Source organism: Rhineura floridana, chromosome 3 (assembly GCF_030035675.1).
Source record: "Rhineura floridana isolate rRhiFlo1 chromosome 3, rRhiFlo1.hap2, whole genome shotgun sequence".
NCBI classification, from domain to species: domain Eukaryota; kingdom Metazoa; phylum Chordata; class Lepidosauria; order Squamata; family Rhineuridae; genus Rhineura; species Rhineura floridana.
In genome coordinates, this window is record NC_084482.1 from 222,526,589 (window position 1) to 222,597,243 (window position 70,655).

The window sequence follows — 70,655 nt, forward strand, 5'->3', positions numbered from 1 at the left end:
GGTGGTCAAGATTGGCTTGCTGACCTCGGGAAGAGGTGTATTGACTCAGGTTAATGAATAATAAGGAAGGCTCCAGATTCCAGTTTTGCCCAGAAATAATCCTTTTAACTAAACAATAGTCCTTGCCAGTCGCATTCCTGACTTTGAGTCTTCCTATATGTCTTCAGGAAAGATATAGCTACACATATTTCTATTGCTTGCTTGTTCCTCTGGTGTGAAACTATGCAATTTTGGAAGTGATAAGGGACAGGGTTTCTCTTATGCTCTCTAGTTCTAAGAAATGAATGATAATTATATTCAATTAGAAGCTGCTCACATTTTTACTGTAATTAAATGCCATGTTTTCTCTTTCAATAAACCAGCATTTATTTTATCTTTCTGTGTGCCTTCTTGGGTTGTGCGTGCATTCACACACACATAAGAGTAATGTGTGGGTTTTAATACCAGCGAAAGATCCTGCTATGCTTTCAGGGTGCAGTTTGGGGCCTGTAGTGGATATAGACACTAGGGATGGGTGAGAATTTCAATTCAGTTTGCATTTCAAGCAGAATTTATCAAATTCACAAACAATATGAGAACGGAAACACAGCCATCCTTTGAAATTCACATTTATTAGAATTTTGGGATGCAGTTTGCTAACTAAACAACATTTAGAAAAAATGCATATATTAGGGGAAAGTGTGCATAAAAATGAATGTCGTTGTTATGTGCCTTCAAGTCGATTATGACTTCTGGCGACCGTATGAATCAGTGACCTCCAATAGCATCTGTCGTGAACCACCCTGTTCAGATCTTGTAAGTTCAGGTCTGCGGCTTCCTTTAGGGAATCAATCCATCTCTTGTTTGGCCTTCCTCATTTTCTACTCCCTTCTGGTTTCCCCAGCATTATTATCTTAGGCTTAGATCTGACTCATATCAGCCCACCTGGGTACTCGGTAATACATCAGCCAAGACCGGAGGGGTGGGGGAGGGTGTTGCTGTAATGCATAGGAGTTCACTCCCTATCACTTTGAAACCACAGTCTCTTGCAGAGGGCCTAGAGGGCCTGCCTCTGGTGTTGAGCCAAAGAGACAGATTAGAGATCCTGTTGGTGAACAGCCCACCCTGCTGCTCAACAGCCTCCCTGACTGCACTGGCTGAGGTTGCCTCGGGTGTGGTGTTGGAGGAACTCAGGTTTTGGGTGACCTCAACATCCATGCTGAGGTCCCCTCAGGTCCGGCTCAGGAGTTCATGGCTTTCATGTTGTACCCTCGAGGATGGAAACTGAGGAGTCCTACTGCTAAACATGTACAGGAAACGTTCATGAGGCATGAAAAGTTTGCCAAGAGTTATATCTCACATAATTCCTGCAGATAGTGATGCAAAGCAAAGGCTTTCTAAAGCTCATAGCATGCAAATGAATGGTGGATCAGAGCAGGAGTTCAATAGTTTCACCAGCGTCCTCAGATGGCAGAAACAGACTCCTGATCCCAGAAGGAAAAATCACCTCGGTGATGAGATAGTTATTCAGAAGAAATACCTGCCGTCACAATTCCTGGCATTAGTATTGCTTCAGAAAGACCATTTCTGTAGAAAGACTATTCACCAATAGAAAATGTCACTTGCTGCTGCCTTTTCCTGGTGCCTCCTCCCTTACAGGAATAATTCAATGTTTCCTTAACTTCGTCGCTCGATGGCTGAAATGGCTTTTGTGTAGGAAGGAATACATGTTGCCCCAATACATTCTAGCGTGTCCATTTCACCCTTTGAAGTTCTGATTTTAGCATGGCTTGGGTCCTACTAAGCTTTCCAATTAAAAAATTAAATCGAATAGAACATTTGATGGAAAGAACACCAAAACAAAGAAATGGCTGCGGTTTCCATGACAGAATACACAGAGAAGGACCATGTGAATGTCCTTTGCAAATAGTTCCAAAAACTTTAGCCCATGGGAAAATTTAACATAGACCCAAATTTTACTTTTTCATCATCTGCCTTGAAGATGCATCTTGAAAGCCTAGTCCCAATTATAAACTCTCTTTTACATTGCTGAGGCTTGGAGGTTACCTTGCTTGTGACACCTCATATGACATCATGAAGTTCATGGTTCTGGTTTGGGTCTACAAATCCCTATACAGCTTGGGACCAGGATACTTCTTACCCCTTATTTACCCAGATTGTCTGACCCCTTATTTACCCAGTTGATCACTGTGCTCTACAGGTGAGGGCTTCCTGCAGATATCATCTTATCAGGAGGACTCTTCCGCACAACAAGTAAAGCAAACCTTTAGTGTGGGGGCACCTACCCTGTGGAATTCCATCCCCTGAAATATTAGACAGGAACCATCTCTGTTATCTTTTTCATACATACTGAACACCTTCCTCTTTCAACAAGCCTTTTATATAGAGACCTTATCCCAGTCTGTGTCTGTGTTGGAATTGCTTTTTAAGACATTATTAAATCTTTTTTAAAAAAGATGTTTTTAGAGATGTTTTGGTTTAATATGTATTTAAAGATGTTTTGTTTTAATATATTTTAAAGTTTGTTTTTTAAATGTTTAGAGTGTTTTTAGTGTTTTGTTTGCCACTCTGGGCTCCTTCTGACAGGAAGGGCGAGATATAAAGTCAATAAATAAATTGAAAATCATAAATAAAATTATTTCTTATTTATGTATTTGATTTATATCCCACCCTTCCTCCCCACAAGAGCCCAGGGCAGCAAACAAAAGCACTAAAAACACTTTAAAACATCATAAAAACAGACTGTAAAACACATTAAAACAAAAGAACTTTAAAAACATTTTTTAAAAATCTTTCAAAATATATTTTTCTTAAAAAAGATTGATTTGTTAAAAAAAAAAGGTTTAAAAACATATTAAAAAGAAATTCCAACACAGATGCAGACTGGGATAAGGTCTCTACTTAAAAGGCTTGTTGAAAGAGGAAGGTCTTCAATAGGCACCAAAACGATAAACAGAGATAGCGTCTGTCCAATATTTAAGGGGAGGGAATTCCACAGGGTAGGTGCTGCCACACTCACCAATTAATCACCAGTTATGATGTCCTTTATTCATCCAACTCCATGCTAACCCCTGGTGGCCAGTTTTGACTGCAGAACAGATTAAGTCCAATGCTCACTATACAACTGGGATTATGGGCATTTAGAAATGATAGAAAATGGGAAATTATTCCTGAAAAATCCTTGAAGCTCTGGTGCAATTATTATAAAAAGAAAGAAGATCTATAATGGAGTATGTAATTGGGGGGGAGTGGTTTCACCTCTTTGTCAATTCACACTTGTGCATAGAAATAAAATGAGTGGTCTTACTGAGACTCACACTGTATCACAGATTTCCAGAGATCAAGAAGAGTTATTCACTAACAGGTAAAAATCCTTGCAGTTTAAGAACATACCTATGGAGGACTTCCTGGTGAGCACCTGTGGTGGGTTGAGGTTCCCTGAATGAGCTCTGTATCAGGCAAATTTCAAGTGGTAAATATGCTGTTTAGGAGCATTTCTTTGAACAGCTAAAGATCCTCTCTGGATAAGGAGAGTGCCTGAGATTTACCATAAGTGTCTCGAAAAGTCTTTGCTTGTAAGAGACCACCGAGGAGTCGGAGGTTGAATGCGAACGGAGCGGAGAACGAGACCTAGGATTACAAACAAGCTTTACCACTTCAAAGAGCCTTGTGTTAGGCACAAGATCCGCATACAGCTCACCTTCTTAATCACTTTATTGGGGCTATTTATGTTGGAAGAGAGGTTTATCGAAGGTCAGTTGAAATTTAAGCCTTGGTGAATTACCTTTTTTTTACATGCTAACAACGAAGAAAAATGGTGGTTATAAGAGACTTTATTTAAATTTAAATGGCAAGGAGCTTAAAAGGAACTTGGATATAGAAAGCATGTAATGGAAAAGGGGTTTTCATCCTTGAAAACTGAAGACTTTCTGACTCAAAAAGATTGTTTTCTCATCTGATAAATCTGCCGTGCTGGTCTGGATGGTGGGAAATATACTATTCATTTTCTTTTACTTTATTCATCTTTGGCAAGGTGTATGATAGGTGGAAAGCTAACTGTGGTTCTATGATGAAATTGGCATTAGGTAGATAGTTATAAGTTACAAGCTGGAAGAACAAAAAAAGAAGAAGAAGATGAAGTTGGGGAGGCTTGTCCCTTTAACTTTTCTACATCATGAATATAAGAAAGACAGGCAAGAATGCAGAAAAGACTCCTGAAAGAAGGGGCTCTGTAGATACGCCAGAAAGGTCAAGCTCTTCAGACTTGGTACAGAAAATGATGGAGGAAATGAGATCTATGAACAGTGATTTACAACAAAATATGGTAAAAATGAGTTTAGATATAAAAGAACAGATGAAACAAGAAATGGATAAAATGAATACAGACTTAAGAAAACAAATGAAACAGGATAAGACTATGATTATGAAAAAAGAAGTTAATGAGATTAAAGAAACAATAGAAGAACTGGTGGGGGAAGTAAAACAAGTTACTGAGAAAATGGGGGTCTTAGAGAGCAAACCTGAAGTCTGAAATGGAAAAAGATTTAGACAATGTGGCATTGTCAGAACTCAGAGAAAAAGAACAATTGTTTGAGATTGAGGGCGATTCCTGAGGATTTGGATGAAGATATTAGAGAAAATGTGGTCCAGGTTATAGCAAACTTTTTGAAATGGGAGGAAGAAATGACTGAATTGGAGATACATAAAGTCTATAGGATAAACACACGATACGCCAGACTGAGAAGAGTTCCGAGAGATGTGTTGGTGCACTTTGTCAGGAAAAGGACTAGAGATATTGTTCTACAGCAACATTTTACTGTTAAAATGCAAGAGGTGATAAAGAAATAATTGTGCTCAAAGAAATTCTCATTAGGATCTTGCGTAAGAGAAAAGACTATATGTTTTTGACAGATAAACTCAAAGAAAGTAATATCCAATTTCGATGGGACAAACTGGAAGGTGTTATTTTTATATACAAACACCAGCGGTTCAGATTGAATACTGTACAGAAAGCAAGAGAATTTTTGGAAAGATTTAAAGATAATATGGAGAAACAACAAATGAAAGATATTGAGTCAGCAGAGACGAAAGTAGGACAGCAACAATTTATCCCTGAAATGGAGGATGATAACTTGGTATTGGGAGATACAGGAATAGACACTTTTTAAATTACAAGCTTAATAATGGGTTACAAATACTTAACTTGGAATATTAATGGAGCCAATGCTCCACAAAAGAGGAAAAAATATTTCATTATCTGAAAAAGTTAAAATTGGATGTAATTTGTTTATAGGAAACTCATATCAGGAAAAAGGATACAAAGTATCTGATTTATAAGAGTTTAGGGGGAGAGTTTGTTTCTGCAGGATTGAAGAAAACAAATGGAGTTGTCCTGTATATAAATTCTGTATTATGTTCATAGTTGATATTAACTGATGAACAGGGTAGATATATAGGAGTGGAAATAACTATACAAGGTCTTAAGACTTTAATTTTGGGTATTTATGTACCAAATGTCAACAAAACAAGATTTTATAAAGGACTTATGGATAAGTTGATAGAGCTCTCATATGAGAATTGGTGTATTATGGGAGATTGGAATGGTGTGGTATCTCCCAAAGAGATAGAAAGTCTGGAAGAAAAATTAAAGTGGCGCAGGGTAAGTTGCCAAAGATCTGTTTTGATTTGCTGGACAACTTAGATTTATTGGATGTATGGAGACACATTAATGGGGATTTAAAAGAATATACGTATTTCTCTGAGAGACACAGAACTTTCTCAAGAATTGATATGATTTGGCTGTCAAAATCTGCAGTGACCAAGGTTTTTAAGGTAGAGATATTACCAAAAACGTTTTCGGACCATAACCCTGTGATCTTAATCTTTTTTTTAAAAAAGAGGTACGTTTTGATGGAGGTTGAATGAGACTCTAATGCAGAAAGAAAAGGTGATTGCAGACTGTAAAAAGAATTTAAAAGAATTTTTTGAAAAGAATTTGAATAAAGGAACGGGTATTACAATGGTTTGGGATGCTAGTAAAGCTTTTATGAGGGGATACCTTATTCAGTATAACTCTGTATTAAAAAAGAAAAAAACAAGAGAAAACACAATTAATTTTGGATGAGATAAACAGGAATGAAGATGAATTAATGAAAACTCCTGCAAAGATATCTATAATAAACCAAATTAAGATGTTACAAAAACAGTTATCAATGTTGACAGTGAGGGAAATTGAGACGAAGATGAATTATGTCAAACAAAGAAGCGTTGACTTTGCAAATAAACCAGGAAAGTGGTTGGCATATAAATTAAGAAAAGAGAGAAAGAAAAAATTGATATTAAAAATTCAAGAAGGGAATGAGGTACCTGGGTGTTACTATTACAAAGACGAACCATATGTTATTTCAAAATAACTATGTTAAGATATGGACAGAAATTAAGAAAGATATGATGAGATGGGATAAATTACAGTTGTCATTATTGGGAAGAATCTCTGTGATAAAAATGAATGTATTGCCTAGAATGATGTTTCTATTTCAAACAATACCTGTGATAGGAAATGATCTACCTTTCAAACAATGGCAAAAAGATATTTCTAAGTTTGTATGGCAAGGGAAAAAAACAAGAATTAAATTAAAATTACTATAGGATGTAAAAGAAAGAGGGGGATTGGGATTGCCAAATTTGAAATTGTATTTTGCTGCCTGTTGTTTAGTTTGGGCGAAGGAACGGATCCTGTTGAGAAATAAAAGGTTATTGGAGTTAGAAAGGCATGACCTGAGGTTTGGACGGCATGGTTATTTGTGGTATGATAAAGTTAAAGTTAATGTAGATTTTAAAAATCACTTTATAAGAGGTGCTCTGTTGAGAATATGGCATAAATATAAACCAAGGCTATGCACTAAAACGCCAGTATGGATCTCAGTGCAGGAAGCTTTTTATAGAAATGAAATTTTAGGAAAAGAAAGATGGCTAACTTATCAAGATCTTTTGGAAAAGGAACAAGGCGAATACAAAATGAAATCGAGGGAACAGCTGGCAGCAGAGGGTTATAGTTTTTATTGATTTTCTTATTTACAGTTGATGGAAAGATTTAAAATTGATAAAAAATCTTTGATTTTGAACAAGGTAAATCTGAGTTTGAAATGAGTTTGTGTACAAATGATGAACATGTAATTGCCAAAATGTATAAACTTTTGCTAAAAATTGAAATGGAAGAAGAAAAAGTTAAAGACTGTATGGTAAAATGGGCTAAGAACTTTGGATATAACATACAAATGGACCAATGGGAAAATATGTGGGCGAAAGGGCTGAAATTTACATTGTGCCATAATCTTAAAGAACACTTATATAAAATGATGTGTCGTTGGTATATGACACCAGAGACACTGTCAAGAATATACAATACTGTTCATAACGAGTGTTGGAAATGTAAGCAACAGGAAGGGACTTTCTACCATATATGGTGGACATGTAAACAAGCAAAAACGTTTTGGAGTCAAATATATAAATTAATGCAGAGAATTTTAAAGGTTAATATTCAATTTAAACCAGAACTCTTTTTGTTGGGCTTGATGGACATACAATCGGAAAGGAATCATGGAAGAGTGATTCAATATATGGTTACTGCAGCGAGATTACTATATGCACACAGATGGAAGGATACAACACTACCAACAATTGAAGAATGGCTACTAAAACTAATGGACTTGGCAGAAATGGATAAGCTGACGTGTCTATTGAGAGAAAAAACAACAGTCACATTTCTCAAGGATTGGGATCCCTTTTTGAGCTTTTTGCGAGCCACAGAAAATGAATTGGTGATATTGGGATTTGATGATTAACTAGATTATTTAATTGAGAAAAAAGGAGATTATGTAATTTATGAGTGAACAAGGTATCTTTAGATGTATCTGTTATAGCTGATCCAAGATAAATTGGAAGTCACCTGTTTTTGCATTTTTTTCTCTTTATCTTTCTTTTGTATTTCATTTGTATTTTATTTTTAAAAATAATAAATAAAAAAATATACTGGAAAAAAAAACATACCTCTGGACAACAGATATTTCTACCAAACTTTAAAAAGCAGGGAAATGGGACAGCTATAGTGAATGCACCAGGGGAGTAGGAGACCTGAACTCCTCTTTGAGATATTGGACTGCCCTACAAATTTGTAAAAATGCAAACACAATTTGGGTTGGTCTTTCACAGTCCAATCCACTTCCTGTGTAGCTTGGAAGAATTTGGTAACATGTGCCTCTGAGCATATGGTGGATACTATGTGCTGTACTTGATGACCTTTTGGACACAGCAAAATGGCCAGTTTGCACTCTTAAACGGCCAGTTTTGGCTGACTGAAATCACATATCCACACCTCCAGTAGACAAAAGTTATTTCCAGATGGTTGGGGGCCTCATAGAACTGACTTTGCACACTTTTCGGAGTATTGCACTTTTTCTGTGCTTCTTGCCATATTCCATCTACCCTACTGGGCATGACATTGACATGTGAACAAGGAACAGTAAAGGATAATACATATAAGAAGCCATTTTATTCCCCCCTCCAATTAGTTTTTTATATTTGTCAGTTGGATGATTTGTGCTACCGTGCATTTCCAGAGTGCTTTCCCAAGTTATCTCATATTTAAAAAATAACTCATTCAGGATGCATTTTAGTCTGGAAATATGTGTCGGGAACCAGAAAAGTAGCCACAGATACAGTTTCTCCTGCAGAATAATTTCACACAATCTGAAACACCAGAAATGTTGCAATTTGTGCTTCCTATGCGGAATAAAATTCATAACAATTAGATTTCTGCTTTTGCTTTTGCTGTTAAATGCTCTCTTGTATTCAGATCAGGTCTCATGACAATAATGTAGCACTTGGGAATGAAGATGCAGCCCAGAAGACCAGCACTGGAGGTCAAGATAGAGAAGACCTGCACGGCTACCATGTATTTCCCCTTTGTGCTCAGATAGGTGGGCACAAAGGAGACCCAAACACTGCAGAAGACCAGCATGCTGAAGGTGATCAGCTTGGCTTCATTGAAGGCCCCAGGCAGCTTCCTGGCTAGGAAAGCCACCGTGAAGCAGATGGCAGCCAGGAAGCCCATGTAGCCGAGGGCACCATAAAACATGGCAACAGACCCCTCATTGCATTGCAGAATAATCTCTCCAGGCTGAGAGTACATGTCAGATTCTGGGAATGGGGGAGAGAGCCCCAGCCAGGTGGTACAGATGACAACTTGGATAGAGGAACAGGAAAAGATAATGGAGATAGCCAGACTCTTCCCCAGCCATGTCTTCAACCTGTTCCCCGGTTTTGTGGCCAGGAACGCCAGCACCACTGTGATGGTTTTTGCCAAGATAGAAGAGACGGCAACTGTGAATATGATGCTGAAGGCTATTTGTCGCACAAGGCAGGTTGCTTTCCCTGGCTGACCAATGAACAGGAAGGAGGACAAAAAGGAGAGCAGGAGGGAGACGAGGAGGATGTAGGAGAGGTCCCGGTTGTTGGCTTTGACAATTGGAGTTTCTAGGAATTGACTGAAGATTCCTAACACAATGCCTGTGGTTAAGGACAAGAAGAGGGCAAAGGAAGTCAAAAGGACCCCCAAATATTCTTCATAGGCCAGGAAGCTGATTGTCTTGGGGATACACTGATCTCGGTCCTTGTTTGGATGCTGGTCTTCTGGACACCTGGTACAATATTCTGCATCTGCAAAGAACAAGATTAATATCTCCCTTATGTCCATCTGTACCAAAGAGGATCACAATCTTAAAAATCCATATCTAATAAAAATCAATAATGTTAGTAAAATCATTTATGACCTAAGTGATCAGGAACTGGTATTAAGAATATTACCTGTTAGGAAAACCTGGAGGAACATGTATGTCTTTCATTGGTGGTGGAAACACTTCACCACTAATGCTCACGTGATCTCAACAGGGAGTGTATTCCACATGGTAGGCATGGTAGGCACAATGGAGGCACTTGTTCCTATGATTTTCTGCTTTTTTTTCTTCATTTTTTGGCAATAGTTGTGTAGGTGTAATCAATATGTGTGGTTTGGCTTAATTTCTAAATAAGAGGTATGGAGTCAACTTTATCTGAGGTCCACTTACATGAAAGTATGTCTTCCCCTGTCCAAAGATGTGCAGAGAATATCTGATGGGGCTTGTTTTGTTTTGGTTTTAGGTTCACATTTTTAGTGAGGAGACAATGGCATTCTGCACATGAGTATTTATTTCCTAAATAAGTACCATATAAGTCCTATTGTGATGAAAATAGCAAGGTTATAAAACTGAATTAGTTACCAATTGCCACTGCTTATTGGTATAAAGCTGCATGAGACGTTTGTACCTGATAACCTAACCACATGTTGGAGGTCATGATGCTTCTTGCATGAAGTTTGACTTTTCTGCATGAGTGCTGTCAGCTTCCCACTTTGGAGGACATTTTCTCACTCTATGTAGGCTTCTAAATGTCATGGCGTGTGACTAAGCAGAAAAGAATATATGCACACAAAAGAAAAATGCAACTGGGTGCTGAAGTGAGGTGCACTTTGCATGTGAACAATCATCACAGACCATTGGGTAGTTATATATTTCCCTTTTAAAAAGCCTTGGATCTCTCAGTGAATCTTTCCCTTCTTTTCTGCTGGAGTCACTCACCTTCCTGAGTGGAGATGGTCCCTTCCGCGCAGGGAATGCAGTCATAGCAGCAAAGTGGCTTTCCTTCCTGAACCACCTTGACGAATCCGGGGCGGCAGCTTTCCACACACCTGGAAGGAGGCAGGGGCTAAGAATGAAGACAAGGAGTGTGAAGTGAAATATGTTTTAGCTGATTTATCTATGGGGACCTCTAGTCACAGATTTAACTTAAGAACTTAAGAAGAGCCTGCTGGATCAGGCCAATGGCCCATTTAGTCCAGCATCCTGTTCTCACAGTGGCCAACCAGTTGCCCATGGGAATCCCACGAGCAGGACCTGAGTGCAAAGAGCCCTCTGTCTCTTGCCATTTCCAGCAACTAGTATTCAGAAGCATACTGCCTCTTCCTATGAAGCACAGCCATCATGGCTAGTAGCCATTGGTAGCCTTTTCCTTCATGCATTGGTCTACTCTTATAAAGCCATCCAGGTTGGTGGTAACCACTTCCTATATGGGAGCAAATTCCGTAGTTTAACTATGTGCAGTGTGAAGGAGTGCTGTGTTTTCTCTGTCTTGAATCTTCCAACATTCACCTTCACTGGATGTCTGTAAGTTCTATTGTTATGGGAGAGGGAGAAAAACTTTTCTTTAACCACTTTTTCCATGCCATGCATAATTTTATACACTTCTATCATGTCACCTCTGACTCCCCTTTTCTCTAAATTAAAACAACCCAGGTGTGGCAACTTTTCCTCATAGGGGAGTTGCTCCATTCCCTTGATCATTTTGGTTGCCCTTTTCTGAATCATTTCCAGCTCTACAATATCCTTGTTGAGGTGAGGAAACCATAACTGTACACAGTATTCCAAATACAATCACAACATAGATTTGAAGTTGAAGCTTGTAACTAAGCTGAAACCTGTGAAACTGAAACAACTGTATTGTCACTTAAGGAGGTGATGCTTGAAGCATAGCATGCTATACGGTAATGTGGCAAATATTCCCAATTCTACTCCAGCTGAACCCAGAGATGATGGAGGATTCAGAGATAATGTTCATCCTAATAATTTTCCTCAACCAAATACAGTCTGATTAAATCTAACACACAGCATAGAGATAGCTCTGTGTTTATTTGTAATTAACTCACTGCCATGACATTTGACAGTAAACAGATTCACATTCCAAGGTTTGTTACCCCTGACCAAATGACTTCTGTCATAAAACCATAAACTTCATGCTTATCTCAAAGCCATAAAATCATGGAGTGATTACTATCAATTATAAGCAATAAAATCAGACTGATAACAAGCCATTAATTACTTCTGTCATACATGTCTAATTAGCTACAATTAGTCGGACACCTTATTTGTTGAAATATTGAAAAATATTCCCTAATCGACAGCTTTTAGCATGTGCAGATGCATGCAAATAAAGTTCATGTCTAAGAGAATTAATGCATGCTATTCTGTAGCTGGAATATATAGTTCTTCTTTCATGTATTCAGATATATAGTGAAAGGTATCATCTTGTTATATTTTAGGATAGTTAATTTTTCTGTGACAACAGTGATAAGCAGCAATGAAGCTAGGAATATCTCATAAATTGAATATCTTCAATGGAAAATATAGTATAAATATTCCTGCATTTTAGCATCAATTCAGTCTTCCATGAAAAGTCTGACACCTTGCTTGCTTGTCCATACAGCCTTGAAGACTCAGGTAATTAAAGGGTAATTCTCAGCTCTGTATCAATCTATAATATCTATTCTTAGGATTTTAATTGTATTGTCTGTTATTATCTTTCTTTACTGTATTTATTTCCTCTTCTACAATGTTTATTAAATAAAGGAAGCTTGGTTTACCGAGCTTATCTGTTTGAAAACTCATTTCCTGAACCCTAAATTTTCTATGTGCCGATACGGGAAGAGGGGGGCCTAACTCTGTCTGTGTCTGGGTTGGAATGGCTTTTTAATATGCTTTTAACCCCCTTTTTAATAATGTATTTAATCCTTTTTGTAAAAAAAGATGTTTTGAAAGCTTTTTTAAAAATGTTTTTAAATATGTTTTGTTTTAATGTATTTTAAAGTCTGTTTGTATGATGTTTTAAAGAGTTTTCAGTGCTTTTGTTTGCTGCCCTGGGCTCTTGCTGGGAGGAAGGGTGGGATATAAACCAAATAATTAATGAATAAATAAATTCTCTTTCTCCTTTTCATGTGGCATCTGTTTCAGGGAGAGCTAAGGGGCAGCTTAACTGCCAGGCTCACGGCCTGCTACATAAATGCCCTATTTAGACTTTTAACCTGAACAGAGCCATCTGTCACAGTAATACAACACTGGGCCTTCTCTGTGGTGGCACCCCAAATGTAGAAATACATCTGTCTGTATTCCTCTACTGAATGCATACATTTTTGCAGGAACTCGCCAGTGTGTAATGGCTTTGATGCACAGCTGGTTAGCAGAGTTGGAGAAAGACCTCCGTTTGAGATCTGGAAGAACGGCTCAACACTGGAGTTGGCAGACATTTGAAGGCCGCCCCACAAAGAGCATGAAACATTTACTGGAGCTGAAGGGATGGGATATACCATGAAATCACCTGGTTGAGCCATTTGGGCCACACAATGGCCTCCTGGTCGATGGTGAGCTGTAGGCCTAGGGGTCCATTTTTGCGTAAATTCCCAAACGTCACCCTGTGGACAGACTTATTGGGAAACAGCACCCAGTTCCCAACATACAAGTTGCCTGCCAGTTCCCCATCCTCATCCAAATACACACTGTCAATGGAAGAATTGTAAAACTGGGAGTTTCCCAGGAAACAGTGAAGCTAAAATAAGAGAGAAAATAAGAGCATTTAGAATATGGGAAACCACACTGTTTGTCCATCCTGCCCCCTATTCTCTCTCTCTAACTTGAGGTTGGTTACAGACTCAACTAGCTGTGTGTCTAGTAAACATGTTGCAAAGGGTCTTATTTGATTCCTGAATGCCCTTGGTCTGCTTTAGAGGTTTGGAAAGACCTATAAACAGAGCTTGCCCTGGTCTTTCTCTGAGGTAGTCACTTCACATAGAACACTTTTGGGATTTTTAAAGGGCAGCGGAATATGCAGCGAAATCCAAACATTTCTTCTCAAAGTTAAGCTGCATTAAGAGTGGAGGAGGGAGAAAGATTCCACAGTGCAGCTCGACAGGTGCCAAAGTCAGACCTTGGTCAGGAGATACAAAGGCTTAGGGAGATCCTGCACAACACCACCTCCATTGCCCAAAGGGCTTGCTCCAAATGGGCCACTGCAGGCAAAGGGCGGGGTTAGTTGAGTGATAGGACTATCTGTGTCCTCCATGGCCAATGGAAGAGGGCATAAAGGGGGGAAAGGAAGCAGTTTCACAATTTCACCTCCCCACTACATTTCACATTTCCTCAGATTGCAATTCCAAGACAATGTTTTTGGAATTGTACAATCACTTGTCATGTTCAGCAGAGGCATCTGTGATAGGAAAGGAAATACCTCCCATGGCTGTAACCTTTGACCTTGCAGCCTGTCCATCACTCTCTGCTTAGATCTAGATAAATACGCAACATCTAAAGCACGAGCCACGGCTTGGGCAGTGTTGTAGATTCTGTAGCTGTCTACAGAGAGGACTTTTTGTAGATCATCTTGGGGCAGCATCTCCAGATTCTCTCTCTCTCTGCATCTTGTCCAGTCTTTCACTGACAATGCATGCTTTATATAGGAACAATTAAAAGCTTTCTCCCCAAACTGCTTGATTGCAGAGAAGACGGGCAGAAAATCATCATATTTTGTCATTTTATTCATTTCAATAAAGAAGGAAAAAATACCACGTATGTGTTGGAAAGCTGAGTAATTGAATATTAAGTCGAAGGAGATGTCCCACATAGCTGTTGTGATCAAGACTTTCCCCTCAATGGGTTTTATGATCTGTATAAATGTTTCTTCTAGAATGAACATTCCCACTGAAACATAATTAATATCTACATAGTAAACAAATATATGAACTTGTTCCCACTTTTGAAATGGAAGAGGATTGTGCCATAATTGATTTGTATTCAGTCGTGTGAAGCTTTCTGAGATGGCAACACAAATGCCACTCCTGAGGAGCAGAGGTGTCAAGGTCTTCATGAACCTCTCTCCATTCTCAGTGTCCATAGCAAGGAGACCAATGAACGTCCATCCGAAGTGCAGGAGCAGCTTGACAATCCCTGGGTACTGGAATTCTTCGTTGGGGACCGTCCGGTAGAAAAAAGGGAACTGGGTCTTATCGCTCAGAACAGGAGAGACAAAAGCATAACTGACCTGGCAAAAAAAGGAAGAATTATGACGTGTCTTGTTTGAGATGAAAGCCCAATATTTTCTTCCAGATCAACACCCATATATTTTCCTTGTAAAAACAAATCTTATTGCTTATACTGTTCCTGACCTATAGGATCAGTCCCTGGTTTATCTATATGAATTCCACACATTCCTGTTTTATATGCTTTTATACTACTTTTACTGGTTGTATGTTATAATTTTGTTTTAATGATTTTCTTACCATTATTATGTGGAACACCACAGATTTTTTTAAAAAATATATTAAACACGTTATAAATAAATAAATACTACGAATCGTTAATAAGTGTCACAACGAGCTCAACAACAAAGGCTCTCTTCTATTCTGCTTTGCACATGCATGCACACACACATGCACAGACACATGCACACACATATATTGGTCACATCCATACCATTCATTGGTGCATGATTCCCCCACCAAAGTGTCCTGGGAACTGTAGTTTGTTAAGGGTGCTGGGAATTGTGGGGGTAAACTACAGTTCACATCATTCTGTCTTGATGTCTCAGTTCTACTTCATTTTTATGAGGGTGTCATTGTGTTGATGCTACACAAAAATTCCCTGCATGAGCGGCACCAAGTTCACAATAAGTATCTGCTTGGAAGTAGAGATGATAGTGTGAGAGAACTAAAATGTGTGTCTGTCCACCAGTAGTGAAACTTCTCTGAAATCATTTGCAATATTATTTCAAGAATTATTATCTGCCTCCAGTCTCACTCAACATGCACCTCTCTCACTTTCTGAATTCCCTGAAGGGATTGCAAAGTGGCATTAGGCTCAGTCTGCAGATGAACCTCTCCCTCTCCGTTCTTACCTGTGGGATTTTATAGATACCCAACAAGCTTGAAATCTGGATGGAGTTTTGGGAGTCAGCCCCTTCGAGAATAGCCAGTAGGTTATTCCATCTTCCACAGTTGTAGTTTGGAACATTCCCCTCCCCAGTAGACAGCAGGTGTAGCAAAGCGTTGTACGTCACCCTTGCATCAAAAAAGTTCTCATAGATGCTGTAGCCCAGGGTGATGTTGGGTAAGAGCCTGGGATTCTGGTTGATCTCCTGAATGGCAAACAAGAAGGAGAGGATCGGCCAGTACTCTGTGATTATTGTCCTGCAAAAAATGTAAATATTACAGCATAATCCTACATTCACTGAATATATGAGATTCAAATTTCCTGTTGTTGACATGGTTCTACAAGCTTGCATGCTGACCCCTTAGATAGGGAGATGTTCACTCTAACCAATATTGGGGAATATTTGTATATGTGTTTGTTTACCATAATGTAACTACCTTTAAGGGTGGGGTTTTGTAAGGGGATATTGATCCTTTTTGCATATCCTCCATTAAGCTTCACCTCTTGCAGAGGCAGTATGCAGACACTCCTTTCAGGAGCATCGTCACACAAGACTGAAAATGGATTGAGACTACAGTTTATTTCTATCTAAGCTAGAGCATATGTTTTTCTAAACATATGAAGGTTGTGAGTAAACATTCTTTATCTCTTTTTACCTAAGATGACTACATCTGTGAGTTATTTGTATCTGAGGGAAAGGTGGGCTGGTTGATGCTCAAAATCCGCTGTTGCATTTATACGAAATAGGACTACATATTGTTCCTATTTCATTTTTAAACCAAACATTTCAGACAATGGAAAGCTCTACATTTAATGTCTAAAAATTATGCTAATACTTATCCAAAGCCAAATCTACAAGCTCCACAGGCAATCCTCACTTAATGGCATGTGTGTGTGTGTATGTGTGAGAGAGACAGAATAGCCTTGTTCACAAATGAACTTTTAAAAAGTTTTAAAAGACAACTAAGTCAGATGATGATTCTAATAATGGAATGAGGCACACACAGCCCTTCAAAGAACAATAGACAAAAGGTTCATTCAATTATGGAGAACACATACTGCTAACTATGTGAATTATTTAGAAGATGGGGGTGACTGGAGGTACTTTAAAATGGAGCACTCGGATAATAAATAAGGAAATGAGAAAGAGGGAGACTTGAAGTGACTTGATTCATCATAGAATCTTGTGTTCTTAACATGCTATGGATCCCATCTGATTTGAAGTCTGTTGATAGCAAAACAGGATTCATCAAAGCTTTGCGTCATTTAATATCGGGGTTGAATAAAAGTAACTAAATTACATGATCCAGGTGTCTGAGAGTGATGTAATTTCACTACACTTTTATAATTCTTAGCATTTACATTGTTCTTTTAGGTGAAAACTCCAGGGGTGCACTCAAGTTTTGCTTCCTTGGAAGGTGATTGCTCCTGGAGGTTTGCGACTGATAGTTGGTTTATTTACACATCTACGCAGGCTGAAGGTTTGCATTCATCCTCTATCAGATCCACTTTCCCATTCATTTTTGGGGAAGGGGGAGACAAGTTCCTCCAGCACTCCCCAGAAACATTACAATACTCTGACATTTTGCTCCAACTCCAAAAATAAAACTAATATTTGGTTTATTTACACATCTATGTGGGCTATAGATTCCCATCACATCCACTTTCTCTATTCATTTTCAGGGGGGGAGGAGACCAGATCCTCCAGCACTCCCCAGAAACACTACAGTTATGTGACACCTGTCTCAACCTCCAAAGGTAGACCTTGCTGCTTCCTCTTGCAGACCCAGATGACTGTGTCTGTGTATGGGGGAAGAGTAAGCCTTTGCTTCCCTTCCACAAGAGTTCATCCATGCAGCATGACCTTCTCAGCAAAAGCAGCATAGCTGTGCCACTCTGCCACAGCCATCATGAAGATAATTGTTTTCACAGTTTGATAATTTTTAATCTGTAGTGTCATAGGATTGAGGTAGCTGGTCAGAATGGTTTCTGGAGTTGACTTGAATGGTTTCTTTGGGTCCCCTCCAAGCCCCTGATTTTATATCAGACCTGTGAAATGTCTTTTTTGCATGTCTAAATAGTTGACACAGGAATAGACACAGAAAGAATGAGCTGGAAGGGCAGGGCTGCTTCTTCCCGCAACTGACCTCTTTGAAGCCCCTAGCCACTATTTCCAGGCACCAGTTGGAGTGACTCTACCTTTTTCCTTCATTCTTATCCTGACATTTGATTTTCCTGGCCACTGTGTCCAATTCCCATGTGCTCTCTATCCAGAGTTCCTCCCCCTTGGGTCCCAAGATGTTGTTGGACTACAACTCCCATAATCCCTGACCATTGGCCAAGATGGCTGGGGCTGATGGGAGCTGTAGTCCAAGAACTTCTTGAAGAAGTCTGCTCTGTATTCCTGTAATATCACAGACTGCAGATCAAGCAACACCTGAGACTGATATTTTTAAGACCCACCCAATTTTGGGAGGGGGATGTTGCGACTTTAAGTTATTTGCAACTTTTTTTAAGGATTCATTTTAAGCTGTTGTAATCCACCATAGGATAGATGCTATTGGAGAAACTGAACAGGGCAAGGTGGTGGTTGGGGGGTGTTGGGGGGCTTTTGCACTTGCAAACCCCAAGAAAGAACTACTTTAGCCACAGGGCAGGGACTGTTCACAGAACTTATAAGTCAGTAAAATTTTATTTTGGTCACAGACCACTACATACACATCATAAATAAATCAAATCCATATAAAATACATAAAATCAAGGCTGAATAGGAGATTACAGGATCCCAACATATCATTTGTCACCAATTTCCATCATACAATGGCAGCAGCACAGGAATGAGGCACTTTAGCTGTAACCTGTGCATTCATATCTGCCAATAAATGCACGAAGTAAAAATCATCAGATTTACCCAGAATGCACTTTAAAATTGGAATAAGAAAAGAGTAACAAAAATCCCTATAAAAAGAACAGTACATAAAACATGACCCACTGTTTCCACTTCTCCCATTCCACATGGGCAGGCCCGTTCATGATGGGCTCCCCTTCTATACCTTCCATCCAGGAGGGCAGATGACAGGGAAAGCTCCTCTGTATGGAGGGATATTCAGATTTGTCCAGTAACACATGGGCACCAACGCTCTTCTGTTGTACATGAACTCAAGGTGCATAACAGCAAAGCTAAAATGATTGAGTAGTTCTATATCCCAGATTCACTGTTGGATAGTAGATTTTGCTTTTACATATACAAGAGCAAGAAGAGGACTTATAAGAAAAGTTGATGTGTGTTTTTTTCCTGTAAGCTAAAGTTGCAGCAAAAGGACACTATTGTCCTGTATTACTATCTGTTAAGGTTGAAGATGGAGAGTCTGAAAAGGCAGGTTAAGCAGTCAATGGTGCCTTAGCACTGGTGCATCCCCAAAGTCTCCTCACAAAGACAAAACAGGACAGGGATTCCCTAGGAGCAGGAAAGAGGCTAGTCATGGTGATAATAATCAATAGTGAGTGGAGAAGACTGGTAAAATGACTTACCTGTCAGAGCTGGTAGAGGGAGGAACGTTGAAGACAGGTGGAGGAAACAATGTAACTGTGGCAGAGATGACCCCACCAATGAGGTGGTCTCCTGGCCTGTAATAATTGAATGGATCTATCTGATCCCTCTCCAAAGTCAAGGGACATTTTGCCTTCAGCATCCCACAGTCTGCATTAGGCAGCAGCAGCAGCAGCAGCAGCAGCAGCAGCAAAAGCACCATCCTGTGTCTGCCTGGAACAGCCTCCTCCGTTGTGGCTGCTTCCCATCAGCTAATTGAAAGAATTATTGCATGAAGCCAAACTCTTTTTGCAAGGCGTTCCTAAGGCTGATGGAGCCCAGCCAAGACTTCACACCTGAAGGGGATGGAAGTCAACCTCCCATTCAGATAATCGCCCTCACCTGCCCTAAATCTCAGCCCATCCTCTCAATGTCACAGAATACAGTTGTGCTTCTGTCCTTTTTGGTTTGGATGCAAGACGTCACCTCATGTTGCTCTCAATGCTGATGTTTTTCTTTGTGGATTCAAAGGCAATCTGTGAAGAAATCTTTGGAGCTTTGTTGAGAAGATGAAAAAATGACTATGATTTTGATAATTATAAGGGGAAGAAGCATCGCCTCTAACTCCATGCGCAACTGAACAACTGGAGAAAAACAGGTTTGCAAAAACTCCCAGATGTGGCTCTAAACTCTGAGATGGATAACAGAGGGAGCAACTGAACGTGTTTAACCTTGATGGGGGAAAACCACATTCACAAGAGTGAGGATCAATATTTCCTTTTAGGACAGTAGTGGGGAACCTCTACCCACAGGACATATTAGGCCTGCCATTGGACCTGCTACGCTGTTCTTGGCTGAGCCATGCACACCTGCCCTACACCTGTTGTCATGTATAGGTCGGGTAAACACAACTAATCCAAAGGGGGTTTGCAGGCACCAACAAGTTGGCACTTGCAAAGTCCTGTCCACAGAGTTTCACAAGCTCTGGCAATCAGCTGCTAGGACTGGGATCATGACTGTTGTGGGTCCATATGAGAGACCCCAACAAATGTGTCCATATGGCCCTGTGTGTTAACAATGTCCACACCAAACGTTTTGCAGGTGCAAACAGTATTGGAAGCAGGATCATGTCTAGCTGCCCTGATACCATCATGAGCTCAAATCATCATAAATGCACAATAACAAGGATGTCTGGAGGGGCTCTGAGGGGTCTTCCAAACTGGGATTTTATTGGGGGTGTATTCTGCCACATGCTCTTGACACAATGCTAGCACATTAATGGTGGATTTATTCAGCTTTATTATATGTTCTGTGATGCTTCCTCAATGCTACCACATTATTGCTGTCCGGAGGGGCTATAACACAACAAAGGCGGGACAAAAATTAAAACATTTGTGGTATAAAAAGTTACAGGATTTCACTAGGATAGTTAAGCAGGGCACAGTACAGTATTGAAAGGGCATGGGGTCATAAATGTCCACCCTGATTCCAGCATGAGCACCAATCATCATGAATGCACCATAAAAAGAGCACCTCGAGGGTCCCTTAATTTCTTCCAAATGCAGTGGGGGTGGGACAGCAGCTGGCCTTTGAGTGTATCTCCTGCTCTGAGATAAGGCACCATACACACGTCAATTAACCCACCACAGCTCAAGCCACACAGCCCAGACCAAAGGGTGTTACAAATGGGGAGGAGATGCATGGCTGAGAGGTGGGAGTAAGTGAGATTTGTGCAAGAGAGAAAGAGACAATTGTGACTGCACATTTCCCCTCATATGTCAAGGAAGTAATCTAAACTACTCACAGTTCAAAAAAAAAAAAAAGATAAAGCAAGGCAAAGATATGGGGGGCCACCAGCCAACCTGACCCCTTTAAAATTCCCCAGAACTCCTAAGCAGACATTCTGCCACTGTCAAGAGGCCCATTTGTTTGCTTCAAAGGAAAGAAGAGAGCAGGAAGCCTGAGACCATTCCCTAGTTATTCTGTAGGAGGGAAGATGGTCCTGTCTTCTCCGAGCCCCTCAGTTAAAAAAAAAGTCCTTCCACTTCCGATTACATCTGAGCCTTTATTTTCAGGGGCTTCAACTTTATTTATTTATTTATTCTCATTATTTTTACCCCGCCCTGGAACTCACGGCGGCTTCCAGATAAAAGCACATATAATTAAAAACATACAAAAGTCTAGATTAAAATGAAATTAAACAATTTACAGTGTTAAAACCATTCATACATACAGTTAAAATAATTCAAACTCAGTTTAAAATAATACAGGCAACAGCAATGCCGCACCCTTCAAGACCTGTCCTTAACAGCTTTCAGTTCCAAAGGCTTGTTGAAATACAAAAGTCTTTGCTTGCCAACGGAAGGACTGCAAGGAGGGGGCCATTCTTGCTTCCCTAGGAAGGGAGTTCCAAAGCCTCTGGGCAGCCACCGAAAAGGCCCTATCTCGCGTCCCCACTAGTCGTGCTTGTGAGGACGTAGGTATTGAGAGAAGGGCCTCTCCTGAGGATCTCAGGGCCCGGGCAGGCTCATATAGGGAGATACGGTCTGACAGATAGCCTGGCTTAGCCTGGACCTAAGCCATATAGGGCTTTATAGGTCATCACCAGCCCTTTGAATTGTGTCTGGAAACAGAGTGGCAACCAGTGGAGCTTTTGTAACAGGGGAGTCGTATAGTCCCTGTAACCAGCCCCAGTTAACATTGTGGCTGCAGCACGCTGCACCAACGGAAGTTTTCGAACAGTCTTCAGAGGCAGCCCCACGTAGAGCGCATTACAGTAATCTAAACGGGATGTAACTAAGGTATGTGCAGAGCTTGGAAGATTACTTTTAAAAAGTAATCAATTACCGTTACAATTACTTGGCCCCAAAAAGTAGTAATTACTGTTACAATTACAATTGCTCTGAAAGAACTGATTACTTTACTTTTTCTCAAAAGTAATCACTACAGTTACATTTCAGTTACTTTTTTAAAAAAATGCCTAGAAGGTGTTGGCCTTGGCTGCTGCACAACTAAGTAGCCTAAAACAACATTAAAAATAAACACACACACAGAAGGTAGTACAATAATACTTTTACAAATTCTTCAAAACTCAATTTCATGGTATCCTAGAACATTTGCAGCTGCCATTTTATTCTAAACCAGGCCCAAAGTATTAGTGCTGGCAAGTCTGAGCTTAAGCTGACAATTAATGAAGGGAACTTTGTCACAGTCTAACAGAACTGTATGTCCTTGTGTAAAGGTTATATTCAGAAAGGAGATGACTCTTTAAACTCTTACTTAAAGTTTTTAGGCAGCTACTATGTCTTCACTGCCCAAACGCAGAACAAAGCCTGTTAATTCCGACAGTCTCCTATATTAACTTATCAGTAGTTCAGGGATAATAACTAAGATGCTAAGCAAAAAATAGCCAATTAATCTCAGCTATGGAATCCATTCCTGACCTAACTTCAGAGCTCTATACTATACACATATGAATTTGCATTGCTCAGTGTGCTCTTACAATTAATTCAAAATGTTGCAAAGAATGTGGAGGCACACGCAACTTTAGTTAGGATCAAACCTCTTTAAACACAAGCTAAAACCAAAGACAAATATTTACTTTCAGAACATTATTTTCATTGTAATTGCTTTTATATACAGCTCATCAGTCAGAAAATTAGAAGAGTAGTGAATGTAATCCCTTCAGCACTTCACAGTAAAATGTTCCCCTCTTACTACAGGCAGCTAGAAGTCAGCATGACCATAAAACCACTTCTACATATCATCAATGATTTACAGCCTATTCTGGACAACAATACACCCCTCCTGCAGGCCCTGGCTGCTACACCTGTCCTTGCTTAGAAACAGCCCTGTAACCTTAAACAGCTACTTACCAGCAACAACAGGCCATATAACAGAGATACAAATGGAGGGATCAGATCCTGTGACAGACCCAGATGTGAGTTGTGACCTCAGTGCTGTTTTATCTAGCAACACTATTGCAGGACCTAACAACGTCACCCACAACATAAACATCAATAGGACTACTGCTGGCTGGGAGGTAGACACCAACCGTAACCTCCCTAACCTTTTTCTGCTGCATCTCAAGAACAGCAACCTGTTGCCGCAGCTATAGCTGGTTTCCAAGGGGCAAGCCTATTTGGCAGTAGCCAGCAGGTCAGCCCCAGCCCAGGGAAACACCAAAGGAGAGCGTCACTCCTTTGATTTGTTCCTTGAGGGTGTGATGAGAGTGAGGGAACCTCATGTGGATCATTGGCTGTGGATGAATTTGCTCCTAGCTGAGAGATTGGAGAGGGGCAGCGGAATGGGAACTAGCCAGACTTACCAGTAAAAGATGGAATGTTGGCTTCTCCAACAGGCTGCTGCTCTTGAGGTGCAGCAGATGTTGATTACCACAACCATTACCAGCCCAGAGAATGGTGGTTGAACTATATGTACCTATACAATTAAATTGTGACACAGACAGAATATGTTCTTTGTACTTAGGAACTACTTTGTCTGTTAAATCTTGAATAATGACTTCTGAAGCTCTCTAACAAGAGCACTGTCTGGGCTATAGCTCAGTGGTCAAGCACATGTTTTGCATATGAAAGGTCAGAAGGATACCCAGAGCTTGGAAGATTACTTTTAAAAAGTAATAAATTACAGTTACAATTACTTGGCCCAAAAAAGTAGTAATTACCGTTACAATTACAATTGCTCTGAAAGTAACTGATTACTTTACTTTTTCTCAAAAGTAATCACTGCAATTACTTTTCAGTTACTTTTAAAAAAAAACTCCTACAAGGTGCTGGCCTTGGCTGCTGCACATCTAAGAAGCCTAAAACAATATTAAAAATAAACACACACACACAGGGGGTAGTAGAGTAAAAAAATTTATCCATAAGATTAACATAATGGCATAACAGAATCTCACATCCCCCCAAGCAATGAAGATACCCCAACTCTTGAAATCAAATTTTACACTTGAAATGCTTTTATAATATGTTTCTGTTATGTCTCAAAAGAACAAGATGCTGAAAGAGCATGTCAGACAAGGAATGTCTTTTTACAGTCATTACGTTGCCACCAGTACTGAACAGGCGTTCTACTGCGGCGCTTGAAGGCATGCCTGTGTTGTGCTGCAAAAAACACCGCAGCAGACGTGGAAAGCCATGGAGTGATGACACTTCCCTGCTGGGAGACCTCAGGTACCTCACCAGTTCCTCCTCAGCAGTGTCCACTGCTGACTTCTTGCCCTGGGGCAGAAAGTTAAAGAAGTCACCTTCTAAGTCATCTCCTGCCTGGTCTTTATCTGAAGACTGATCACTGTCCTCATTAAGTACACCCATCTTTATTTCAGCTTTCAGCAAGGCTTCCATTGTGTATCTAAGAAAGAGAGAGGATATGTTAACACATATATGTTAGGAAACCATCATCTGCTCTTCATTTCCTGATGCTTGTCATGTCCCCTGGTTCAGGGTCCAGCCTGAGCCTGTGGATGATGACATAGAAGGTAGGAAGGTGACCAAGTCACCACACTCATGGGGCAGCACAGCAGACCCTTAAGGATTACCTGCAGCAACCCAAGGTTGTGATGAGGAGCCCCAGGAAGAAAAGGCCCAGCCCCTGCCTACCACCTTAAGCCCTCTGATGCCTCCCTTGAGACAACATTTCCCTTGGAGTAATCCACCCAAAGGGCTTCCCTAATGTTCTTACTTGTTGGTATGGGTGGTGGCCTGACACGATTCCAGCCAATCGAGTTTGTAGCGAGGGTGTAGGCAGGCTGCCAGAAGAAGCCTCTTGTCCTCCCAGATAGCTGCAAACCGCTTTCTTAGGGCTTCGCGCACACCTCTCAGCAGCTGAAAACAGTATGTGTACCTCTCAGGTTTGTTTTCCAGTCCTTCTAACTTGCGGTCCAGATTGCAGAGCGTTGGTAGCAAATACCCCATGAACATGCCGTTCTCCCGTTGCAGGATATCTAGGGACTGGGCTAGTGGCTCCATAATCTCTGTGTATTCCTGTACCACTTCAATCTCAGCAGCTGTGATCCTGGACAAGGAGCAGCGGTCCATTATGGCATGCATTTTTAGTGGCACAGTTGACAGGAGCTCATGTAGTTGCTTCAACGCATCAAAGGTGGAATTCCACCTGGTCTTATTCGGTACCTTCAGATACACACCACATTGCGCACGGATATACTCAGCAATCTGGGCTGACTGGATCTGCTTGGACCACAACTTGCTGCACTTTCCCATCAAGGAACGAAACTGTTTCTTGAAAGGACCAAGAAGACTACTTTTGGAGGAGTCAGAAAGCATGGCCTCTATGTCTTGTGTTGCCACAAGGTTGAGGGTGTGGCTAGCACATCTCTGGTGTGGTGGTAAAACAAAATCCTCTCCTGAGTCTGCAGCTTCTTCCTCTGCCTCAGGTCCTGTGTCCAGGATCTCACAGATAGGCACAAACTCCACCTCAGCCTCCTCCTCCTCCTGGTTATCACCATCATCGTCACTGGTGCCTGCAGCTTCCACTGGTTCTTTGGCCATGAAAACTCTGAACATAAGAACATAAGAACATAAGAAGAGCCTGCTGGATCAGGCCAGTGGCCCATCTAGTCCAGCATCCTGTTCTCACAGTGGCCAACCAGGTGCCTGGGGGAATCCCGCAAGCAGGACCCGAGTGCAAGAAGACTCTCCCCTCCTGAGGCTTCCGGCAACTGGTTTTCAGAAGCATGCTGCCTCTGACTAGGGTGGCACAGCACAGCCATCACGGCTAGTAGCCATTGATAGCCCTGTCCTCCATGAATTTGTCTAATCTTCTTTTAAAGCCGTCCAAGCTGGTGGCCATTACTGCATCTTGTGGGAGCAAATTCCATAGTTTAACTATGCGCTGAGTAAAGAAGTACTTCCTTTTGTCTGTCCTGAATCTTCCAACATTCAGCTTCTTTGAATGTCCACGAGTTCTAGTATTATGAGAGAGGGAGAAGAACTTTTCTCTATCCACTTTCTCAATGCCATGCATAATTTTATACACTTCTATCATGTCTCCTCTGAACCGCCTTTTCTCTAAACTAAAAAGCCCCAAATGCTGCAACCTTTCCTTGTAAGGGAGTTGCTCCATCCCCTTGATCATTCTGTTTGCCCTCTTCTGAACCTTTCACAAAGTTGGAGCCATTGTCTGTAGTAGTGCACATAACTTTGTTGTGGATCCTGTACTGCACATGTACATCATGCAGTGCTTTTGAAAGGACATTGTATGTATGGTGCCCCTTCAGACGCTTACAAGCCAAGGCCCCGACCTCACGTTTCAGGGTACTTGGGTTGATCCAGTGGGCTGTTACCCCAAAGGAACTCTTCTTGCCATTGGTCCAACAATCTGCAGTGGTTGCTATATATGCCACAGCACCCATTCGGTTTGCAAGAGTTTCTCTCATGTGGCATGCTCTCTTCTCAATTATGTCTCTCAGAGTCTTGGCACATATGATGGTGAGATCTTTGGGGAGTCCAATGTGAACCAGATTAATGAATGATGGTTTGTCCACAGTCTGAAGTGGTAATGTCTCCTGTACAATGAAATCAATGATTCTCCTGTCGAGATTGCTCTGGGTGACAGGCTCCCTGCCAGATCCCCACCTCTCAAGGGTTGTCTGCTGCTCCTTCAGCATTTTGGGAGGAGGGGTGTCATGCATTGGTTCAGGAAGGCCACGTCTCCTTGCCTTTATTGCTTCTTCAATTGCTCTCAGCTTCTCAGGGTGTGCCCTCTGAGGAAGAAGAACAAAGCATGAATCCAAGAAAAAATGGAAGAGGAACTTCACAATTTAAACATAAATAGACAATGGACACTCTTTGACGACCAGCATGACAAAGGCTTACCTCAAAATGTTTCTTCACATTGGATGAGGAGGAAACAGCTGATCTCAGATTTTTGATCCTTGGAAGGCAGTAATTGCATCGTACAACAACATTTTTCCCACTCTGGCTCACAAATGTACAAGCTTTCTCAAAGCCAAACCATGGTACTTGCTGTTCTGCAGATGTGGCTGTGGGCAACTGGCACTGCTTCATGCCCTCCTCCTCCTCGTGCACAGGGCCTCCTTTCTGAACCTCACTTTCTAGTTTTGCCTCCTCAGGATCAACAAGCTGTGACTCAAGTGGCCGCACTAACTGACTGCTGCTCTCAGCAGCAAAACCTGCAACAGGCGTCTCTGTAATAAACAAGAGATAATGCTCCTATACGGGTGAACTTCAGCTGTGATGTGCCCCCATCTCTTCCCCATGCTGCAAGATCTCCCAGTCAGAGTGGAAGTAAGCAGGTCGATAGCACAATTAAAAGAGATCCTATTTGCATCATTTTTGCTCACTGAATAACCCTGCCTGGGCCAGTCTAACCTACTATCTCACAGGGTTGTTGTGAGAACAAAATGAGACTAGGGTTCAAATCCCCACATAGCCATGAAGCTCACTGGTGACCTTGGGCCAGTCACTGCCTCTCAGCCTCAAGAAAACCCTATTCATAGGGTCACCATAAGTTGGAATCAACTTGAAGGCGGTACATATATTTTTTATTTTGAATATGATGATTATGATAATAAATATGCAGCATTTCAAATTAATTCTGTATGAGAAGCATTCCATGCCAAGCTTGGAAAACCAAGGATGAGGTATAAAATGTAGACAAAAATACTTTTGACAAAATGCCGTTTATCTTTTATATCTATATCTATAATTAGCAATACAGCTGAATGATGTATGTAAAGTATTTTTTCTTTCCCTTTTCTTTTTATTAATATTTTAGTACTACTGCTAAAGTTCTGATGAAAGAATAAAGCATTCATTAGCCAAATTCAAATGATTAGAACACATCACATAAATTCCACTGAAGTTGGAGTTTTTGCCATAGAAAATGAAAAAAACATGTAACCTATGATAGCCCAATAGACAACCAGAACTAATATAAAACCCTATTGCTTCTCATTTGCAAATCTTGCAAGATCTAAGGTAACTCTAGATCATGTGAGTTCAGGTGGTGCATGTTATGTACATTTGTATAGATATTAGCAGAGATTGTCAACAGTCTATGATGCTTGTGTGTGCCAATGTGTGTGTTTGTGGTAGGCTTTTACCCTGCACTGAGATCACTGAGACTTAAGACTTAGTAAAATAAGAAAAGCTATTTCATTTATAGAAATATATCGTAGATAGGAAAGGCATACCTACTTCTAAGTAACTAACTTGGAGGCGCAACACCCAGGTTTGGGAGTTCCCCTCACTGCCCCTTCTTCTTGTGTACGGGAGAGTGACAGAATAGGGCTAGAAGCAAATAAAGCAAAAATGGAAAGTAGGGTAACATCTAAAGAAATACTCCCCTTTACATCTCTCCTTTCTTTCTTTCTGTATATATATATATTTATTTATATTTATATATATCCCGCCCTTCCTTGCAGTAGGAGCCCAGAGCGGCACTGACAGTGGTTGACCTTCACTTCCTAAAAAGCAGTAATGATGAAATCCCTCAACATTGCCTATTGCAGCCTGTGCAGCTTTGGCACTGTTCATCTTATTGAAGCTTACTTGAGCTTCCGCTTTTTGCACCTGCACATTCTTTTCTAGGCAGCAATTGTGTTGCAGTGACTGCACCACACAGCCTGAGACTTCTCTCCTCCTTGCTTTGGTCACCACATGGCAATGTCATCAAGAAAGGGCTTGCACATAAATACACAAGCCTGGGCTGTGATGAGAACAGATTAATCTCAACTCTGAAATTCACTGTATGCGAACTGAACGGTACTTGTCTTCCTGGTCAAATGATTTTTTTTTTTAAAAAAACCAACTCTAGGGCTACAAGCTTTAATTTTCAGCAGATTAATTAACTAAAAGGAGAGTTGATTAATCAGTGGGGCCTATTTTTATTGGTAAGAATGAGTTTTAATATGAGACACTTGTTTATTGTTTTTAGAGTGATTTTGTGTGTTACTGTACTGGGGAATGCATGAAACAATAACAAAGATCAGCCTTGATTTTTTTTAACTGTGTGCCCTAGAGCTTCTGTATTGAATTCTTCATTGTCTTGCACTCCTTTTAATTATTATATTCTGGAAATTCTCATAGATTTGAAGTCTTGGTGATAAGCAAATCAATTGAAATGTAATTGATCAGTTTATTGAAAGGGAGAGGATTAATCAGTTAAACATTTTAATTTTAGATTGCCCTGATATTCAGCTGCAATAAATGGATTTTTTTCAACAAGAGGTGATCTTCACAGGAACCCCGCCTGGGGGTTTACAGGAGTTGTCTCTCTCTGGGACTGGGAATCTCTCTCTTTCTCACAGAACATGAGTTTGAGAGCTGGGGGACTGAGAGGAGGAGCTGCAAGGAGCCTACTTCTCACCTCATCTCTGCCAAGAACAAAAAAATCAGCCTTAAGCCATTTATTATACGCCTAATGATTTTTTATTTTTATTATTATTATTATTATTACTGAGACAGTTTTTGTCCCACATACAATTCAGTCTTGTGATTAAACAGGACAAAAATACAAATAAAAAGAAAGATGGAGTTCAAATAAATATACAATAAAAAGCTAACCGGCATTTTAAAAGACTTATACGGCACGGGACCACGATATCTGTCAGAACGCCTCTCCCGATATGAACCGGCCCGTACACTACGGTCTACTACGAAGGCCCTCCTCTGGGTTCCGACTCATAGGGAAGCCCAGAGAGTGGTGACAAGATCTAGGGCCTTCTCAGTGGTGGCCCCCGAACTATGGAATGGTCTCCCTGAGGAGGTGTGCCTGGCGCCGACACTATCATCTTTTCGGCGCCAGGTTAAAACCTTTCTCTTCTCTGAGGTATTTTAATTCCTGTTAATTCTAAATTATTATATTTTGATTTTAGACTGTACAGTTTTGTGTTATTTTTATTGTATTTTTAATGTTCACCGCCCAGAGAGCTGTTGCTAGTCGGGCGGTATATAAGCTTAATTAAATAAATAAATAAAAGGCAGGAGTGCTCTGTCTGGATAAATACAGCACACCGGTATGCATGGGGACAAGGGGGAGAGTTCAAAAAGGGGGGGAAGGAAGAGAAGTAGGGCGAAGTTTCAGAAGTGCCTTGTGATTGATGGAGGGGGTGGCAAATATCCTATCTGATACGCTTGTGAGAGTCAGAGAGAGAACCCATCTGTAAAAAGAGTGTTGTTTCTCTTTTGGGACATGCAACTAACTCTCACCCAGAGCTAAGAAAAACCTTGTTTAAAAGTTAGTGAGCCCAGCTTCATCCCGTCACTCTGGCAGTGCAGGTGGCATGATGTGAGCAATGCCTGGCCCTGCATAGCATAACCATTTTTGTCTTGTCCTGGATCCAGATCAAAGCTTTAGAAAGTGGTTTCAAATTCAGAGGCTGGGAAAGGGAGGGGTTTGCTTGCCAGAGCAGGGCAGCTGTAGGGGCCACACAGGGAGGGGACCAGCCCTTTAGAACCAGGCACTCCTAGTCCCCTCATTCAGGGAAGGGGCTACTTGTGGCCCTCAAGGTGTTGCTAAATAAATAAATTTATCCCCATGATCCCTACCTATTGGCCCTGCTGGCTGGGGCTGATGGTAGCTGGAGTCCCAACAGCATCTGGAGATCCTCAAGTTTACCACCCCTGCCGTAATCTGTGTGTTTGAAGGGTTGTTTCTGTGTTTTAAATTTTTCTTCTTATATGTGTTGTAACTTTATCTCTGCAGTTAAGCAATCCTAAGAAACAAAACAAAAAACACTAAAAGATTCTTACTGAATTAAGCCATTTATTTATTTTATGGCGGTGGTGAGGGAACGAGAGGTGGGGGGCAGGAGGTGCAGCAGCGGCGGTGAGAGAACAAGAGGCAACGTTTCAGAGACAGGCAACGTTTATTGCAACCGCCACACAAAAGGACAATAAAATAACACTCCTAAGGGACCATTACACTGGGGGGGGAATAAAAGGAGGAGGAGGAGAGAGTTGACTGTCCATGGGATGGAGTGGTGGCAATTCCAGAGAGCGAGAGCGAGAGTGAGTGCACACATGCCGGTTGATTAGGGGAAGGTGGGTGACCAGATGGGGCAGCCACAGCCACTAGTGGTTCCAGGGGTCCCAAGGTGGAAGATGGCAGCCCAGGGGGTGCAGGAGGAGCTGTCCATCAGCGGGAAAGAAGGGGCAACTCTGTGCCAGGGGCCATGAGGAATCCAGAGTCCAAATTCAGGCTGTCCTGGTCGAAATTGAGCTTCTTGGCGGGGGGGGTGTCTCCCAAGCCTTCAATGTCCACCAAGTCATTGTGGGCATCTGCATCATTCAGCGTGCTGAGGGTCACATCTGGTGGCACAAGACAGCCCCATTAAGCTCAGAAGAGGTGACCACCCAGGCAGCTGCACTGGGCGGCACAGGGGAACCCACCCCAGAGAGACAGACACGAGAGGCCTGCATTGCCCTTCTGCCTCCTGCACCTCTGCACTCACCAGAGGCATTCTGTTTCTTCACAGTTGGAGTGGAGGGGTCACAAAGGCTCCCCAACCCCTGGGCAGAGGGGGCACCCTGCTGTGGCGGCTGCTGCTGCCCCTTGAGGGCCCCTTTCTTGGGGGACTCAGTGGGGAGGGGCAGCCCACTGTCCTCATAGGCTGTTCCTTTCAGCTGGGCCCCGGCTGGCGAGGAGTTGGCCACAGGGTGCAGCTGCATCATCAGTTCGCCCAGCTTGGTGAAGGCAGTGCCAGTGGCAGAGAAGATCTCCCCCACCGGGGAAGGCACGCCAAGAAACAAGTTAGGGGTGCTGGGGAGAAGTGGCAGGCACCTGCAACTCCTGTCACCCCCCACGACAGTGGATGGGCAGCAAAGGGGGTGCGGAGGAGTGGGAGGGAAACAGCCCCTCCCCCAAAGTCACTGAGGAAATGGGGAGGGGAAGCAACACCTACCCAAACTCTGTGGGAGCCAAACAGGATGAAGCCATGCCAAAGTGCCTCTGAGCCTGTGCAGAGGACTTCACCCCTCCCCTCCCCAGCCCAGAGGCAGGGCAAATGAGAGGCAAGGTCATGGGGGTCAGGAGGTGCAGTGGCTGTGGCACCGAGGTAAGGAGATGCAGTGGGGGGGCAGGAGATGTGGTGGCAGCAGCAGTGAGGTAAGAAGAGGCAGTGGGAGGGGCAGGAAGTGCAGCGGCGGCGGCAGTGGTGGCGGTGGTGAGGTAATGAGAGGCAAGGTCATAGGGGGGCAGGAGATGCAGTGGCCGTGGCAGCAAGGTAAGGAGAGGCAGTGGGGGGGCAGGAGGGGCGGCAGTGGCGGCGGTGAGGTTAGGAGAGGCAGTGGGGGGGCAGGAGGGGCGGCAGCAGCAGTGGCAAGGGAACAAGAGGCAGTGGGGGGCAGGAGGGGGCAGTGGTGGCAATGAGGTAAGCAGTGGGGGGGCAGGATGGGTGGCGGCAGTGAGGTAAGGAGAGGCAGTGGGGAGGCAGGAGGGGCAGTGGTGGTGGCAGTGAGGTAAGGAGAGGCAGTGGGGAGGCAGGAGGGGCGGTGGTGGCAGCGGTGAGGTAAGGTGAGGCAGTGGGGGGCAGGAGGGGTGGTGGCAGCGAGGTAAGGAGAGGCAGTGGGGGGCAGGAGGGGCAGTGCTGGTGGCAGCAAGGGAACGAGAGGCAGTGGGGGGGCAGGAGGGGCAGCAGCGACAGCAAGGTAAGGAGAGGCAGTGGGGGTGCAGGAGGGGCAGCGGCAGTGGCAGCGAGGTAATGAGAGGCAAGGTCATAGGGGGGCAGGAGGTGCGGTGGTGGCAAGGGAATGAGAGGCGGGGTGGTGGGGGGCAGGAGGTGGTGGTACAATGGTGGTGGCGGTAGAACAAGAGGCAGGGTGGGGGGAGGCAGGAAGTGCGGTGGCAGGAGCAGGGGGAATGAGAGGCAGGGTGGGGGGCAGCGGGGGCAGCAGAACACACTGTGGGGATGGCAGGGGACACAAGCGGTGGTGCGGGGGCTGCAGGACATGCAAGGAGGATGGCAGGATGCGTGAGGGAGCACACACACACACACACACACCCCAATCATCGTCACTCACCTCCACAGCTCTTCGCCATTCTGCTGCTGCCTTCTTCTCCATTGTCCTTATCCTGGCTTTTTCCTCCGGCGTCCATTTTGTCCTCTCAGACGCTAGCAGGCCCTGCCTATTCACCTCTTCCCTCATGCCTCCTAACACAGATCACGAGGGAAGAGAGAGTCTGCGCAGAAGTCCAGTGTGGGGCACATGACTTGTGTCCACCAGTCACAGCCAGGAGCTGAAGACTTCCTCTTGTTCCCGTCCCCAAGTAACATCCAACCTAACGTGGAAATGTTAAACTCACAGCTGAAAAGTAGTGAAATTACTAGTCATTCTATTACTTGCCAAATGTAATGGAATTACACACTCATTATTTAAAATAGTAATAAATTACAAGTAACTTGTTATTTCTAATGAGTTACTTCCAAGCTCTGGGCGTGAGTACAGTAATATAGCATTTGGGAATGACAATGCTGCCCAGGAGCCCAGCACTGGAGGCCAAGATGGAGAAGACCTGCACGGCTACCGTGTATTTCCCCTTCGTGCTCAGGTAGGTGGGCACAAAGGAGACCCAAACACTGCAGAAGACCAGCATGCTGAAGGTGATCAGCTTGGCTTCATTGAAGGCCCCAGGCAGCTTCCTGGCCAGGAAAGCCACCGTGAAGCAGATGGCAGCCAGGAAGCCCATGTAGCCAGGATACCATAAAACATGGAGACAAACACTTTGTTGCATTTCAAAATGATGTGTCTAGGCTGGGAGCATATGTTGCAGTCTGGGAAGGCTGAGGAATGGAGAATGGGGGAGATCCCCAGCTGGATGGTGTAGATCAGCCTTTCCCAACTAGTGGGCCACCAGATGTTCTTGGACCACAACTCCCATCAGCCTCAGCCACCTTTGACTCCCTTATCATCGAAGTGTCCAATCACCTCCCTAGATGGTCTCCTGCTTTGAATGTATTTATAGGATTTTTTGTTCTTGGTTTTTATGTTCTTAGCAATGTGCTCCTCAAATTCCTTTTTAGCATCCCTTATTGTCTTCTTGCATTTCTTTTGCCACAGTTTGTGTTCCTTTTTATTTTCTTCATTTGGACAATACTTCCATTTTCTGAAGGAAGACTTTTTGCCTCTAAGAGCTTCCTTGACTTTGCTCGTTAACCATGCTGGCATCTTCTTAGCCCTGACATGATTCTGTGGAGGAGTCTGTTTCCATTCTGGTTCAAGTGGAGCCCATCCTTTTTGTACAGGCCCGGCTTGTCCCAAAATGTTCCCCAGTGCCTAACAAATCCAACCCCCTCCTCCCCACACCATTGTCTCGTCCACCCTGAGACTACAAAGCTGTGCCTGTCTGGCTGGTCCTGCGCATGGAACTGGTAGCATTTCAGAGAAAGGTCCTTGGCGGTCCTGGCTTTCAGCATCCTACCTAGCAACCTAAATTTTGCTTCCAGGACCTCACAGCTGCATTTCCCCATGTCATTGGTGCCAACATGCACCACGACCACTGACTCCTCCCCAGCACTGTCTACCAAACTATCTAAACAACGGGCGATATCCGCAACCTTTGCACCAGGCAGGCAAATCACCTTACAGTCTGCACACTCATCACACACTCCACTGTCTATGTTCCTAATGATCAAAACACCCGTACAAGGATCCCTCCACCCCCCATAGATATATCCTCAGCACAAGGAATGGGTCCCTTCTAAGGCATCATTTCCCTCTTCCTCGGCTGAATGCTCTCCTTCTCTGAGACCATTGTTCTCCATGATAGCAGGAGAGCTATCATCCTTAGAGTGGGACATAGCTATGGTGTCCCTCAAGGCCTCATCCACACACCTCTCTGCCTTTCTCAGCTTGTCAAGGTCAGCCACCTTGGCCTCAAGGAAATGAAGTTGTTCCCAGAGAGCCAGGAGCTCATTGCTCCGAGAGCACACCCACGACTTCTGTCCAACAGGCAGATAGTCGTACATGCTGCAGGCAGTGCAAAACACTGGAAAGCCCCCACACCCCTGCTGGCTTCTTACCTGCATAGTTTTGTTTAAGGCTTATTCAGTTAATGGGTTGGAAACTGTGGTTTAGTTGAGGTCAGGGAACAGATGGGCAGAGTGGGAGGGCCTGGCCTCCTCGCCCTGCTGCCGAACTGTCTCTACTGCTTAACTCACCTTGATGCTTTGTCAGCTGGGGCTCCCTCTAGCTCATGGAGCAGGCCAATTAATTAATTCCACCTTTGAAGAATACTATCAAGACTTATACAGAAGTGCACCCAAAGAGAAGAATTCTATTGAAGGTTATCTTCAGGACTTCAAGCAATAGCCTTTGACAGACAATCAAATACAAAAATTTAATTCACCTACAACAATGGAAGAGGTGTCCACTCACATTAAAAAACTGAAACAAAATTAAGCTCCAGGCCCAGATGGTTTTGGCAGTTTATATATATACCGCCCCATAGCCGAAGCTCTCTCGGCAGTTTACAGTAACTAAAAACATTAAAAACAAATATACAAATTTACATCATTTAAAAACAATTTAAAACACAATTTAAAAATTTAAACAATTTAAAAACACATTATAAGAAATTTAAAGATGTTCTTACTCCACACTTAGTTCAATTATTTAATCTTATATGGAATGGCAGACCATTACCTTACACTTGGGGAATGTCCCACATAATATTGGTTCCGAAGCCAGGCAATAACAACCAAAAAGTCATCTCATATTGACCTATAAATTTATTAAACCAAGATCAGAAATTATGTACATCTATTTTAGCAGCCCGCCTTAATGCTATGATTTCAAATATAATCCACCCAGACCACACAGGCTTTATCCCAGGGCACCATATTTCAGATCCAATTAGACACCTTTTGAATGTCATCCATCATGCAATAACACATAAACATCCTTTGCGAGTTCTTTCGTGGGAAAGTTTTAAGGCATTTGACTGTTTAGGTTGGGATTATTTATTAAAGGGTCTAGCAAAATTTAAGTTGGGAGATACTTTTATCCAAGAGGTCTTCTGTGGAGGTCTTCTGTATCTTTAAAAGTTGTGCAGGAGGAAGGGAGAATTCCACCTTGTGGTTTTTCCCGTTACAGTTTTGCAAGAAAACATGTACTTGCCTGAATTTCTGTTCTCTTAAAGATACAGAATCATTCTCAGGCCCTGAGCCTGGCAACCCTAAGTCTAAATAATTGATTTCTAAATTACTAATGGCAGCTCATCAAACAGGTGTGCAAAAATGGAAATTATTAGAGGATTTGGATTTATTTGCATGGTATAAAATATATGGAATTTGGCTTTATTAGATAAAATTTCTCACAACCTTCATTTTCTATAAGATAGAGATAAACCAGATGCAGAGTTCATCCAACAATACACTTGAAAATGGCAGACTCTGTTTCAGCACAGGCCCCAAACACATGTGAAAGAGAGGATGGACTATCAGTTAAAGCAGGGCTGAGGAACCAGTGGCCCCTGGGTCAGTTACACCCTCTGGGGCCTCCCCATCCATTAAGATCAGGGTGAGCAAGAATCATTATGTGTGAGTGCTTAAAGCTTATGTATGACTGAGACCTGGGTGGGGGATCTCACTCAGGGCTCATCTAAAGGTTGGTTTACCGTGTGTAACAGTAATTTGCATTGTTCACATGATGCTGCTGGCAAGCAGAAGCTATCACACAGTTTTCGTCGTATAAATCCATACTAACCCAATCCTCTAATACAGAAAGTGGAAAAAACCCCGTCTCCATTTCTCTAGTGGTTGCAGACACTTTGCTCTGATGTCTTTTGGTGGGTGGGTGAATAATCACTCTCTGCTTCTCCCTTTTCCCTGCCCACTATCTCTCCCATGAATTTTATTTTGTTTCCTATGGGTTTATCCAACAACTTCCGGTAGCTGCACTCAGAAGAGCAGCACCATTATTTTTTATGTCAGTGCCTTGTTAGTTGCACAAACCTGTATCATTGTGCACACAAAGCAATAGAACTATATGCTCTATTCATCCTGGGGTAGTTTCCAGATTTGCCATCTAGTGAGAACTGATCTTTACGCTGTGAGTTTCCACGGCTGTTCCCAACACCGGGATTTGCTTTGTTTTTGCCTGAACCCTTATATCCCAGCTCGATCACTGAGATCATCTGCAGGAGCAGCAGAAAATCGAGCTGTCAGTGTCCTTAGCCCATTTCTTTGGAATGCTCTGCCAAGAGGTTCATCAGCTGCCTTCTGTTTTAACTTTTAAATGCTTGCTGAAAACCTTTCTGTTTCAGTAGGGTTATGCAGGCAATTAAGAAGATGCCTTTTTGCAACAGCTGACCTTTGTTTTATTGTATTTTTAATGTTTTTATGGTATGGTTGTTTGCTTTTTTGTCGTAAGCCGCTGTGATGTTTTTTTAACAAAATAGTGTATACAAATGTATTTATAAATGAATTTATGTATGTGCATGAAAATGGGTTTGTGTGCATTGTGAGTGTATACGTATGGCCATACTCACTTTGGTGATGCCTGCTTTTGTCCTTGACAATCCTATCCCTTGTACCTGGTCCTAAGAGGTGGTGAAGAGGCATCATTGCCCCAGGACAAAAACAGCTCTCCATTCCCAATTCATATTTCCACGTCTTTCCTGCTCAGGCTACCTGTAACAAAACCAAGCTCTTCCTTCATATATCAGGTGTGTGCTTCAGGCAGCAAAAAGTCTGCCCTGTAGGTGTGAGCGTCAGGTAGACTCACAGAAGCCCTAACACCTTGTGCTGCTGAGGGGCTGCTTGTGATTGACAGGAGCAACCCAAGGCAGGGAGGAGAGTCCCTCGGATGGACTGCAGTCCCACTCAAGGTCCTGGCTTCAGTTCCTGCCATTCCCACAGAAGAGAACAGAATCTAGAAAAAAAGAAATTCTCCAGAGAAACTGACAGAAGATCTCATACAACTGGAGCCACCACCAAAAATTACAGTGCCATCAGAGGTAGGAGGAATTTAGTTCTGATGTGCATCAAAAGAAGGTGATCTCATTGTTGTTATCTGCTATGACTCATGGCAACCTTATGAATCAGTGACCTCCAAGAGCATCTGTCATGAACCACCCTGTTCAGATCTTGTAAGTTCAGGTCTGTGGCCTCCTTTGTGGAATCAATCTATCTCTTGTTTGGCCTTCCTCTTTTTCTACTCCCTTCTGTTTTCCCCAGCATTACGGTCTTTTCTAATGAATCTTGTCTACTCATTATGTGTCCAAAGTATGATAACCTCAGTTTCATCATTTTAACTTCTAGTGACAGTTCTGGTTTAATTTGTTCTAATACCCAATTATTTGTGTTTTTCACAGTCCATGGTATGGACAAAGCTCTCCTCCAACATCACATTTCAAATGAGTTGATTTTTCTCTTATCCACTTTTTTCGCTGTCCAACTTTCACTTCCATACATAGAGTTTGGGAATACCATGGTCTGAATGATCCTGCCTTTAGTGTTGAGTGTTACATCTTTGCATTTGAGGACCTTTTCTAGTTCTCTCACAGCTGCCCTCCCCAGTCCTAGCCTTCTTCTGATTTCTTGACTATTGTCTCCATTTTGGTTAATGATTGTGCCAAGGTATTGATAATCCTTGACAAGTTCAATGTCCTCATTGTCAATTGTAAAGTTAAATAAATATTCTGTTATCATTACTGTAGTCTTTTTGACATTCAGCTTTTGGTCTTTCCTCTTTAACTTTCATCAGCATTCAAGTAAAATCATTACTGGTTTCTGCTAGTAGCATGGTATTGTCTGCCTATCTTAAATTATTGATATTTCTCCCTCCAATTTTCACACCTCCTTCAGCTTGGTCCAGTCCCGCTTTCTGTATGATATGTTCTGCATATAGATTAAATAAATAAATACACCCGTCTCACACCCTTTCCGATGGGGAACCAATCGGTTTCTCCATATTCTGTCCTTACAGTAGCCTCTTGTCCAGAGTATAGGTTGTACATCAGGACAATCAGATGCTGTGGAACTCCCATTTCTTTTAAAGCATTCCATAGTTTTTCATGATCTACACAGTCAAAGGTTCTATGAAGCAAAAGCTGATTTTCTTCTGAAATTCCTTGGTTCGTTCTATTATCCAATGTATGTTTGCGATATCATCTCTGGTGCCTCTTCCCTTTCTAAATCCAGCTTGGACATCTGGCATTTCTTGCTCCATATATGGTAAGAGCTTTTGTGGTAGAATCTTGAGCATTACTTTACTTGCATGGGATATTAAGGCAATAGTTTGATAATTACTGCATTACCTCAGTACCTCAGTGACCTCAGAGCACTGAAAAACTGTGATGGAGTTTAGAGGGTTTGAAGCCATGAGCAAAGGCCTGAGGCAGAAAGGACCATTGGGTTGTGCAGGGGGAGAGGGGCAGGAAGGGGTCCCCTTGCAGGTGACTCTGGAAAGGAGTAAAGGATCTTGGGAGACTCCAGCCCTGCTGATCACCCTCCCTTCCCTATAAGGTTGGCAAGAATGCTGTTAAGCTTTCGAGCCTGTGCACCCCCTTGTCAACTTGTAGCAGCCTTCTGTAATGTGATGCCCTCCAGGTGTAGTTGGACTGCATCTCCCATCAGGCCCTGACCAGAGAGCCAATGGAAAAAGTTGATTGGGCCTATATCAAGGTGCTCCCATTAGTATTTGAAGCTCTGAACCACTTAGGCCCCAAATAACTCAGAGAATGTCTCCTTCCTTGCAGACTCCCGGGTATTAAGATCATCTGAGGGGGCCCTCTTGGTGGTTCCACCACTCTCAGAACTTTGTGGGATGGTGGCCCAGGAGAGGCACCTTCGTTATACAGTTTTTGGCGAATTTGAAACGCACACCTCTGTACCCTGGCCTTCGCTGCCTGAAATTGTATGTTTTCAGAACTCACCCGATTCTTGTGACTGAAATGTGGTTTAACTCTTTTCAATATTGAATTTTAGATTTTGTAACTTGCCCTGGGACCTATTGGTGAAAGGTGGGCAAATAATAATAAATAATAATAATAGCAGATGGCAAGGAGGGCAGCCTCAGTTTTATGTGGGGAAGGTGGGCGGTAGATGTCATTACCATGGAGATGGCCTAGGCTGAATGCAAAGGCATCATTATGACATCATGTATGATGTCATAAGCAGCATAAGCTGCAAGCCCCAGCAAAGTGAGAAACAGTGAAGAGTCAGGCCTAGGCTCACTGCTGTCAAGATGGATCTTCAAGACAGGTGATGAAAAGATAAAAACTGAGGCTATATTAATTTACCCATAGGGAAAAGGTTCTGGAATAATTTGCAGAGGAAGATTGCATGGGTCTTATCATGCATCTTGCTAAGGAAATTGTAGCCATTTCTACATTGGGGCACCCTTCACATCTCATGTTCTGCTTGTGCCTGAGGACAAAATTTCAAGTTAATAACGGAGGAGGATGTCGCAATATTAGGTAGAGCCAAAGCGATTAAGTGCTCTACATGTTAAAATCAGAATTTCAAGGGAAATGTGTTGCTCTCTAAGAAGAAGATGGACCTGCTAGAACACATTTGGCTTCCTGGCTGTTATCTTCTTCATACATAGCCTCCTCCTCCTTCAAGATGACAATAGCAGGCAGAAAATTCTAGCACACAGTTCCAAGCAGCTGGCACAGAAATGACACAGGCTTGTACATTTCCCCCCATTTGTTTGCTTGAATTTCACTGCAGTTGCTGGTTCTGCAGGCCTAACAGAATGCAGGTTAACGATAATATTCATCTAAATTTTGCTTTGCAAACTATGGAGTCTTGCTGCTAAACATGCAGGAGAAACGTTCATGAGGCATGCAAAGAGTCATATCCCATATAATTCCTGCAGAGAGTTTCAAAGTCTCTTGGAGACATACAATAGCTTTCTGAAGCACATTGAATGCAAACGAGTGGTGGATTAGAGCAGGATTTGACAATTTTGCGAGCTTCCTCAAATGCTGGAAACAGACTCCTGAATCCCAAAGGGAAACTCTCATAATAATGGTCACCTCAGTGACCAGATACTTGTTCATGAGAAACACCGACCGTCAGTATCTGACATTGGCATCGGTGCAGAAAGACCATTTCTGTAGAATAGAAAACATCACTTGCTATTTCCTTATTTTCTGGTGCCTCCCTCCTTACAGGGACAAGTTCATGTTTTCTTAACCTCATCACTTGATGGCTGCAATGGCATTTGTGTAGGAGAGCTTGGAAAAGTTACTTTTTTGAACTACAACTCCAATCAGCCCAATGCAGTGGCCATGCTGGCTGGGGCTGATGGGAGTTGTAGTTCAAAAAAGTAACTTTTCCAAGCTCTGGAAAGAATACATATTGCCCCAATAGGTTCTAGTGTGTCCATTTTACCCCTTAGGGTAACATGTTTCCTTTGAAGTTCTGAGTTTAGCATGGCTTGGTCCTACATAATATGACACTTCCTCCTGCTGCTTTGGTCACCTTGCAATTACTAAGCTTTCCAATTAAAATTTAAATCAAACAGAACATTGACTGGAAAGAGTACCCAAATGAATAAACTGTTAAAATTTCCATTACAAAAGACACAGAGTAGGACCACTTGAAGGTCCTCTACAAATAGTTTCACAAACTTTCTGCTATGGAAAAAGTTACCATAGACCCAGATTTTAGTTTTTCATCATCTCCCATGAAGATCCATGTTGAAAGTTTGAGCCTGATTATTAACTGTATTTCATATTACTGGGGCTTGGAGTTCATACATCATACATGACATCATTAAGTTCAAGGTTCTAGTTTTGGTGTACAAAGCCCTATACAGCTTGGGACCAGGATACCTGAAAGACCATCTTACCCCTTATATACCCAGTCAACCACTGCACTCTGCAGGTGAGGGCCTCCTGCAGATTTATTTTATTTTATTTATATATTATTTTATTTATACCTCACCCTTCCTTCCAGCAAGAGCCCAGGGCGGCAAGCAGAAACACTAAAAACACTTTAAAACATCATAGGTTTTATTATTGTTGTTGAGATTTTTAATGTTTTAATGTAGTTGTATGTTTTTATCTTGTACATTGCCCAGAGTGGCTGGTCAACCAGCCAGATTGGTGACTATTAAATTTAATAAATAAATAAAAACCTTAAAATACATTAAAACAAAACAATGTTAAAAACATTAAAAAACTTTAAAAACATCTTTTTTAAAAGGATTAAAGACATTAAAAGACATATTGAAAGCAATTCTAACACAGACGCAGACTGGGATAGGTCTCAACTTAAAAGGCTTGTTGGAAGAGGGAAGTCTTCAAAAGGCACCAAAAAGATAGCAGAGATGACACCTGCCTAACATTTAAGGGGAGGGAAGTCCACAGGGTAGGTGCCGCCATACTAAAAGTCCATTTCCTATATTGTACAGAACAAACCTCCTGATAAGATGGTATCTGCAGGAGGCCCTCACCTGCAGAGCACAGTGATCGGCTGGGTATATAAGGGATAAGACGGTCTTTCAGGTATCCTGGTCCTGAGCTGTATAGCGCTTTGTACACCAAAGCTAGAACCTTTGTACACCAAAGCTAGGTCCATTCTGCACAACATAGGAAACGGACCTTTAGTGTGATGACACCTACCCTGTGGAACTCCCTACCCTTAAATATGAGTCAGGCACCATCTCTGTTATCTTTTTGTTGCTTACTGAAGACCTTCTTCTTTCAACAAGCCTTTTAAGTAGAGACCTTATTCCAGTCTGCATCCGTGTTGGAATGGCTTTTTAATTTTTTAAAGTTTTTTTATAAGATGCTTTTAAAGTGTTTTATTTTAATATCATTTAAGCTCTGTTTTTAAGATGTTTTAGAGTGTTTTTAGTATTTTGTTTGCCACCCTGGGCTCCTTCTGGGAGGAAGGGCAGAATATAGATTTAATACATGAATGAATAATAACAAAAGTATGATGTACTTTACTCAACAAGCCCAAATTAACACCCAGTGGCCATTTTTGACAGCAGTATGGATTAAGACCAATGGCCACTCTACGACTAAGATTACGGCAGTTTAGAAATGATAGAAAATGGTAAATGATACCTGAAAATCCTTAAGGCCCTGCTGGAATTATTATAAAGGTAATCAAGTGCTATAATGGAATATGTAGCTCGGGTGTGTGTGAGTAGTGGTTTTTCACCTCTTTTTCAATTCACACATGTGCATGGAAATAAAATGAGTGGACATACTGAAACACACACTGTATGACAGTATGCCAGAGATGAAGAAGAAATATTTAATAACAGGCAAAAGACCCTTGTGGTTTAAGAATGTACCTATAGCCAACAGATATTTCTATCAAACTTTAAGAAGTGGGAAAACTAGGCAGCTATAGTGAATGCAGCATGGAAGACCTGACCTCCTGTCTGAGATACTGTACCGTCCTACCAATGTGCAAAAATGCAAACACAATTTGGGTTGGTCTTTCACAGTCCAGTCCACTTCCTGTGTAGCTTGGAAGAATTTGGTGACATGCGCCTCTGAGCATACTTCCTGTATGGTGGATTTTAAGCAAAGGATGAAATGGAGGGGATGGGTGGCGATTGCAGTGCAGTACATGCATAGATAATTGCTTCACTTTAAGTACATTTTCACTTTACATACACCCTCCGGTCCCATTGCATACATTAAAGCGGGGTATGCCTGTATAGACACTGGATTGCTTTATGTGCTCCTTGTAGGCTTCAGGTTAAACCTTGGTTATTTGCTGATCTGCTCTTTTTGGAAGTATTAAATCCAGCCAATCTAACAAAACTGAGACCGAGACACATTTTTCAGAAACAGCTTTTAAAGGCATTCTGTTTTGAAGTAAAACATTTCAGTTGTTACCTGTTTTCTTTCCTAATGCCCCCTCCATCTCTGATAAACTGGCACCCAATAATCTGACACCCCAAAGACTATTATTTATAATTTTACTGCTCTTTAGTTTCCAAGGGGACACTGTGTACTGTACTTGATTTGCTTTTGTTTGTCTCTTCTCTTTTTGACCACACCTCCAGGAGACAAATGTTATTTCCAGATGGTTGGGGGACACAGTGCTTGCAAGCTACAAGTGGGATTGGAATTGATTTTCCATACTTTGGCGTGGGGTATTGCACTTTTTCTGTGCTTCCTACCCTATTACATCTACCCTACTGGGCATGACATTGACATGTGAGAAGAGAAGGGTAAAGTATAATTCATGTGAGCAGTCATTATTATCCCCTCCTTTCAATTAGTCTTTTTTATTCATCAGTGTCGGAAGGCAGAGCTGGGGTCCCAATCCCGGGGAGCTGGATCCCGGAGAGTTGGGAGAAGAGTATTCGGATGGATGGCAGAGGGAAGGGGGAGGAACTTCTCCCCTTTGGAGCGAAGACAAAACAGAGGAACTGCCAGTGATAAGGTCGCTTAGCGACGGGGAGCCTGAGCCCTCCCTGGACATTCTCACGCCTCCCCCTCTTTCAGGCTCAGAGCAAGAGGGGAAAGAGGGAGGGCTGCTCACAGCTGAAAAGCGGGGAGGCAGTTTACCATCAGCCCCTCCCCTATCCCCCATCCTGGAATCGGAAACTTCAGAAGAGGAGGGGGTGATGCTTCCCCCCTCACCGCGCACACGCAGACAGCTGAAAAGACAGGAAAGAAGGGGGGGAAGGCGGGCAGTACCTGAGGGGCAGTTAAGGAGGAGCGAAAGATTGCGCGCCCGTTTGGCCCCTTCTTAAAGAACAGGCGGGAAGAAGTCCCTTGCTCTGTCAACTTTCTCCCAATGCCGCAGGACCTGTATCCCTGTATTGCTTCATGAGAAAACACAGTCTTTGTTTGGACATTACCCTAATAAAACATGAATTAACTACAGCCGTTGGTCTGGTTCCTGAGTCACATCCTGGGCCTGAAAATCAGTTACTTGATTTCTGCTTCAGTGCATCTCCAGACTGGTTTCCCAAATGATCTCATATATTAAAATAATTCATCCAGGCTGCATTTTAGATTGGACATGTCTGGCAGGAACCAGGAAAGTAGTCACAGATACAGTTTCTCCTACAGAATAATTGCACATAATCTGAAACACCAAAAATATTTCAACTTGTGCTTGCTAAATGAAGAATGGGGAAAATGATTCATAAGAATCCAATTTCTACTTTTGCTTGGTGGTCAGGTGCTCCTTTGTATTCAGATCTGGCCTGAGTAAAATAATGTAGCACTTCGGAATGAAGATGCAGCCCAGAAGCCCAGCATTGGAGGCCAAGATGGAGAAGACCTGCACGGCTACCATGTATTTCCCCTTTGTGCTCAAGTAGGTGGGCACAAAGGAGACCCAAACACTGCAGAAGACCAGCATGCTGAAGGTAATCAGCTTGGCTTCATTGAAGGCCCCAGGCAGCTTCCTGGCTAGGAAAGCCACTGTGAAGCAGATGGCAGCCAGGAAGCCCATGTAACTGAGGGCACCATAAAACATGGTGACAGACCCTTCATTGCATTGCAGGATGATCTCTCCAGGTTGGGAATGCATGTCTGACTCTGGGAATGGGGGATGGGTCCCCAGCCACATGGTGCAGATGACAACTTGGGCACTGGAACAGGAAATGACAATGGAGTTGGCCAGACTCCTCCCCAGCCATTTCCTCACCCTGTTCCCAGGCTTTGTAGCTAGAAAGGCCAGCACCACAGTGATGGTTTTTGCCAACACAGAAGAGACAGCAACTGAGAAGATAACGCTGAAGACAGTTTGTCGGAGAAGGCAGGTCACTTTTCTTGGCCGACCAATGAACAGGAAAGAAGACAAAAAGGAAAGCAGCAGGGAAATGAGGAGGATGAAGGAAAGGTCCTGGTTGTTAGCTTTGACTATTGGAGTTTTCAGGAATTTAACGAAAATTCCTGACATAAAGCCAGTTATCAAAGACAAAAATAGGGCAAAGGAAGCCAGGAGGATCCCCAAAAGTTCTTCATAAGCCAGGAAGGTGATAATCTTGAGGACACATCGATCTTGGGCCTTGTTTGGATATTGATCTTCTGGGCATTTCATACAGTGCTCTGCATCTATGAACAAAAAGGGTAATATCTAACGTATATCCATGTTTACAACTTTTCTTTTACTGAAAGACATACCAAAGTGATTTATACTGTTAAAAAAATCCCATATCTAATAAAAATCAACAATGTTAGCAAAATCATTATGTAGGAACTAAGTGATCAGGACCTGGTATTAAGAGGATTATATGTTAGGGAAAACTTGGGGGGACATGTACAGTATGTGTGATACAAACACCCCACAGTTGGTGCTCACATAGTCTCAACAGGGAGAGTATTCCACATGGAAGGCACCACAGTGGAGTTTGCCCTATTTTGCACACCTTCATGCAACTGGAAGCAAGTGTTCCTAAGTTTTAAAATGGTGTGCTTTTCACCTTTTGACAATAGATATGTAGTTGTAATCACTACATGTTGTCTGGGTTAATTTCTAAATAAGAGGTACAGAGTCAATCTGGTCAGAGGCCCTCTTGGTTTTTAAGGGGGGAGACAACGGCATTCTGCACATGTGTATTTATTCCCTAAGTAAGTGCAATACCGGTTGTATTGTGAAGTAAACAGCAAGGTTGTAAAACCGAAGATGTTACAAGCTGCCTCTGCTTATTGGGACAAAGCTGAATGAGTCATTTGTGCCTGAAACATGATCACATGTTGGAGGTCATGATGCAGCTTGCATGAAATTCGACCAGCACTTTTCTGCATTAGTGCTATTGGATTTCTCAGTTTGGATGATATTCTCCCACTCTATGTACACTTCCAAATGTCATGGAATGTGACTAAGCAAGAAAGCATACATGCTTAAAAAAGGAAAATGCACATGTGTAATGAAGTGTGGTGGATGTTGCATGTGAATGATAAGCACATACCATTGGGTAGTTCTAAATTTGGCTTTTAAAAAGCCCTGGACATCTCAGTGAATCTTTCCCCTCTTTCTCAAGAGCAATGGTTTCTGCTGGAGTCACCCACCTTCCAGAGTGGAGATGGTCCCTTCCGCGCAGGGAATGCAGTCATAGCAGCAAATTGGATTTCCTTCCCGAACCACCTTGTTGAATCCAGGGTGGCAGCTTTCCACACACCTGGAAGGAGGCAAGGTCTAAGCATAAAGACAAAGACAGTTAAGTGAAATATATTTTGGCTAATTTATCTATGGGGATCTCTAGTCATAGATTTGACTTAAGAACATAAGAACATCAGGCCAGTGGCACATCTAGTCCAGCATCCTGTTCTCACAGTGGCCAACCAGTTGCCGATGGGAAGCTTGTAATTAAGCTTAAACCGGAGAAACTGAAACAACTACATTGTGAAATGAGGTCCAGGTGATGCTTGAATCAGAGCATGCTATCTGGTAATGCAGGACTGGGCCTCCTCTGTTGTGGCACCCCAAATGTAGAAATTCATTTATCTGTCTTCCTCGTAACCTACCAAGATTTCTAATGAATATACTTCTACAGGACCTCGCTGCTATGCAGCAGAGCTGGGAAAACATGAGATCTGAAAGAACTTTGGCAGGCATTTGAAGGCCTCACCAGAGTATGGTGTACTTGTCAGAGTTTAAAGGATGGAAAATACAATGAAATGAAATACTTGATTTTCCCCCCACCTGGTTGAGCCATTTGGGCCACACAATGGCGTCCTGATCAATGGTGAGCTGTGGGCTTGGGGATCCTTGCCTGTTGATATTGCCAAACTTCACCCAAAGGACGGAGTTATTGGGAAACACCACCCAGTTCACAACATCCAAGTTGGCTGCCAGTTCCCCATTCTCACCCAAATACATGCTGCTGGTGGAAAAATTGTAAAACTGGGGGCTTCTCAGGAAAGGGTGGAGCTAGAATAGGAGAGAAAAGAACAGCATTTAGAATATGGGAAACCACACTCTCTGTCCAGTTCTTCCCCCTATAATGCTTGTATCTCTCTGACTTGGGGCTGGTTGCAGGCTCAAGTAGCTGTGTGTCTTTTTCAAATGTTTGCAAAGAGCCTTATTCTTTCCCAAATAACCTCAGAGCTTGGCCTGGCCTTCCTCTCAGATGGAAAGCCAGGGCAGTCAATTCATGTAGGACATTTTTGGCATTTTTAAAGGTCAGCAAATTGTCAATTACAGGTCATATGCAGTGCACCTGGAGGAGAAAGGTTCTACAGTGCAGCTCGGTAGGTGCCAATGTCAGACCATGATCAGGAGACACAAAGGCTTAGAGAGAGACTGCGCAATGCCATTTCCATTGACCAAAGGGCATACTTGAAAAGGCCACTGCAGGCAAAGCACAGGCATCATCCATAGATAGGGGCAGTGTCCTCCAGGGCCCAATGTAAGACAGCATAAAGTGTGAACAGCAAGCAGTCTCACAACTGGGTTTGCAAAATGTCACCTCCACACTACCTTTGACATTTTCTCAGATTCTAATGCTAAGCCAATGATTCTAGAATTGTACAACCAATTGTCATGTTCAGCAGAGATGTCTTTGATAGGAAAGGAAATACCTCCCATGGCTGTAGCCTTTGAACATTTAGCTTGTCCTCCCCCCTCCATTTAGTTCTAGATGAATAAGCGATGACTAAGGCCCATGCCATGGCTTGGACAGTGTTGTAAATCCTGTAGCTGTCTAGAGAAAGGATTCTTTCCAGATTGTCTTGAGTCAGCATCTCCAGATTGTCTCTCTCTCTGCATCTTGTCCGGCCTTTCACTGACAACACATGCTTGATATATGAGCAATTAAAAGATTTCTCCCCAAACTGCTCAATAACAGAGAAGAAGGGCAGAAAATCGTCATAGGTTGTCCTTTTTTTTCTCTCGATAAAGAAGGAAAAAATACCATGGAAGTATTGGAAATATAAGGGATTGTACATTAAGTCCAAGGAGATGTCCCATATAGCTGTTGTGATCAAGACTTTCCCTTCAGTGGGGTTGATGTACCTGTCAAATATTAATTGTAGAATAAGTATTCCCATTGAGACAATATCAGTCTCTGTATAGTAAACAAATACATGGACATGTCTCCACTTGAGGAATGGAAGAGGATTGAGCCATATTTGATTTGTATTCGGTCGTCGGAAGCTTTGTGAGAAGGCAACACAAATGCCACTCCTGCGGAGTACAGGTGGCATGGTCTTCATGAACCTCTCTCCATTGTCAGTGTCAAAAGCAAGGAGACCAACAAACGTCCATCTGAAGTGCAGGAGCAGCTTGACAATCCCTGGGTACTGGGCTTCTTCTTTGGGGACCATCCGGTAGAAAAAAGGGAACTGGGTCTTATCACTCAGAACAGGAGAGACGGAAGCATAACTGACCTGGCAAGGAAAGGAAGCATCATGACTTGTTTTGTTTGAGAAGAAGACTCCATTTTTTTCCGTTCAAATCAAAACCCAGATGTTTTCCTTCTAAAAACAATTTTTCCCTACACTTTCCCTAACCTATAAGAATAGTTTAATCTGTATGTATTCCCCAAATTCCTGTTTTGCATACTGTTTATACTACTTTTATTGATTATATGTTGTTTTGTTGTTATGATTTGTTACTGTTTGAATGTTGAACACCTATTAAGAGATGTTCAAAATATGAAGCAGATTATAAACGCTTTAAATAAATAAAGCACCCATTATTTATTGGCACAACAGAGACTCTCTTCTATTCCCCTTTCACACACACACACACACGAGAGAGAGAGAGAGAGAGAGAGAGAGAGGGAGAGAGAGGGAGAGGGAGAGAGAGAGAGAGAGAGAGAGAGAGGGAGAGAGAGAGAGAGAGAGGGAGAGAGGGAGACAGAGGGAGAGAGAGAGGGAGAGAGGGAGGGAGAGAGAGAGGGAGAGAGAGAGGGAGAGAGAGGGAGGGAGGGAGAGAGAGAGAGGGAGAGAGGGAGGGAGGGAGAGAGAGAGGGAGGGAGGGAGAGAGAGAGAGAGAGAGGGAGAGAGGGAGAGAGGGAAAGAGGGAGAGAGGGAAAGAGGGAGAGAGGGAAAGAGAGAGAGAGAGAGAGAGAGAGAGAGAGGGAGAGAGAGAGAGAGGGAGAGAGAGAGGGCGGGCTCATCCAGACGACTGCAAAATGTGTGACACGTGCACTATGTGTGTTTATTATTTTTCGGTCATTCAAAACACGTTGCGCGCTGTTACGCATTTTCTCGATTTGCTGTTTGAAATCGGGAATCTCTCTGTGCCACAAAAAAGAGTTTTTTCCATTGAGAAACAGCGAACAAAAAGGCAAAGTGAGGACTATCAGATGGCAAACCAAATATGGAAACCATGGATTATCCTGCTCTGGATAAGCCCAGAGAGAGAATGGTCATATCCACACCATACATTTAAACTCACAAAGGCCATGCTGGCTATTAGCCGTCATAGTTCATCTCTCCCTATTTATTCATTAAATAATAAGAAGAGGCTTAAGGCTGCAATCCTAAACACATTATTCTCTATTACCCCAAGGTGAAATAAAAATGCTGCCAATATCCATTTGTTGGTTTGAGTTTTTTTTCATTTGCATGATTCTACTTACAATAACAAAACAAATCATTGCACATTTAATATGTCCATAGCAATAATAATTTCATCAACATTCTTTGATTCCAAGACAAAAACAGTATCCAGTACTTCTGAAAGATCTTCATTTTATGAATTGTTCCCTCCCATAATTGGAAATGGTAATTTTATTGATTGTCCTGATGTCCCAGGTCTTCTTCATTTTGACGAGGATGATAAAACTTGATGCTACAAAAAACCTGCCTGCAATAGCAGCACCAAGTTCACAATAAACATCAGTGTTGAAGCCTCTTTGTGTGAGAAAATAAAAATGTGCATCTATCCACCACAAGCAGAGAAACCTCTCTGAAATCAGTTGCAATGTTCTTTCAGAAATTGTTATCTGTCTCCAGTCTCACTCAACATACACCCCACTAACTTTTTGAATTCTCTGGAGAGATTGCAAAGTGGAATTAGGCTCAGCCAGCAAATCCAGTCCTACCTGAGGGATTTTATAGATGCCCAATAAGCTTGAAATCTGGATGGAGTTTTGAGAGTCAGACCCTTCAAGAATAGCCAGTAAATTATTCCGTCCTCCACAGCTGTAGTTTGGCACATTTGCCTCCCCAGGAGACAGCAGGTCTAACAAAGCATCATATGTCAACCTTTCTTTAAAAAAGTTGTCATGGATGCTGTAGCCCAGGGTGATGTTAGGTAAGAGCCTGGGGTTTTGGTTGATCTCCTGAATGGCAAAGAAGAAGGAGAGGGACTGCCAGTAATCTGTGCTTCTTTTCCTGCAAAAATGTACATATTGCATCAACATTCTGCATTCATTGAATACATGAGATCCAACTTGCTGTTTTTGCCCTCCTTTTACAGACAATGTAAAGCTCTTGATTTAATTTCTAGAAGTTATGCTAATACTGATCCAAAGCCAAATCCACAAGCTCAACAGCCCATCCTCCCTTAGTGACATGTATATGGGGGGGGGCAGAAATAAATAGCCATTACCCTTTTAAAAACATAACTGAGGCAGATGGAATTACACAATGAATGGAATTAGGCATGGCCAACCCTTGAAAGGACAATAGCAGACAAAAGGAACATTTAATGCCATCTATATGAGTTATTTAGAAGATGGGGTGGCTGCGGGTACTTTAAAATGGAGCATTCAGATTCTAAATTAGGCAGGCAGTAAGTGAACATGTCATGTCTGTTGCGGGAATGAGAAAGAGAGGAGGGGTGGGTGAGTTCATTCATCATAGAGTCTTGTGCTCTTAACATGCTATGGATGTCATATGATATGAAATCTGTTGCTAACAAAACAGGATTTATCAAAGCTTTGCATCCATGAATATCTCGGTTAAATAAAAGGAACACAATTACATGAGCCAGGTGTCTGAGAGTGCTGTAATTTTACATCATATCTATAAATATTAGCATTTACATTGTTCTTTAAGGTGAGAGTTCTGGGGGTGTACTAAAGTCCTGGTTCATTGGAAAGAGGTTACTCCTGGAGATTTCTGTCTCATGTACGGTTTATTTACACATCTATGCAGGCTAAAGATTCCCATCACATCCACTTCTGCCATTCATTTTGAGGGGAAGGGGAGACCAGGTCCTCCATCACTCCCCAGAAAACCTACAATTCTCTGATACTTTGCTGAGACTCCAGAACTAAAGCTTGCAGCTTTCTCTCACAAACCCAGATGACTATATCTGTGTGGGGGGAGAGAGAGTAAGCCTTTGCTTCCCTTCCACAAGAGCCCCTCTATAAAGCGAGATCTTTTCAGCAGAAACAGCTTAGCTGTGCCACTCTGCCACAGCCATCATCAAGACAATATTTCTGTATTTTTCACATTTTAATGGCTTCACATTTTTACTCTGTAGTGTCGAAGGATTGAGGGAGCTGGTTAGAATGGTTTCTGGTGATGGTTTGAATGGTTTCTTTGGGTCCCCTCCAAGCCCGTAATTTTATATCTTAAGATGGGAGTCTGTGGTGGAAGGAACTGTGGAAGTGGACAAGTCAGTCTCTACCCAGATCTGTGAAGTTTCCTTTTCACATGTCTAAATAGTTGCTCAAGTACAGATGTGTTGACATGGGGAGAACTGGCTGTCCAGGCAGGACTACTACTTTCCCCAACTGACCTCTTTCAAACTCCTAGCAACAGTTTCCTCGCTTCCTATTTCCAGCATTCAATATTCCTCACATTTTATTTTATTTATTTATTATTAAATAAAATGTATAAAATGCATGAAATAAAAAATAAAAATAAAATAATGTAAGATTTATTTACTATTAACCCCCACCTCTGAATATCTCTTACCACAAAAAACATATGAACAGAGTATCCAAAATGCAACATGAGATAGTGCTGGGAGATGAGACCCCCAGGTCAGAAGGCACTCACCGGGCTACTGGGGAAGGACAAAGGACATGTATGAGTAGCACTATGACTAATGACGCAGCTGGGTCAAAGCCGAAAGGAAACTCAGAGGCTGATTGCACACACATGCAAAAGGAGAGTCTGGAGTTGTACAGCGTACGCAATAGAAACATGGAATGTGAGCAGCATGAACCAGGGAAAGTTATAAATTGTCAAGCAAGAAATGGAATGCATCAATATTTCAATACTTGGCATGAGTGAATTAAAATGGATGGGAATGTGACATTTTCAATCAGGCAACTACAAAATATTTAGTGCAGGAAATGAGAAATTAAGAAGAAACGGGGTTGCTTTAATAGTGAGAAACGCAAAAGCTATTAGAAGCTATAATGCAAGGTCTGAGCGAGGGATATCAATGAGATTAAATGGAAAACCTATTAACATAACCATCATCCAAGTCCAATGGCAAACGCAGAAGAAGAAGAATCGGAAAGATTTTACACAGAAGTACAAGAAGAAATGGATCACACACCAAAACAAGATGTGCTGATAATCATGGGGGTCTAGAATGCGAAAGTAGGGAACAGAGAAGAATTAGGAATTTGGGGAAAACGGGGCCTAGGAGACAGAAATGAAGCAGGAGAAAGACTTTTTGAATTCTGTGAAGTCAATAATTTGTTTCTTGCAAACACATTTTTAACAACCGAAAAGATGACTGTACATGTAAATAACAGCCCAGAAGAATATAAAGATCAAATAAATAACAGATTAGTTGACAGAGAACCAGAAGAACTATGGATTGTAGTCAGAGACATTATCAGGGAAGAATGCCAAAAGACAATACATCTAGTTAAAAAGAGAGAAAGACCCCAGTGGATGACTGAAGAAACTCTTCAAATGGTTAAAGAGAGAAGGAAAGCAAAAGCAAGAGAGAGAGACACTGTCAGAACCCTAAATGCAACAATACAGCAACTAGTATGTAGAGACAAAGATATTACAATAGTTACTGTATAGAAATAGAAGAGGACAACAAAAAGGGTAGAACAAGAGCCCTGTTCCAAAAGATTAGAAAAATGAAAGGGAAATTTAAACCAAGAGTAGGGATGTTGAATAATCAACATGGGAGCACACTGACTGACCGAGATAAAATAAAAGGAAGATGAAAGCAATACACTGAAGAACTCTATGAAAGAGATGCCAGGATGACAGATTCATTCATGGAGGAACCATATGATGAACAACCAGAAATGCACTGGCTACCAATATGTTTCCGAGCCAGATTCAAAGTGTTGGTTCTTACCTATAAAGCCCTTAACGGCATCGGACCGCAATACCTGGCGGAACGCCTCTCCCGCTATGTACCTACCCGGTCCCTGCGCTCGATGTCGAAGGCCCTTCTCCGTGTCCCAACACATAGGGAGGCATGGAGAATGATAACTAGAGCTAGGGCCTTCTCAGTGGTGGCCCCCGAACTATGGAACGCCCTCCCTGATGAGATACGCCTGGCGCCTTCTTTGTTATCTTTTCGGTGCCAGGTAAAGACCTACCTCTTCGCCCAGGCATTTTAAAAATTTTAAAATTTGAATTTAAAATCGAAAAATTTTAATTATGTTTTATTGTGTATTGTATTTACATCCACTTGTATTTTAACCTGTTTTATTATGCTGTACACCGCCCTGGGAGCTTATTGCTATAGGGCGGTCTAAAAATGTAATAAAATAAATAAAAATAAATAATAAATAAATTTTAGAATGTGAGGTGAAAGCTGATCTTAAAATACTTGAAAGAAACAAATCACCAGGAGTAGGTGGCATACCAACAAAGTTGCTACAAGCTACTGAGACTGAATTTGTCCAAATTCTGACAAATTCTGTCAACAAATATGGAAAACAATGGCTCACAGACTAGAAGTGGTCAATATATATCCCAATTTCAAAGAGAGGGGGTCCCAGGGAATGCAGTAATTATTGAATTATTGCCCTAATATCCCACGGAAGTAAAGTAATGCACAAGATTCTACAACAAAGGCTCTTACCATATATGGAGAAAGAAATGCCAGATGTCCAAGCTGGATTTAGAAAGGGAAGAGGCATCAGAGATCGTATTGCAAATATACATTGGATAATGGAACAGAAAAAGGAATTTCAGAAGGAAACCACCCTGTGCTTTATAGATTACAGTGAAGCCTTTGACTGTGTAGATCATGAAAAACTATGGAATGCTTTAAAAGAAATGGGGGTGCTGCAACATCTGATTGTTCTGATGCGCAACCTATACTCTGGACAAGAGGCTACTGTAAGGACAGAATATGGAGAAACAGATTGGTTCCAAATTGGAAAGGGTGTGAGACAGGGGTGTATTTTATCACCCTATTTGTTTAATCTATACACAGAACATATCATACGGAAAGTGGGATTGGACTAAGATGGAAGTGTGAAAATTGGAGGGAGAAATATCAATCACTTAAGATATGCAGATGATACCATACTACTAGCAGAAACCAGTAATGATTTGAAACAAATGCTGATGAAAGTTAAAGAGGAAAGCACAAAAGCAAGACTACAGCTGAATGTCAAAAAGACTAAAATAATGACAACAGAAGATTTATGTAACTTTAAAATTGACAATGAGGACATTGAACTTGTCAAGGATTACAAATGCCTCGGCACAGTCATTAACCAAAATGGAGACAATACTCAAGAAATCAGAAGGCAGCTAGGACTGGGGAGGGCAGCTGTGAAAGAACTAGAAAAGGTCCCCAAATGCAAAGTTGTATCGCTGAACACTAAAGTCAGGATCATTCACATCATGGTATTCCTGATCTCTATGTATGGATGCGAAAGTTGGACAGTGAAAAAAGCAGATAAGAGAAAAATCAACTCCTTTGAAATGTGGTATTGGAGGAGAGCTTTGCACATGCCATGGATTGAGAAAAAGACAAATAATTGGGTCATGACACAAATTAACCCAGAACTATCATTAGAAGCTAAAATTATGAAGCTGAGGTTATCATACTTTGGACCCATCATGAGAAGACATGATTCACTAGAAAAGACCATAATGCTGGGAAAAACAGAAGGGAGTAGAAAAAGAGGAAGGCCAATAAGAGGTGGATTGATTCCATAAAGGAAGCCACAGACCTGAATTTACAAGATGTTACTGATTTGTATGGTTGCCATAAGTCGTAATCGACTTGAAGGCATATAACAGCAACCACAATTTACTATTAAATACATATCCCACCCTTCCTCTCAGAAGGAGCCCAGGGTGGCAAACAAAAACACCAAATACACTCTTAAAACATCTTAAAATCTTAAAAATTACTAGAACAAAACATCCTTATAAACCTTCTTTAAAAAACAAACAGCTTTAAAAGCATCTTAAGAAGCTGCTCCAACACATCTGCAGAATGAAATAAGGTTTCTCCTTAAAACTCTTGTTGAAAGAGGAAGGTCTTCAGTAGGTGCTGAAAAGATAACAGAGATGGCGCCTGCCTAATATTTAAGGGGAGGAAATTCCAAAGGTTTGTTCCCCAACACTAAAGGTCCGCTTCCTATATTGTGCAGAATGGACCTCCTGATAAAATGGTATCTGCAGGAAGCCCTCATCTGCAGAGCACAGTGATTTACTGGGTATTAAAGAGGTAAGATGATCTTTCAGGTATTCTGGTCCCAACCAGTGTAGGACTTTGTACACCAAAACCAGCTTCTTGAACTTGTCCTGATCGCTACTGGGCAGCCAGTGCAATTCTTTCAACAGTGAGGTAATGTATTGGCAATACTTTGTCCCAGTGAGCAATTATGCAGTCACATTTTGCACCACCACCTGCTTGTGGACCTACCTCATGGGCAGCCCCACACAGATCGCATTAAAGTCATCGAGCCTGAAGGTTAGCAGTGCATGGACAGTAGTGGTCAGGCTATCCGGGTCCAGAAACCACCACAGTTGTCTTACCAGCTGAAGGTGCTAAAAGGCATTCCTAGCTACTGAGGTCACTTGAGCCTCTAGGGACAAAGATGGATCCAGGAGCACCCACAGATGTTGAACCTGCTATTTCAGAGGGATTACGGCTGAGTCCAAAGCAGGCAACTGACCAACTATCCAACCAATTATTCCATTTTCCTGGCCACTTTGTTCAACTCATGTGTGCTCTGTACCTAGGTTCCTCCCCTTTGGGCCCCCAAATATTTTAGGATTACAATTACCATCATCCCTGACCATTGTCCAAGATGGCTGGGGTTGGTTGGAACTGTAGTCCAAGACCATTTGGTGACCCAACATGGAAGAGGTCTGGTCTGTATTCTCATATTATCACAGACTGCAGATTAAGTGTTATCTGAGATGTATATTTTTAGGGTCCACCCTATTTCTTTTTGTGATGTGTCTGTATGTTGTTTTTAATTGATTTTAAGTATGTGTTTTAAACTTATGTATCCTGCCATGGGAACTTCGGGTGAAGAGCAGGTAATAAAGTAGTAGTGATAGTAATGATAATGATAATAATGATAATAGTAATAAGAAGAAGACACACACACACAGAGTACAACCACATGTGCAGCCTAAAACCACACATCTTCCCATCTCTAATATTTAAAACACACACCATTCTCCCCCTATGGCTCACTGCCTCTCTGGGATGCCTCCCCTCTTGTCATTCTGCCTCACTGAATATTACTTTGCTAATTTATAGAATCTTAGAATAGAGGAGTTGGAAGGGGCCTATCAGGCCATGGAATCTAACTCCCTGCTCAATGCAGGAATACAAATTAAAGCAATTCACTTGCCTCCAGCTGTTCAATTAAAGTTGCACAATAAATCCCCTTCCAAAAAGAAAAAGTGATAGGGAAATGCACAGGAAAGTGTTGGATAACAATTGTTTGAGGCAACATTGTATAATGCAAACAAATCAGAATGAATACTCAATAAAGAGAAGGGACTTACAACTTTTTTCTTCTTTGAAAAGTGTTAGTAGTTTTACTACACAAAAGTTGCAACTGGGCATCATTTACTGACTTAATTGGCAGCTACTGGATTGATCAGGGCAAAGGGGGTGATTGGGGGGTGTTCTAGGCTTTTGCACTTGCAAAACCGAGAAAAAAACACTTTAGCAACAGACCAGAGACTGTTCACAGGACCCATAAGAAAGGTTGTTCATTTTCTTTCTGTACTTTAAAGTTATAGCAGAAAGCCACTATTGTCTTGTGTTACTGTCAGTTATGATAAAAAGCATCTGAAAAGGCAGGTTACACAGTCAATGGTGCTTTAGCACTGATGCATCCTCACGGTCTACCCCCAGAGGCAAAGCAGAACAGGCATTTACTAGGACCAGGAAAGAGGATGGTCATTGGAATAAAAATAATGAGAGAGTGGAACAGCAGGAAATAACGTACCCATAAAATGACTTCCCATTCAAGCTGGTAGAGGGAGGCTTGTTGAAGAGGTGTGGATGAAGCAAAGCACTTGTGGCAGAGATGACTCCACCGATGAGGTGGTCTCCTGGCCTGTAATGATTGAACAGATCTACTTGATCCCTCTCCAGAGTCAAAGAGCATTTTGCCTTCAGCATCCCACAGTCTGCAGAAGGCACTTGCAGCAGCAACAGCAGCAGCAGCAGCAGCACCATCCTGTGTCTGCCTGGAAGATCCACTTCCCTTGTGACTGCTTCCCCTCACTAATCTGAAGAATTATTGGATGAAGCCAAACTCTCTCTGCAAGGCATTCGTAATGCCAAGCCGAGAGTTCACATCTGAAGGGAATGGAAGTCATACTCACATACAGATAGTCCTTCTCACCTACCCTAAAGCTGAGCCCATTCTTTCAATGCCAGAGGAGATTAGTATGCTTCATTCCTTTCTGTCTCAGATGCAGGATGTCACCTCATGATGCTCTCAATTTTTACTGGACTCAAAGGCAATCTGTGGACAAATCCTTGGAGCTTTGGCGAGATGATGAAAAAAACACTATAATTTTGATAATTATAAGGGGAAGAAACATCTCCTCTACTTCCATGCACTGTTGAACAATTGGAGAAAGACATGTTTGCAAAAACTCCCAGTTGTGGCTCTAAACTCTAAAATAGATAACAGAGGGAGCAACTCAACATGTCTAATGTTGATGCAAAAATACATATTCACAAGAGTGAGGATCAAGATTTCCTTTTAGGACAGTGGTGGGGAACCTCTAGCCCACAGAAAAATTAGGCCTGCCAGACCTCCCCATTTGCCTCACAAGGGTGTTTTTGGCTAAGCCATGCCCCCCTGCCCTACACCTGATGTTACATGTGGGTCGGGTAAACACAGCTGGTCCACAGGGGATTTGCAGGCAACACCAACAAGTTGCATGGTGGCACTTGCAAAGTCCTGTCCACAGTGTTTTACAAGCACCGGCAATCAGTTGATTATTAGGGGTTGGGATCATGAGGGTGTTAGATCCACATGAGAGGCCGCAATACATGTGTGTTATCAATGTCCACCCCAAAACCTTTGAAGATGCAAACAGTATTGGAAGCAGGATCATGTCTAGCCACCGTGACACCATCATGGCAGGAAAGCATCATAAATGCACATTATTTATTTATTTATTTAGCACAATTGAATGCACATGGCACTGTACATAAAATAAAATAATAAAAACAAGTCCCCGCTTCCCAAAAGGCATACAACCTAAATAAAATAAGATGAAGGTGAGAATTAACCCAGCACAGTTCAACCCACACAGCCCAGACAAAAGGTGTTACAAATGGGGAGGAGATGCATGACTGAGAGGTGGGAGCATGTGAGATTCTTGCACATTTCCCCTCATATCTCAAGTGCTAGAAATATGTTCCTTTTCTTTTTAATTGGGAAGCTTGGTTACAAAGATGATGGTCCATCCAGGAGGTGGGGCAACTGCACTCCTTGCTTCCCCCTCCATGAATGTCCATGCCTGCAAGACAAGAAACTGCAAATGACAGCTCCAGAATGTCATCTACACCACTCAGAGCTCAAAGAAAGGCAAAGCAAGACAATACATATGGGGGTCACCAGCCAACGGCTCTCCAAACTGTTAAAAAATTCCCCAGAATTCCCAGGCACACACTCGGAGACTGTCAAGAGGCCCAGATGTTAGCTTCAAGAGAAGGAACAGAGCAGGAAGCCAGTGGCCATTCCCTAGTTATTCAGTGCGGATAGAAAGAGGGAACATGGTCCTATCCTCTGCCAGCCCCTCACTTTTTAAAAAAATCCTTCCTTCTCAGATTATATCTGTGCCTTAACTTTCAGGCGTTTCAACTTAAAGACAAAGGAGCATGGAAACCCCAAGAGATGGAAGGAGGGAGGGCTAGGGAGTGTCTGAATCCCACATCTGGATCCAGGCTAGCCAGACAGAGCCTTGGCCTCCACAGGCCTTTTGAGAAATCAATGACCCAGTGGTAGGGAATGATAGTTCTTTATCCTCTGTCAAATGCCTCCCAGCCCCCCAGGACCAGGTGACGTGCCCAATAGATGGATATGACTTTTTTAAGCATTAAAATATAAGAAGAGCCCTGGATGACAATTTGAGGACTGTCATAAATAAAGACCTTTTTCTTAACTGCTGCCAGATTAATGGAAGCAACACAATGGAAACAACCATAACCAACTGCTCAACTGCTGGAGCTAATAATAAACTGCTGGAGATAATAAATTATACAGCCACGAGAGTGGCTGTATACTATAGTCAGTAGGGATTTTTCGCGTTCTACCATGTTAAATGAAAATACCCCCCTCGCCCCTTTCTGGTGCTTTGTATAGTCCCAATTCAAAACAAAAACTTACAAGTCTTATACTGTTGGATTCAGAATCGCTTGCTCTACAACTCTGGAAGTTTTCTTGGTGATACACAACCTCTCCATGGAGAATCCACAGGTTAAAGTGAAAAATGGGAGAGAGAAAAACTAGAAACCGTTTGAACTTTTTTCTTGAGAAATTGTCATAATCTGTTGTCGTTGATTACAACTCAGAGATGACTGTAAGGTATCCCTAATCAAATCCATGAGCTTGCCCCAAACACAGTACTTCATCTGTAGTAGGTTTAAACTAAAAAAAAGGCATGGTTTGTTTTTAATTAATTTATTAAAAATGCATTACCATGGATGATAATGTACCGCATGCACAGTAGAAGCCAGTTGTTTCACTCTTCCTCCCCTTCCCCTTCCAGTTACTTGGAGGAAGCAGGGGAAGTCTGCTCCTGTGATTGGTGGGCAACAGACACGTGACTCACACTGGCCTACTGCTGAGCTTGCTCTTCCCTCGTGCTTCGTGTGAGGAAGCACGCACGCGAGAGAAAATGACTGATGGAGGGAGAAAGCAGCATCAGAATGGACGGAGGTGAGTGACGGAGGTGAGTGACGAAGGTGAGTGATGGAGGTGTGTGTGTGTGTGTGTGTGTTACCCCCCACCCCTGCTGTCTCCCCCTGCCTGCCCTTTCCATTGGCTCAATCGCCCTGCCCCTACCCACGCTCTCTCCCACTGTCTGCCTTCCCCACTCGCTCAATCAAGCTTGAGGGAAGGAAAGATGGGGGGGGAGCTTTGAAGAACTCTGCAATTTTTTAAAAGTCTACTCGGAAGTAAGTCCCATTGAGTGCAGTGGGGCTTACTCCCAGGTAAGTGGAGCGGGTGCTTCTGTGTGCTAGCAGTGAGATTGAGGGAAGGAAGGTGGTAAAATGTCTACTCAGAAGTAAATCTCACTGAGTTCAGTGGGGCTTACTCCCAGATAAATGGAGTGGAGCATATGTGTGCTAGCAATGAGCTTCAGGGAAGGAAGGAGGAAAATTGTCTACTCAGAAGTAAATCCCATTGAGTTAAGTGGAGCAGAGCTTCTGTATGCTTGCAATGATTTTGAAGGGAAGGAGGAAAATGTCTACTCAGAAGTAAATCACACTGAGTTCAGTGGGGCTTACTCCCAGGTAAGTGGAGTGCTATTTTGATTAAACCCTCCCTGTCCTCTTCCCCTCCCTGCCTCTTCCCTGGGTCAGTGTTGGACTGTGTCCTGGGAGACCAGGGTTTGAATCCCCACACAGCTGTGAAGCTGACTGGGTGACCTTGGGCCGGTCACTGCCTCTCAGCCTCAGAGGAAGGCAATGGTAAACCCCCTCTGAATACTTTTTACCATGAAAACCCTATTCAAAGGGTTGCCATAGGTGGGGATTGACTTGAAGGCAGTCCACTTCCATTTCCAAACATGATTGCATAGAAATAAATCCCATTGAACTCAAAAAGTATGCAAATGATGAAACCCACCCTCCCGTCTCCTCCCTCCTATCCCCTCCCTTTGCCCCTCCCTCCTCAACCCCATCCAGGTAGATTATCTGTAGATTACCATCACATGACAATGACCAATAAAAAGGCTTTGAAATTAATAAAAATACATTTGACACAGATTTCTAGGATGAATAAGGAGGGGGGAAATTTTATGGTTTAGATTCTCTGTAGAAACATTAGTAACACAGGAAAGAAGCAAAGTAAGAAGAACAACAAACATACAGAAATATAGTTCTCCATCTTTGGAGATGGCAAGTGTTGCCACCACTCACCATATGCTCAGAGGCACATGTTACCAAATTCTTCCAAGCTACACAGCAAGTGGATTGGACTCTGAAAGACCACCCAAATGGTGTTTGCATTTTGACCAATTTGTAGGGCAGTCCAATATCTCAGAGAGGAGTTCAGGTCTCCTGGTGCATTTACTATAGCTGCCCAATTTCCCTGCTTTTTAAAGTTTGATAGAAATACCTGTGGGCTATAGGTACATTCTTAAACCGCAAGGTTTTTTGCCTATGAGTGAATTATTATTGCTGTGGTGTTGGTGTTGGTGTTTGATAAAATATAAGCAATTCCAGCACTCTACTTAAGGTCTCTACTTAAAAGGCTTGTTGAAAGAGGAAGGTCCTCAGAAGGTGCCCAAAAGATAACAGAGATGGTGCCTGTCTAATATTCAAGGGGAGGGAATCCCAAAGTGTAGATGCCACAACATTAAAGGTCCACTTCCTATGTTGTGCACAATGGATCTTCTGATAAGATGGTATCAGCAGGAGGCCCTCACCTTCAGAGAGCAGTGATCAACTGGGTAAATAAGAGGTATGATGATTTTTTCAGGTATCCTGGTCCCAAACTGCAGTTTTATACACCAAAACCAGAACTTTGAACTTAGCCCAGTAGCTAATAGGTAGCAATGAGGAAGCAGGATATCTAACGCTTGTTGAGGATTTCCAGAGGGGAAATCTTGAGGGTGAGTGTGTGCATGTGAAGGGGGAGTCCAATCTTCTGGAGCTGGACCCATGAAATCTGGATATGGTGTGTGTACTCAAATGTCCAAATTCAACACAGCTTCTCTATTGACAGGCAGAGACTCCACAGGAGTTCAGATGAGGTTTTTGTCCCACCCAAACTAGAGATGCCAGGGACTGAACTTGTGACCTTCTGCATGTAAATCAGATGCCCTATCCCTACAAAGCATTATGGGATTAACTGGCTGCTGGTTGGGTGACCATCAGATGTTCCTCACCTACATTATGATGAACACTGTGATAAAGTGATGCATATAAATCATTTCACCGCAAAGGACCTAACTGTGCAAAAGAAGAATGAAATATATTATGTTCCCAACCAAGATTGGATACTGTCTTTAGTTTTCATCATGAGATGCTTCTTCGTGTTCAGATCAGGCACGAGTACAATAATATTGCGTTTGGGAATAAAGATGTAGCCAAGAAGCTCATGGAGCATGGCAGCCTGAGATTGATAGACAAATGGTCAGTGAATATCTAATCACTCTGAACGAGTTCAAATCTCCAGGGCCTGATAAACTGCATCCTAGAGTATTGAAGGAACTGGCTGAAGAACTCTCGGAACCACTGACTATTATCTTTGCAAAATGGTGGAGGATGGACAAAGTGCTGGATGATTGGAGAAGGGCTTGTCCCTATCTTCAAAAAGAGTAAAAATGAGGAACCTGGGAACTACAGACCAGTCAGCCTAGCATCAATCCCTGGAAAAATTCTGGAGCAGATTATAAAGTGGTCAGTCTGTAAGCACCTTGAAAACAATGTAGTGATTACTAGAAGACAACATGAATTTATCAAGAACAAATCCGGCCAAACTAGTCTTATCTTATATTTTGATTGGGTAACCTCCCTTGTAGACTGTGGGAATGCTGTGGACATAATATATCTCAACTTCAGCAAAGCTTTTGACAAAGTGCCCCCTGATATTCTAATTAGCAAACTAGCTAAATGTGGGCTGGATTGAGCAACTATCAGGTGGATCCACAGTTGGTTCCAGGATCGTACTCAAAGAGTGCTTATCAATTATTCCTTCTCAAACTAGGGTTGGAGGTAACAAATGGGGTACCACAGGGAACAGTCCTGGGCCCAGTGCTCTTGAACATATTTATTAATGACTTGGATGAGGAGGTGCAGGGAATGCTTATCAAATTTGCTGATGATACAAAATTGGGAGGGTTAGCTAATACCTTGGAAGACAGAAAGGGATTTTGATAGGCTGAAGCATTGGGCTGAAAACAACAGAATGAAATGTAACACAGGTAAGTGCAAAGTTCTACACTTAGGAAAAAGAAATCTAATGCACAATTATACGATGGGGATACTTGGTTCAGCAATACGACAAGTGAGAAGGATCTTGGGATTGTTGTTGATCACAAGCTGAATATGTGCCAACAGTGTGATGTGGCTGCAAAAAAGGCAAATGCTATTTTAGACTGCATTAACAGAGGTATAGTTTCCAAGTCAAGTGACGTATTGGTTCCCCTCTAGTTGACCAGTTATGGAGACCACATGTTAAGAAGTGTGCAGACAAACTGGAACGAATTTAGAGGAGGGCAATGAGGATGACAGGGGACTAGAAACAAAGCCCTGTGGGGACAGACTGAAAGAAATGGGCATGTCTAGCCTTGAGAAGAGAAGACTGAGGGATATGATAAGACTGTTCAAGTCCTTGAAAGGTTGCCACTCAGGGGAGGGCCAGGATCTCTTCTCGATTGTCTCAGAGTGCAGGACACAGAGTAATGGCTCAAGTTACAGGAAGTCAGATTTTAACTGAACATCAGGAGAATCTTCCTGTTAGAGCAGTAGGACAATGGAATCAATGACCTAGGGAAGTGGTGGGCTCTCCAACACTGGGGGCCTTCAAGAGGCAGCTGGACAGCCACCTGTCGGGAATGCTTTAACCTGGATTCCAGAACTGAGCAGGGGGTTGGGCTCAATGGCCTTATAGGCCCCTTCCAACTCTATGATTTTATGTTTCTTTGGGGACCATGCAGTAAAAAAAGGGTACTGTCTCTTCTTATCACTCAGAACATGGGAAGCAAAAGCATAAGGGACCCAGTAAGCAAAGTAAGATTGGTAGCTTGTTTTGGCTGAGATCAAATCCCAAAATATTTGTTAAACCAAATAACCAATATTTGCCTTGCAAGATATATCTTTTTGCTCAGGCTTCCCTTCACCTTATAAAATCATTCCTTTTTTTAAAAAAATTGTATATATCCATGAATCCCTGTTTTATGTTCTTTTATATTCCTGTTTTTCTCATTTCATATTGTATTTTTATTGCATTTCTTACTATTTTATGTTATACACCTCTAGACTGTTTTAAATTATTATGTCTCAAACAAACAAATCTTCAGTCTTTTACTTGGGGGAAACTTGTTTCCTTGCCTGAATACTTAGTGGCATGACTCCCCCCCCCAATTTGATTTGTGGCTTCAGTTTGTAAATACATATATGGCCTGAACTGGTCCAGATGTATTTGAACCCCAACCCCAACCAGATCAGGGGATTACAAACATCCAGAAATACCATTAACTTTCATTGCAAAACAAAAATGGCCCAAACTTGTATTTAGACGTAGGGACAGGAGGGGATTAGCCCAAATTTCAGCTGAGTAGCTCTAGAAAATTTCATGCTAGCCGTCTTTAAAGTTTGCTTTTCTCCTCTGTGTGTGCATTTCAATAAAACCATATTGGGTTGGTGGGAGTTATATGGTTGTTCTTAGTGCCAGAGATTTATTCGTGATGTGAGTGGAAGGAGGTCCCATGAACTTGGGGGTGTGATGACTGTACCGCATCAGAGTATCCTTTCAAATGAGAACAAACACATTTTTCTTTTTTTAAAAAAAAACATAGCCAGGGGAGGGAGTTCTGTTTGTGGGGAGAGAGACCCTTTTTGCTCCTCTTTCCTTGGGGTTGGGCAATGGGGAAGGGGAGGCCAAGTGGCTGACTTTCCCCAAGTGATGGCTTCAGCAGAGCCTGGAAAAGTTACTTTTTTGAACTACAACTCCCATCAGTCCAATAGTGGCCATGCTGGCTGGGGCTGATGGGAGTTGTAGTTCAAAAAAGTAACTTTTCCAAGCTCTGCGCCAGACTCCAGAGCTCCTCTCTTCATCGCCCTCCTCCCTGGCTCCAGCAGATAGGAAAAAGTAAGCTCTGCTCTGCTCAGTCTGAAGGAAGAGGAGGTATACACCCAATCATCTTCATACCAGCACTCCTGGCCTTCCCTGTGGCTCAAGAGGACAGGAGGCTTACTCCAGAGGAGGATTGGACGTGGCAGCAGTGGCACAAGTTCTTGATGGCTTCTGGAGCCTTTCCCCCATGCTGATTCACCAGTTCCTCCTCCAGCTCTGGGTGTAAACACTGAATAATGGAAAGAGGAGACTCAGCGTAACCCATGCTTCAGTTATTGTTTCCAGTATTGTTTTTAAAAAAAGATAAATACAGCATGCCTGTGTTTGCTGGCATTGGGTGTGGCAACTACCCTCCTCCTCTCTTTCTAGAACCAGCTATAGGATCATGCTCAGTAAAGTACCCTTCAGGGGGGGCTGGCTTCTTCGAGAACATTCTAGCAGACCAGCCCAACTCCAGAAGAAGGAGCTGCTCCAGAGGGGATGGGAAGGCCAGCAATCTTTGTGTTATTCACAGGCCTGCTTTGATTGTTTTTAGGAGCCAAGCAGCGACGGGAGAAGACTTTGTCTCCTGCACAAGGAACTAGCAGCAAAGCGACAGGACTGTGAACTCATTGTTCTGTTTGGGGGTTATTTTTCTTTATATCCTGTTAATTGTTGTAAAGGAGAAATTGTAATTTCTTCGCTGCTATGAAGCAATAGCAGCCAGACTGTTAAGAATATTAAGATTATTATTTATTTGTTCTGATAATATATGAGGACTAATTTTCTTCAATATATATATTTAATTTTAATCCTTGTTGGGGGGGGGTTCATTGCAACTGTGGAAGGGAATCACACTGTCAGAAAAGTCTGAACAGGCCCACTTCTCCTGTTTAATGTAGGGATGTTTGTGGGTTACATCAGCACCATGCCAATCCAGGGCAGAAGAGGAACAAGTGAGTAGGTCAAACAGACATTAACGGCAGGAACAACTGTCAATAGAAAGCCACTGCCCCCCATTGTTAATGTGTCATTGGTTTGTGCAATCGATGTACTGTAGTCAAACTGAATCATCAACATGTGAGCGCTTGCTTTCTAAAACTCCGAATAAGCTTTATTTGCTAACAAATATCCACAAGTGCATTCTTCACCCAGTATGAGGGAGATGACACTTTCCTACAGGCTGAATATTTTCTCCACAGCCATCCCTTGGCTGCTGTTGGGAGGTCATTGGAAGGAGTTGTGTACCAATCTCTCTGATGGATCCACTTCCACATCCCCACAATTCCCACAATTCTAAGCAGCGATTAATGGGAGCAGGGACTTATTTCACCCTTTGTATTTCATGGATACACATTTGCTTTTTAGAACGGCTTTGTGCATTGTCAAAGGAGGGTGATTTGGAAAAAAAAAACCAAATTAATATTAAATTGGGAAGAGGGTGAGTGAGAGGGGAAAGAGCCAATCCAGAAGCAGAGCCTCTCAGGCCCATCCTCCATGCCCTGAGGAGACGTTTTGGAGGAAAGATCCTGAAGGAAACTTGAGGGTGACTTTGATCTATGCCTGACTGAATTGGACCGATTTGTCAAAACATCCAGCAGAAGATATTCTGCAATTTTTGGGGTGGCGAGGGAGATACCAGAATAGGATTTTGTTAAAACTCACAACGAACTGTCCACATGCTGCATCTCCCCCCGCACACACCTGTGATCGCATCACAGCTGTAGATTAGCCTTAAAATAATCCCTCTGTCAGGTAACCTCCTCACTGGGGTTGGAAAGTCTGGGAAAGCTGGTCTCATGTTAGGGTTGCCAGGTCAGAAGCATCCCAAACCCTGAGATTTTGGGGGTGGGCCTGAGTGATGTCATGGGGCAGGTCCAAGTGATTTATTTATTTATTTTATTTATTTATTTATTAAATTTATATACCGCCCGACTAGCAATAGCTCTCTGGGCGGTGATGTCATGGGGTGGGTCCAAGTGATGTAATAGGGCGGGTCCAAGTGATGCCATTAAGCATGATACATTAAGCATCAACCACAGTTGCTTGGCACATACCACATTTATCTGATTGGAAATTAAGATAGAAATCCTAGCTAAAAGATGGAACCTGGGTAGGGAACATTTAATCTAGCCAATTATTAGTCTGCCTGCCCACTGCATATGCAGAATCCTAAAAAACTGCATATGCTCACTTGATCAACACATGCAGCTCCATCCCTTATCCATAGACTTTCTGGTTGAGTCAGCAAGGAGAAACAGCTTTCATCTCAGTTGCCTCTGTGTCTTTGGGTATGTGTCCTAAGTGGTGAATGCAATGGGAGGGTCATGTAGGATGGAATAAAGGGGTATAAATCCACCAAACACTCCCTCCCATGAACAAATACATGATATAAAAGCAAACCTCTCTGTAGAAAAGGCTGATGTAATCATAGTTGCATTTTTGCCCTGCCCCAACCCTGTTAAATGGTGTTTACTCCCAAGCAAAGTTGCACTGGAATGCAGTCTCGTTCACCCTGTATATATATATATATATATATATATATATATATATATATATATATATATATATGCAGTGGGGGCTGTAAACTTTCCCCCACCTTAAGACCAATAGGAATAGCTTTCCTGCTTTAAGAACAATAGGAATGGAAGAGCTGTCCTGTCTAATGCTAGCACAGCTTACCAGGTCTCTAGAATTCACTGTATTTTTAACTTCATTTTCAAAAAAGAGGTGCCAGCACTGAAGTCTCCATCAAGTTCCTGCTTTTATCATAGAAGGCTGCATTTCCCCTCTCCCTGATCTGGTATGTGGGAATCAGTATACTAAAGACACTTCTCACATGTTCAGACACTAGATAAGATGAATAAACTGATAATATTGAAATCTATTTCTTTGTTACAAGTTGTAGTGGTGTGTTCATTTCACATTTCCTAATTATTGGTACAGATAACAGATAATAAAAAGAGGCTTAATGCTGCAATCCTAAATATGTTATGCTCTATGACCTGAGGGTCACTTGTGGGGCATGAACTGTTGGTGACCATGTCAGGAACAAAACCTTAGGATCACATTGAATACCTTGATGATGATGTTATGATGAGGGTTGCCGCTGGATGACAGCAGGTCTCCCAGGCCTTTAACAGCTATTGAAGGAGGATTGTTTTTATATACAAATATATTTCTTTAGAGAACTAGAATTTTTCTAATATTTTCTGTTATAAAAATCCTCTCATTCTGGCTTTGGTGCTGTCTCCTTGGAACTGGCCTCTCTTCCTGTATCCATGGTAACTGGTATGTTTGGACTCCAAAGATAAGATAAATGGAACAGAACTTGTACTGAACTCCAAGGCTAGGGACAATAGCGTTCCTGTAAAGGGGCGTATTTTGCCTTCACCCCATTTAGGGAAGACGCGGGAAGGTTCTCGAAGTTAAGGCGTGCTGCCACGTGACATCGCCCATCCAATCTGGAGGGGGTGGAGCAGCGGATATAAAGCTGCTCCTTCCCTCACGCGCTTGCCTTTTTGCCTTGCGGCATATGCGGTTTGTCCTCGTTTCCTGAGGCTCCGTTGGCGTGTTGAGTGATGGTTCCGTGTAATCCTTTATCTTGCCTTAACCACCCCCCTGCTCCCATTTTATTACCTTTAGTTTGTGTTTCCCCGATCCCCTTTTTGCTCTTCTCCCTGCACATCAGCTGGGCTGCGGGCATCCGCCCACGCGCCGACGGTTGCTCCTCGGCTCTCCGGCTGTTTAATTTATTGTTGTGTTTCTTTTGGGGTTTAAAGCCTTTGCTCTTCTCCACGCTCGTCAGCTGGGCTGCGGGCATCCGCCCCCGTGCCCGGCGGCGGCGCGCCAGCTTGTCGGCTGCTTATTTCCTTGTGGTGTCCCCTTTTGAACTTTAAAGCCTCAGCTCTCCTATTGTGCCTTTTAAAGTTTTTCCTTTGGGGGTTGGAGTTCGTTGATTTTTTGCTCTTTTTATAATTTCAGATGTATTTGATAAAAGTCTCATTGTTTTCGCTATTGTTGCTAGGCCGTTGCCGCCTCCCCCCCGCCCCC

The 70,655-nt window shown here is 42.4% G+C and overlaps 3 protein-coding genes across 3 annotated transcripts; all 3 read right to left on the reverse strand.

The window, feature by feature from the left end:
* Positions 1-8,806: 8,806 nt before the first annotated feature.
* LOC133379036 (vomeronasal type-2 receptor 26-like) lies at positions 8,807-17,363 on the reverse strand. The gene is made up of 6 exons (XM_061613645.1): positions 17,305-17,363; positions 15,808-16,099; positions 14,149-14,955; positions 13,243-13,470; positions 10,674-10,800; positions 8,807-9,717 (listed from the first exon to the last, which is right to left on the reverse strand). Exons 1-6 carry the CDS (start codon positions 17,361-17,363, stop codon positions 8,807-8,809), a joined length of 2,424 nt encoding a protein of 807 aa, XP_061469629.1.
* Positions 17,364-31,408: 14,045 nt separating this feature from the next.
* On the reverse strand, positions 31,409-32,310 carry LOC133379037 (chromatin complexes subunit BAP18-like). The gene is made up of 3 exons (XM_061613646.1): positions 32,276-32,310; positions 31,826-32,133; positions 31,409-31,682 (listed from the first exon to the last, which is right to left on the reverse strand). The coding sequence occupies exons 1-3, from the start codon at positions 32,308-32,310 to the stop codon at positions 31,510-31,512; spliced, it is 516 nt and encodes a 171-aa protein (XP_061469630.1). The 3' UTR covers positions 31,409-31,509.
* Positions 32,311-45,463: 13,153 nt separating this feature from the next.
* On the reverse strand, positions 45,464-58,813 carry LOC133379038 (vomeronasal type-2 receptor 26-like). Its single transcript, XM_061613647.1, has 6 exons — positions 58,581-58,813; positions 51,306-51,597; positions 48,835-49,641; positions 47,957-48,184; positions 47,323-47,449; positions 45,464-46,365 (listed from the first exon to the last, which is right to left on the reverse strand). Exons 1-6 carry the CDS (start codon positions 58,811-58,813, stop codon positions 45,464-45,466), a joined length of 2,589 nt encoding a protein of 862 aa, XP_061469631.1.
* Between the last annotated feature and the right edge of the window lie 11,842 nt (positions 58,814-70,655).

Excerpts from the sequence above, each read along its gene's own strand:
- LOC133379036 (XM_061613645.1), bottom strand. The coding sequence starts at position 17,363 with ATGAATGGGAAAGTGGATCTGATAGAGGATGAATGCAAACCTTCAGCC. Across the intron at positions 10,801-13,242 it reads GGCCCAAATGGCTCAACCAG|CCCCTGCCTCCTTCCAGGTG; the intron begins GTGATTTCATGG and ends CTTCATTCTTAG. Across the intron at positions 9,718-10,673 it reads GACCATCTCCACTCAGGAAG|ATGCAGAATATTGTACCAGG; the intron begins GTGAGTGACTCC and ends TGTTCTTTGCAG.
- LOC133379037 (XM_061613646.1), bottom strand. The coding sequence starts at position 32,310 with ATGGCTTCATCCTGTTTGGCTCCCACAGAGTTTGG. Across the intron at positions 32,134-32,275 it reads TTGGCTCCCACAGAGTTTGG|CACCCCTAACTTGTTTCTTG; the intron begins GTAGGTGTTGCT and ends ACTTCTCCCCAG. Across the intron at positions 31,683-31,825 it reads GAAGAAACAGAATGCCTCTG|ATGTGACCCTCAGCACGCTG; the intron begins GTGAGTGCAGAG and ends TTGTGCCACCAG.
- LOC133379038 (XM_061613647.1), bottom strand. The coding sequence starts at position 58,813 with ATGGTGCTGCTGCTGCTGCTGCTGTTGCTGCTGCAAGTGCCTTCTGCA. Across the intron at positions 47,450-47,956 it reads GGCCCAAATGGCTCAACCAG|ACCTTGCCTCCTTCCAGGTG; the intron begins GTGGGGGGAAAA and ends CTTTATGCTTAG. Across the intron at positions 46,366-47,322 it reads GACCATCTCCACTCTGGAAG|ATGCAGAGCACTGTATGAAA; the intron begins GTGGGTGACTCC and ends TTTTGTTCATAG.